Source organism: Vigna umbellata, chromosome 1, assembly GCF_029865625.1.
Source record: "Vigna umbellata cultivar VRB3 chromosome 1, Vumbellata_1.0, whole genome shotgun sequence".
In the NCBI taxonomy this organism is placed as follows: domain Eukaryota; kingdom Viridiplantae; phylum Streptophyta; class Magnoliopsida; order Fabales; family Fabaceae; genus Vigna; species Vigna umbellata.
Genome location: NC_142165.1, coordinates 99,876,635 through 99,947,263, shown reverse-complemented (window position 1 = coordinate 99,947,263; position 70,629 = coordinate 99,876,635). Strand labels below are relative to the sequence as shown.

Genomic DNA, 70,629 nt, shown 5'->3' with positions numbered 1-70,629 from the left:
AACCCATTAAAATAAAGAACACCAGAGATTGATGACTGTGGTTGCACATATAACTATTAGACAACTGTATTATATTTTCTTTATTTTTTAAATTTACTTGTATGTACACATTATTATTCCTAATGACCAAAAACCAATAGAAAGGAATAAGACAAAGCATAAAGATTGTGTGATTAACTGTCATGATACCTAAGTGTTACAAAGACACTGCATATCATCTCCAAATATTTCAATAAATGGTTAATTCGTTGAAATATCAATGTTTGAGAAGTATTTACTATAAAGATATAATAATAATAATTTACTTTTAATAAAAAGTATTAAAACATTAATTTTGTTGGTGTTGTTTAAATTTTTCATCTTCCACTTAAATTTTCAAGAAAGTCTTTTTATATTTATTAAAAAGGATTTTTTATATAAATTTCGAAACTAATATAAATATAGGGATTTTTTATGCTAATTTTATAATTGGTATTGAAAATAATTGGTATAGAAAGTTAAGTTTTTATAAAAAGTCAAGAAACTTAATATAGAAAGTCCACTTAGAAAAAAGAAATTTTATAATAAAAATACTTTTAATACCAATTAAAGTCACAACCGATATAAAAAATAATATGTTTTATATTAATTAAGTTTGCAATTAGTATAGAAAGTGACACTTTTTATACTCGTCAATGGTTAAGTCTTCAATAATTATAAAAAGTATCACTTTTTATGTCCAGTGTGATCTTAACTAATATAAAAAGTATTTTTTTATGACAAATTTGATTATGATTCTTATCACATACAAAATTTACATATAATTATTTTTAACAGTCATGTTTTTATTCAATCTGATGTTTACATTAAATACAATCCAATGCTGGTATGAAATATAATACAATCTTAACTAAATCACTATATACATATAAGATTCACATGAAAAATCATCAAATACCTAACATCATCTCATAACACTCAAAAGAAACGACTTCCTTGCTCACGAACTTTCTTTAAAATTCATTGCTCCATTAGAGACATGTCTACGTAATGAATAATTTGAGTCAATAATCTTTTAGTGATAAATACTTAAGATTGTTGGAAATTACAATATGTGAGTTATAAATTATACATATTACCATATCTCATGAGTCAACAATGCTTGCGAATATGATTCTATGTGTGTCTCAGAGTATAATATTCACACTCATAGCTTTTTGTTTTACATGAATACTACAAGTTAAATTCATATAATATCATAAATTTGATAATTATATTTCAATAATTTGAACTACAACTTCTTTTCACAAGCGATTTGTTATTCCTACAAATTTGAATGAGTCACAATCGCTTTATAAAAGTTAATGTACATTAAAATAGTGCCTAGTATTGAACTTAGTAAAATTAAATTATATAACACAAACACAAGAGACCTCTAAAAATTACTAGCAACCGTAAACCCTACAGATTCAAATAACATTAGATACAATTAAGTTTTACACAAATATAATTTAATTTATAAAAGACATGCTTATTGTTAAAAATAAGGTGTTATGTACATCTTTTTTCCCCTTATCAAATGTACTTCTGCACCTGATCTTCTTTATTCCTAACATCTTAAATGACAATTGGTTCAATAAATCCATATATGTGGTTATTCTTTCTCTCAATGTATCTATAATGTAAATACCTGACAGCAAAAGTTGTATTGATATACATAACATATCGGTATTTGAGAGAACTTAAAAAACATCTCTTTCACATGTAAAAAAAGGGATGTTGGAGGTCCTATTTGTGACTATGAGAGACATTTCTAATTTTATAGGTTGGAAGGTGATAATCACTACCATTGCATCAAGTCATTTTAGAGTTGTCTTGTGGTGGCGATTCATTCACATATTCATTTTCTTGTACTCTAATTTGCTATATATACATATTTAAAGAATTAAATAACATTCAATATAAAAAGACTGCATAATCAAAACAAAGGAAAACAATTACCTTTTTTCCAATTGTTTTTGCTAATCTAATTGACTAAGGAATAAAATGTTTAGAAATCTCTACGGTCTCAACTTCTTGAATGGACACATGAATTTGAATAGTAGCATCTTAATTGTTTATAACCATCACCTTCGTTGTATATTTCATAATGGTTTCATGATATATATTAACCCGAATGTATACATTTCACATATTTTACATAAGGTAACTAAATAATATTTGTAAAATAAATCACACTATCCATTTGCAATGTAAATTATAATTTCGAATTTTGATGTTGTGATATAAAATAGTTAACCTTTATTAATTTATTTTCTCTCAAAAAAGATGATTAATAATGACTCCATTTAACCCATATACTCGATCATGACATTCCTACTTTTCATGGCTAAAGCTATGTTTGAAAGCTTATTGAAGTAAGACAAATTTTTTACCCTCCAATCAACAAGACAAAGCGAAGGGCAGATCCATGTAATGTAATCATCACTGCATTGCTAAGATAATATGAACTTTAAAGTTTAGTTTGAGTTATGCAGGGCGAAACAAAATAAAAAATATTAACTAATGATAAGTACTCATGTTTTCTAATTTTCATCCTAATCTTAACTAATAGCACAAATACTAATTTGCTTAAACGTCGAATAAATCCTTTTTAAATAATTTTCCGATTTAGAAAGTGTAACATCCCAAAATACAGTAATAACCATAATTTAGAATTAATTACAATTAACAGTTAATCCATGCAGTCTTACACTAAAAAATTTTAAACTTCCAAAACCGAACGTGAATAAGTACAGAGATAAATACCATACAGTAGTATTTCAACGTTTAAAGACGAACGGTTTTACACACATTAACCGAACGTCCAAAAAGCTAAACAGAAATACTAAAGGCTACAACTTAAGGAGCGCTCTAGGGCTCGACTTTAACCTCTACTTCGACCAGATTGGCGTCCTCCAAATTTTCTTCTTCCAGAGTTTCTTCAAGCAACGCCTCTCCGTCTGCTCACATCCACACGGATGATCATTGCATGGACAAGACGGACGTACATAAACAGTAGACAACACAAGGAAACGCAAGGGTAAGCTTAGGTGATTTAATTCATACAGCCAACATACAGTTTAACATATGCAAATCAACATACAAGACACACAACAATATATATCAGCATAAAATTAATCATCCAAACTCTTACAAGATCGACCGTCCGGACTGTATGAATCCATGTATCTACAGGCGTTCGTGCACTCGGGTGATGTGATAACTGGAAACACTCAACAGCTGCCACCCGAGGTTAGCCCTATCAGTCCAAAGTACTCATTAGGACTAGGACCTCCTGCCATTCCCACACATGACCTACTCCCCTCTACATGAGGACGAGCACTCACGGAATATCAGGATGAACAGCCATCAGCAGCTTTACCATGGTCATACTACACCACTTCCCACATTCAAATCATAGAGACGTTCCTCCTTGGAACGCTCGTTCAAAATCCATCATCATAAAATTTCTCCAAACATGGTTCACACTTCAGAATTTTACACTTTAATTTCATTTTCATCTTTAGTTTTAAGGGGGTAAAATAACGAACGTTCAATCCTCTGAAGAACGAGGACGAACGCTAAAGACTGGATTTACGACAACTCGTTCCAAGATTTGAAGAAATCGACACTAGGTATTTAACGAACGTTGTGGCTATTCAATCAGTTGAGGGGAACGGACTCTACAGTTATGAAATCAATATTCATAAAAAAAAAACTAAGTATACAGGCTCTAGGCTGAATCCAAATGTATAAGAATACAAAAGACAAGTATTTAACTTTACTGAGAATAATCATTCAAAAGAAATCGACTGCCAGTGAATGACCGAACGTCAACTAATAATTTGGACGAACGCTATTTACGTCCGTGCAGGAATCAAGGATAAGGACGAGCGTTCAGTATAAAACCGAATACTACTTAGGACGAACGCTAGGTAGATGACCGAGCACTAATTTGAGCGAACGCTCGGTATAAGACCGATAGCTCATTTGGACGAACGCTTAGTATAAGACTAAGTGCTACCTATAATGAACGCTGGATATAAAACCGAGCGTTACTATTATAACTTCAATTAATTACGATTGTTGGGTACCACTAGGCTGTGCCGAACGCTCAAACCTAGCCTTTCACAAGAGGACGCTCGTTCTCAAGCAGAGTTCCTTCCAAATGAAAGAATTCCACATTCTAAGTTATTTTCAGGGAAACCGAACGGTATAAGACCGTTCAATGACGAGCGTGCATTATCAAGATAAGAAATATCATATTTTCCAGATTTTTCATCTACATTAACTCCACATTTTTCATATGATTCATATCTTATAATTTTATCTCCATCATAAATCACATACTTTATAGAATTCATATTATCATCTCATACTCTACATAACTTATCCATTTTTCCAATTCATACATTTCATCATCAACATACAGTTCAAACAATATCACCCATATTCAATCAAAAACAGTGTTCGTTCATGCATCATTACAAAACATATTACTCATATATCCAGTTCACATCATCACATCATGCTTTCACTTTACATACAAGTATCAATTAAATTACTAAGCTTCCCTTACCTGGATTCGTGAACGAACGTCCTAACGTGAAAATTCTGGATTCGCCCAACTACCACTTCTATCCTCAAATCACTCAACTCTTGCGAACTAAAACCATTTACAGAACCAAAGTTTGATTCAGACAAGAAGAATGCAAGTAACCATGTTTGGTTTTGCATGAAACCTAATAATGGACAACTAAGGGACGAACTTACCAGATTCAAAACTTGAACTTGTTTGGTTTGATGGAAAGCTTAGGACGTCTGGATCTCTTCTACGGTCTCTGAATTTTGATCGGAGAAGAAGAAAGTGAGTTATGGTAGAGAGAAGATGGAGGTTATAGAGAGAAGGTAGAGAATTTGGAAATCAAGAGTTTGGGGAAGAAGACGAAGCATGCAGAAGAGTGGGAAGAGTGTTTTTCAGAAAATTAATTTCTCTCCCCACGTAAGACGAACGTCCATTCACCTGCTGCCACTTGGATTCCACCAACGTTTTCGAATGTTCCAAAGTGACACTTGGCAGTTGCATGCAGAGTGAGTGTGAGTGCGTTTTAATGACACTGCACGTGTGGCGTGGTTGCATTAAATAGTGGTCAGAATGTGAGGGTTTGGAGTGCGTTTCTTAATAAAAATCTGAACAGGGTTTTTAGGCATTAAAGACCTGATTTGACAGGTGGAATTTGGTTAAATTTTCGAGACCTTACCGAAAGTAGACAGGATTTGATAACTAAATAATCTTTACACAAAATAATAACTCAAGACAGAAAATTTAACCCGGCTTTGAAAATTAAGATGGATGATGATCAGAAGCAAACTAGAGGACAGAAAATGATTAAATGAAAAAAAGAAAATGAGAGACACTTAAATGGTAGATGTAGAGTAAATATCTTGTAATTTGCTTCAACATAAAAGAAAGAGAAAAAGGTGTTTCAAAAGTTTTATGAGAGATGGACATAAAGTATTGGATTTGAACTGTCAGAAGAAAAAACAATGGAAACATTTTTTAATATATATTTAAGAAATATTTAATTTGAACAACATATTGAATTAAAATTATTCATTGAGTATTCATAAGATGGTTGAGTATTTTAAAAAATAATATATAAATTTCAACGTTCACGAAATGAAATAAACTAATCCAATTTTTTAGTTTTAGAATTTGAATCAACTCAGAATAAATACATACATTTTTAAAATATTAAATAATATATTAACATTTTCATACTATATACTCGTACAAATATGATAAAAATAATCGTGTAAAAATATATAAATAGAATGCAAAAACAGTGTCACGGTTAGATTAATCCGAAAATTGAAGTTACCAAAAACATGACACTTCCAATATTCAGCTGCATCTTCCATCAAACGCCAAATCTGTTCCACTTTTACTATTTTGTTTTATTAGAAAATGTTACGGTATATAATATTAGATGTAGTGTATATAAAAATATTACTTTAATATAAGTTTTGCCTATTTCGATTTCTTTAATTTGAAACAATCTACACAAAAAGTAAGTAAAAGAATATTTTTATATAGACTAAAATCTTATTTTGATTCTTTAATTTTATAAAAATCATTAAAATCTTTAATCTTTTATAAAAAAAATTAAAGAATCAAAATAAGATTTTAATCTTTTATATATTATTTATTTAGTGAAGTGAATATCTGCATTGAGTAGGAAAACCACGTAGAGTTTGAAAGCCACCGGTTATTCATAACTTTTTTTTAAATCACAAATCAAATGGAGAAAACAGTATCAGAACAGATTAAATTAAGTGTTCTATTACATCTCGAACACAGCTGTTAGCCATAATTGGCTTGTAGAAAATAATTAGGGCAAGATTAGGTCTCTTAATAATCTTTAACAGTTATAATAAACCAGGTAAAAAGATTTAGTTCTAAGTACCATAAGAGAACTTAAAAATATTCTATTTAATTAGATATTGCACAAACATGTAAAAGATATATTAATAATATAAATATATTGATGTATATGCAATAATAAAATGATAGCAATTGCTGTTAATTCAAAAAGATTAAAAATTACAGACATTGTACATAACAATTTCATATTTAATATATAATATTTCATTTTAAGTGTAAAATTATTAAATAAAATATTACAAAAATATAACTAATAAAAAAATTTAGAGATTTTTTAAGAAAACTTAATTATATCTATGTTTTACCTTCACTTCGTATTGGATTAATCCGAAGAATATCTCTCTAAACTCAGACCATTTAAGATAATCATTATAAAAGAAAAAACAAATTTACACAAACAGGCAAAGATAAAAGGATAACCTATTGTCAAAAGAATAAAACATGGAATTCACAAACTATCATTATTATATTTCACTTTCAAACTTAAACACAACACCTAAACATATTATAACTAGACTCAAACATCCGTATACATATATGTTATTATCAAGCTATGACGAGTTGTGCAATTGTAGTGGAACAGTTAACCCACGCCAAGCTACACACAAGATTAATCCGGTAAACAACGTCTTAGGCCAAGGTAAAGTCCCTAGACTAAGACCTCCTACTACTCTCATTATATGTCTCACCCCTTCCTACTTGAGAACATATGACCATTAAAGTGTCAAGATAATTTCAAAGATTGAGCTCTCACAATCACATTCATTAGTGATCCATATTCATTCATCAAACATAATTCTTACTAAAATAATTATCTTAAATGATAACATATTTAATCAAACATCATTCTCATATAACAAACATATTTTCAAACTTCTTAACACAATTTAAAACAAATATTAGCTTTACTTACCTTACAGAATACTAAACTGCTCTAACAATTCTTACCTACTCTTACGAACCACAAAAATATGATCAGAGTATACCGTTAGAATCATTGATCATCAAAAAATCTTATAGAAGACTCAAACTTCACAAGCAAAACAAAAAGAACTAGCATGAAAGGAAAACAAAACTAATCAAAGAAAGGAGTAGAAAATCAACTTACTCTATCTGAGAAACTAATAAGTTAGACTTGAAAATTTCTCTGCAATGATCACTCGAATAGTTCCCAATCTTCAAACATATGAACAAGAGATGAGAACTCTTAGAGAGAAGTCAGATAACTCTAAAAAAATAATTTTAAAAAAATTATGTGTTTTAAAATAATAAAACTCATTACTCATAAAATTATTTATATTAAAATCTTTTAATATTAAAATAATCAAGTCTCGTTATTTTAAAATTATTATGACTTATAAATTACCATTTTTATATCTTTACAGCATATATCTTTCTTATATTTAAATGATTAAATATCAGAATAAAATATTTTACTTCCTTTACTTTGCACATAATTATATAAGTATTAAACTCAACATAAATTATTATTCCGCATAATTTTCTTTTTTAAGATATTTTGTAAATTAGTTGAAACTAAAAGATTAGTCAAAACTTATAAGACTAGTTAGTGATTAAAAGTTTTCAACTTATACCTAAAATTTGTATAAAGTTGGAGAACAAAAAAGTGAGAAACGATGTGTTCAAATTCCTATATATATTAACATCTGAAAGTTAAAAAATATATTTGGTGGATTTAAGAGAGAGGTCATGGGTTGAACATATATAAGTAAAATATCGTGATAAATGTAAAGATATAAAATTTAGTAATCCGTAAACGTCTAATTAAAGTTATTATATTAAATAATTAAAATTATTTTTTCTTAATATCATAAATAATATATGACAATGAAAATTTATTTTATTTTTAATATTTTGAATATGTTCTATTTTGGATTATAGAGTGTGTCTTAGCTTGTTCTTATTATAAGTACTAAAGCTGTGTAAAGGGGAAGCTGCAATTAATGGATGAATTAGTTGAAACAGAGAAAGCGGAAACAAACTTGTAATAGAAGACATCCAATTTTGTGTTATTACAATTTCAAGTTTTTCAGTGATTAGTATATCCCTTTGCATGGAATGAAGTAAAGTGAAATAATATTACCTCATTTTTGTTTTCAGAAGTTAAGAATGACGCAAGAGCTAAAAGTGGGATAAATTAAAATAGTATTTTTTTAGAAGAATTTGTGTCTGAATAACTATTAAGGTGTAGAATATATTTCTACTTTATCACGAATATAACTTAAATAAATAAATAAATTACCATTTTTGTGTTATATCTAATAGCTAAATCTCTTATGTTTTTCTTTATCATAAATTTCATTGCATGATATGTCCTTTTATCTTAGTCATGCAATCAAATTATTTGTATTTTATTCACGTTAGACTACCTAAATAATAACAAATTAAGGGTATATAAAGACAATTGCACAAATTTACACTTTTATTTATTTATTTAGATGTGTTTTTTTCTTTTTTATCTAAACATACATACAACTTGGCTTTGAAATGTAAAGAGTCAAAGATTTGTTATAGTATATCTTATAGTATATCTCATTGCAATGTGTAACTCGTGTTCTATTTGTTTATATGAGATCTTGATTTTTGTTAATATAAAAACCATCTGTGTTTTGTATAAGTAAAATAAAAAATATATAGACATCATCTGTACTTATAAACTTCAAATTTACATATCATTTTATGCTAAATTCATTAAACTTTTATATTTTATTTGTTATATTCCAATTTGTATCACCTGTTATAATTTTCAATCTGTGAATCTTATACCATCTCTCTCATGACTATATTAAAAAAAATTATTATTATCCTCACTGTTCTTGTTTCCCTTAGTTATTAACAATGCTTTTTTACCTTAATTCTGTTTTACTTTAACTTTACATGTTTATAAAACTAAATATAATATCATATCATCCCTGAAATTTGCTCATCATCTAAATTAAAGTTAAATATGTTGGTTTAAAAAAATAAAATATTTATACAACGAAGTCCTTTATCTAATTACTAATTTAGAAAATAGTTCATACATAATTTAACTTTAAGTCATAACAAATATTAATAAAATATTAGTTATATATACATATATACCCATTAATATATCTTAATAAAATGAATTTGCAAAGTTAAAATATTATCCAGATATTTATTATTACATATGTAGAATCATTGCATTTGTGAGAAAGTAAAGTGACAATGAAGTTAAAACACATTTTATTCTCAGCAGTGAAACCCAAAACAAGACTATAATATCCCGATCAAATTGTTTTGATTTATTTTTATCCAATTATGCATAACTCAGATTAATTAAAAAAAATGCGAGATTTGGAAAAGCAACACATTTTTTTAGTTCCACATACCGAAACCCCGAAGTAATACCACCAAATCAAATGTATTGCATTATTCATTTTGCAATTTCTTAGGGCAGCTTAGTTGCAATTTAGAACATGATGCTAAGACAGGCTCTTCGATTTAAAATTCATTCCAATTTCTCACTATTATTTACCATATTAACACTTATGTTAAATGTCTACAATGACTTCTATTTTAACATATATTACTTGTAATAACACATATTATGTCTTCGAATTATTGTAGGACATCGAACAAATAAAATAAATGTTACAAACAATAGTATAGTTAAACCGAATGAAATAATATAAAAGAGATAACAGTGAATAATAAATGAGTTAACTAACCTTGTTTAGGAGAAGCAATAAGAAAAGGTAATAGATGTTTGAAAAAATGAGCTCCAGACAGTGTTGATGATTTGAGTAAACTAACTTTTGAGCCAATAAAATAAAAACTGGAATCATGGACACAAAATAAAACATTTTGCATAGATAAAAGAAGAGAGAAATCGAAACATAGAAAAGTGAAAGTTCCAAGAGGCAGTAGTAGTGAGCCCAATTATAGGGTCCCTACGTCCCTACGCAAATACGTAGGACAGCAAATGCATAGGCCCACACACATCAACGTAAGATATTATGTACAAATTATTTTAAGAGTCTTCGAGTAGAAGAGATGTTTTGCATTCAATAATTCCCATGTGGGAAGTTGGCATAATACAAGCTGGAGCTTGCATTCTTGCATTCAGGCTATACAAAAATAATAATAATCATAATAATAATAATAATGGTTTCGTGTTCACAAGGAAAAAGAAAATTGCATCTTTAATTCAACCAAGAGAAAAAGAATAATAATATACATATATAACTATTTTTAACAAGCAATTAAATATTGAAGACAGCCTAGCAGTAGCGCATTAAGAGATGAAATGAAATATGGAGCAGAAAGAGAGAGAAGAGCAGTAGCTAATTACAATGAGAATCAGATTTACTACTGCTTTTCCCCTTACCCACCAGAGTAACACAGATTAGAAGGTATCTATATATATATATGAAGACATGTAGATCGGACAGTCTGATGCAAAACTCTCCAGGTAACCATAGCAGGGAGACTGATGCAACTCCGAACGTTAACCATTTCAAAATCTTAGGTGCTTTCTGCTGGAACCTCGTTCATGAAACCAAAGTTGTTCACAGGTTTGGGCCTCCACTCAGTCCTACCCCTCACAATCTCAGCACCATTTTCAAGTCGAAGCAGGTGTTTGCACTCAACATGTCCGCTGTCAGCCAGATTGCCAATGTTGGCACCAGATACAGCGGTCAGGGAATCCAGCACACTGTCCCTACCACACTCCCTTCTGTACTCTAAAGTCATCGAAGAAAGCTCATGACTCTCCAAGATTGGCTGTGGAGCACTCTGCAAGAATCAAATGTCCTTTCTTTGGTCAAGAGGCAAAACAAAAAATAAATTTAACTTATCAGGCTATATCTCCAAGAATAAATCAACCAGCAATAACTAATAACAGGAGAATATAAGTCCTTTACATAAATATCACCCCTATTGCCCAATTATATCACATTATTTTCAAGCCGCCACCACACTTTGCTCCTCCGTGGCCCACAAATTAATATCGTATCAATAATTTCCATGAACCAGGAAAGTACCCATAATCTGATACCAAATTCCCTCCCAAACACACTCACTTCACAAACAATCAATTGATTGGATAGACTAGAGTAGGGTTCACCCACAGGGCAACTGGGTGTCTGACTATCGTAACCTGCAATTGGCCTGATTCTGATCAGATGACAATTTTTATTAATAATTCTACCCTGAATTTCGCATGGTCTTTCCAAGCTTGAGCTACAATAGAATGTTCCCAACGAAGAATTGAAGAGACAAAACAGGAAACAAGAATTGAAGTTTTTTAGAATGCAAGTGTAAAAAACTACCTCCAGAATCCAGCCAATATACTTCACATTGTTGACATGCTGGTTGACATCAAGGTCACTCCATCTAGGCTGAATACGTTTTGTCAATTGATTAGAAAAGAACATATGAAATAATTAGAGAAAATAGCTAATGACAGCGATCACAAATAAACTAGTTGACATACACTTAAACCAGTACGAATATAATCTGCTGTGTTGTCATCAAGTTTAGTCAGTTTTCTGCTATCCTCTTCCAGAATTGGATCAGAATCCACAAAGTAAGATCCTATCTCCTCTCTGACTTCTTCTGGAATTTTAGACAGCCTTCTCGTCAGCTTATTCATCATGACCCAAACGCTGTAGACCACCAAAACCGTAACAAACTGTTCAGAAAATATATGATGCTAACTACAAACTCTAGGGGATGAATGCGTACACATGATACTTAATAATAAACTAAGATAAAAAGTTATGTTTGTTCAATTAGAGGTTTTCACCTGCAAAATACACTCATCGATTACCTGAAATTTCAGCTGTGACAAATTTGACTTAATCAGGAAAAAAAAAAAGAAAAAAAGAGAAGATTGGTTTTCCATAACTTTTGTAAGGAGTTTGAAAGATCCAAAATTGTGCCAATCACCAGTCATGCACATTCAGATACACATCTTTAAATTAGCTGGAAGCAGAAGGAAGGGGAAAATGATTTCTACCTGGAGGCTCTAGTCAGGATTTCACCAGTTTTGCAGTCACGTAAAACCCAATCACGACGCATCCCATTCTTCCCAGACCCAGAAACCCACGTGTCTACTTGAACGATGTCACCCCTGAAGCAAATTTTGACACCCAACTTCAGATGATTAGATTGAGAACAACCATAATAATACTCACTAATAGCTTATTTAACTGCAACCCAGCCGCCAAGAAGCCAAAATAACTGCGTACTTTATACATCTAGCTCTCAAAAATAAATCAACAACAATATACCACATAAGGCTTCCCACAGTACATTTGGTATAAAAGCTCGTGTTTAAATACCATGACTGTATTTATAGTGATAATTTCTTATAAAGATTAACTAAAAGAGACACAAATAGCTTTAGCATGGATACATTCAAAATCGCATATGTGAATCTGGGTGACATACCAGGTAGGATAGCGATCAACCACAACCTGCATACGAGTGACTACCCATATCAAGTTCTTTTTGCACATTTCTGGAGTAGAACCAAATCCATCACCAAGAAGGCCAGCACTCTTAACATGATTCAGTGCAGTTTCCTGTTAAACAACTAGTTGAGATAATTCTAGAATGAAAAATATTTAAAAGAAAAATGATATTATCTACATTTGAGTTTCAATTATGCACAGTGAATAAATATACAACCCTATCTTAATTATAACATATTCATATCTGAAGATTAAAAGAAATAATTGGTATGTGAGCGACCTTACCTGCAAATGGTTCATTACTGTTTCTATAGATGCTGTTCGATCAGCACCAATCTCATATGATCTGATAGAAAAGTTTTCACGGAAGACAAGACCATCCTGAACAATTCTTCCTATCCCAAAGGGATCAATAAGCATGTCAGGTCGCCTTGGTTTCCAATCAAGCATCATCCACTGCTTTTCAGCTGCTAAGAAAATTGTCGTGATGGCAGCAAGAAGCATGCTCCAATCAGGTAACTGATTGATAAAAGTCCTAGGGGGAGGTGAAGGTAAATCATCCTCAAGCTTCAAGCTTTCTACAGATGTAGCAACTGTGCTTCCATTAATTTTCGAAGGGGCTTGTGCCTTTGCCTTCAAGCCACCAGAAGTCACAAGTTTGGACTTTAGTCCTCCAAGGTTGGCTTGCCCACCAACAAGCTTGTTGCCTGCTCCGCCAGAGTCCGGGGAGGGAGAAGGAACAGGAAAAATTGATGAAGTAGCTGCAGTTGCCACCATAATGAATTTCTACTGCTGCATGCAAAAGTTTAATAAAGTTAGAAAGAAAAAGCAAAACATGTATATATATTCTCTTCCATCTCCTCCCACCGAATGGGGATGACAGATAAACAAGCAAAGAGGCAAACAATATGAATGATATGATATAAAATAACGGAGTATCAACGACAGACATATGGAAGAGGCTAACCACTTCAATAAATTTCAGTATCTCGAAATATTAGTCTGGTTTGACTGAAAAAAAATACCCGAGTTCACCCAAAAATTACAGTTCAACCCATACAACAAATAATAACAGCATTTATATGACAAAAGGAGGCGAGTGGTAACAAACAATTTTGGCAAAAGCAAACTTGTTTCTAAAATTATTTATTAAAAAAAATAGCAACTCCAAACAGCAGCTCCAATTTCAGAACAGATCTATAGAATTCTCTTTTTCATGCCTCAACCCTTTATATTTATCTCATTTGAAATTGAACCAGCAACTCCAGCCAGTCGCGAGTCTCAATTTGCAAAGTGACCAAACGAAAGAGAAAATAATCCATTTACTAAAAATTGAATCAAGCTTTTATCAGAAAGAATCAAAGCACATAAAGGATTATAACCTACTGAAAAAAGTAATCGAAAGCACTTGCATAAGTGATCGTTAAAAATATAACTACAATGTTCACAGTTCTATTTCAACTAAAATAACACGCGTATTTTAGCACGTGAGAGATTCCAGAAGCGAAATAAGTCAATGAACCAAAGAATAACGAACAAGAACAAATTCGTCGGATAAACCGGTGCAGATCTGACTCGGAATCGTCAAAACACCGCTAACCCAAAAATGCAGAAACGATGCGGAGGCTGAAACCGCTTCCAAAATTAAAACAAAAATGGCAAAGTGCAAAAAATAAAGCGGAAAGCAGACACCAATGCAATCCAGTCCAGTGGCTGGAAATTGAGAACAAGAAATAGTACGCACGAAGCTCGCATTACTTTTTTGAAAAGACGAGTAATGATAAAGTTAAAGGAAAAAACCGAGAACCTTGTGTTGAGAGTGTAGAAACGTAGAAAAGGCGGGATTTTGTGTATTATCTGGCGGTTGGATCTCCGAAGGTTGAGAAGAATGAAAACGATAAGATGGATTGAGTGGGGCGTGGAGGTGCAGTTCGTGGACACGTAGATCAGAGAGAAAGAAGATTGAAATAGCAGATTTGCGCGTCCGCGAGTGAAGCAGAGGAAAGAAAAGAAGAGAGAGAGAGAGAGAGAGAAAGAGAGAGAGAAGGCTTCAAGAAAGAAGAAGAAGAAGGAAGAATAGAAGAGAAGAAGGGCTATTGCGTAATTTGGCGTTTTCCCTAATTTGAAAAAGAAAAGAATTGGAGAAAAGAGAGAATAGTGTGTTGTTGTGTGCTGGAGAGAGAAGATAAGAGATTGTCATTGTAGCCTCTTCATTTTATACTCTCCAGCTGGCCCTCCTTCTTCCTTTCACCATGTCTCTTTTCGATTTTACCATTCTACCCCTCCTTCTACATGTCCCATTCTTCAAGGATTTTATTCATTTAATTAAACTTTCATTTCAAATGCTAAACTAAACTACAATTTATCATTTTCGAATACACTATCCCGTTTCTTCTATAATGATTCAACTACATTCTCCATAATAAATATATAAATTATAACATTGAAATATTTTCACGTTGATCATAATTATGTACTTAAATTTGTAATATGTCTCTAACGTATTTTGGACGGAAAGTTTAACCTAAATAGTGAAAGTGTGTATATAGGTTGCTAAATAGAGAGGAGAAAGATGAAAATAATAAAATAAGAAAAAAAGAATATAGTTTAAAGAAAACATTGTTGCAAGAAGAAAACAAGGAAAGTGGAAGAGGTTACAAAATCGAAACTTTCTTTGATTTGTTTTAGTTTGTCTAAGCTTCACATGACATCACAATCAATGGCTGGACCGGTTCGTTGAACGGTATTTCCCAGGCCATTCTACGATCTATCGTTTTCTTCTTTTATTTTCTTCATTATCATATAATTATATAATTAATTACTCAGCTTAATTAACTCGGTTCTTTTTTAAGTTCTTGCTAACTAAGATACTCGTTAACTATTTAAAAAATACTGAACTAATAAACATTGTAGAATTTCTGTTCATTATTGTTTTTTTCACTTGACATTCTCTGTTGAAATCAAAATTTATCAACTAGTTATCCCACTAAATTATGCGTTTATGTTTTTCGTTGTTCGTTTTATTACTTTAATGGATTTTATTGTGTTAATTGGTTATGATTTATTAAACCTGATTCTGTTGTATATTCTGAGAAGGAGAATATCCCAAACCCTTTAACCATTGTGTTAAAAACATTTACTAACGTTTCTCTAATGTTTAGTATTAATGTTAACAAAATAATTGTTTACTTTTAAGTCCGTTTTTTAATAATAGTTTTCACCATGCCTATACCCTTTCCAATTATTCTACATCTTCGTATTCGTTATTTTTAGTGTAAAAATATTAATCTACTATGAATAATAAAATAATTGTTTTTTATTTTATTTATATGAATGTATGAGATACTTTTAATGTTTGTGTTTGTATATAGAAATTTGGGAAGAGAAACAAAAGTGGATTAGTAGGACTGCTCTCTCATTTTATATGAAGAGATTTGTGGAAGATTAATATATTTTTACTTAAATATTTAGCTTTTGTTTTCTGCTGTTTCACAGCATTTCCGAACCAAATAATTTATGGTTTTTGCTTGAGAGGAATAGCTTGACTTTTGCTTACATAAATATTTAATATTTATACCAAAGAAATTGCACTTTTTATCTATTACAATGATTAATTAATTTTTTAACATTAATATTTAAAAAAAATTAACTAATCTAAAAATAATTTTCTATTACTTCTAACACTAAAAATAATTTTATAATATTTCTTTTTTATTTATTACTTTGTTTATCTAGCGCACCAGTTAAATTATTTACAATTTTTTTAAAATCTTATTCTAAATCTATTCACTTTTTCTTTAAAGTATTTTGAAAAAAAAAAACACAAATTTCACTTTTAAATCTATTTAAATTCATCCACTCATTCATTCTTAAATTCATCGTCTTAAATAAAACTACATCCTTAATTTTGTTAATTATCACTACTGAAAGATTATCACTACTGAAAGAGATTATTGAACTATTTTCTTCTTGTTTAATTACTTTGTCTCTTATCACTCATCATATTATTTCCTTTCACATTAAATTATTGAAACTTTTATCATAATTTAGAGTACAATAGTTTATAAAATAAAATAAAATAACTAAGAATATGTCCTAAAAATTTGAGTACATAATAAACTTTAAGAACATGTATTAAAAATTAAACAAATATGTATATGCTTCCTGGTTTTTAATGAATGAACTTCTTTAAAATTTATATATACTTGTACGATAAGTAATAAAGAAGTTTTAAATATGATAATTGCATAATCTATTGAATATAAATTATGGGAATACTTAAAATTTTCTAAAGCTGTTGTGACTTTCAAATATGCTATTATAAAATAAAATAAATATTTATGTATTTATTATTGCTAAGGACAAGCCTTTAAACACAGACAATTAAAAAAAAATGTAAACTTTTTTTATTTTATTGAATCTTTAGTTTTGATTTAACCTTTAAATTTAGAGGTTGATTTACTTATAAGTGGAAATATGATTAGATTTAGTAATTACTATTTTAAATTAATATTTTGTTTATTTAGCTGATAAATGTATATCTGTTTTGATTGGTGCAAATCCATATTGAAATTGTGGGTATACGAACACATGAAATAGATATTGCATTAAGAAATCCAACATATTACTGTCAAAATCAACGATGTACTGATACACTCACAGATATGTAGAAAAAGGAATATAAGATGAGTTTCAAGTACAATATATGATGTGTCATTTTGAATTTATTTTTGAAATATACCATAGTAAATATAATTCTAATCAATGTAGTATATTTTGTAGAAGCAAAATTCAAACATATAATAATTATATCTAACACATGTTTTTATTCATAAATATTCAAAATGTATAACATAATTATATATTAATTTAAATTCATAATATAATTCATGATGAAAAAGATGTAAAAACTAAGTTCATTATCAAGAATGATATGAATTATAAAATTAAGTGAGTATATAATTTTTTAAAAAAATAGAAAATTTTATTTACAATTTTTGTTATTTCTTTGAATAGAAACGAAGAAAAAAGAAAACTCTTAATAAAATACTTAATATTACTTATTTTTTAAATAGATCATAATTCATTCTATAATTATTTTCAATGACAATGTTTTAATAATTATTCTCGTCACATTATAATATTATTTTAATTTATCTATATATTAAATATTTTAACAATTATGTTTTTAAGTTATAAACTTAATTTTAATATATTATTTTATATTTTTAAAATAAATCAAGTCATAACACATTTAAATAATATATATGGAAAAAAATAATATTATTTTCTATATTTCTAAAACTTAAAAATGAATCATTATAAAAGATATATTTTAATATATACAAGTGAATTATATATATTATGAATGTATATTTGAATATTTCAGTACAATGATCCGCACTAGCTAGCTGTACTTGTTTTTCTTTTATGAATTTTAACACACTAAAATGAAGAAAAGTGGTTGAATTACATTCTACGTATCTGTTTGAGGGTGAAGCACAAAATATAAATGATGATCTGAGATAAATGTTTGTAAAAGAAAAATAAAAAATAAAATATTTTGATGGAAGTATAATTTAGAATTGAATTTGAAAGGTGTGGGTTGGTAAACGATAAAACAACGTGTGTATGTGTGAGATGGTGCAGTGTTTGACCTTTTAGGGTGTCTAGAATGAACCACCGAAATCACAGGAGAATGAAGAAAATTGTTATAGCCTTCCCTACCTCTCTACTTATTAATTACGCTTCATCAACCTCACAAAACAGTTGGAAACTATTCACACCTATCTTTTAATTCTTTCATTTCCTCAAATAACAAAACCATCCTTTTCTATTATCTTATAAACTTCGTTTCTAGTAATAATAAAAATTATAAGTAAGATATCCATTCATTAGCCAAAAATAATAATTATCGTATTAATTAATTTTAATAATAATAATAATAATAATAATAATATATATACCTATATACGATGATGATTTTTTTATGTATATGATGTTTTTTTAATTTTTTTTAAGTAACCATTACTTTAAATTAAAATAATTGTATATCTATTTTTAATCATAATATGACCGTTATCTTTTAGACTTCAAATAATTATTTATAATTAAAAACTATTTAATAATGTAGAATTGTACAAATTATTTGTTTATATAATTATTTTTAATATAAATTATTTCATAATTTAATAAATTTTAACTAGAATAAAAAAATAGACCACATATATATAACCTATGTGTTCCATTGATAATAATAAAACAATACATAAAACAACTTTAATAATTGTTTTGACAATAAGGACCATATTAAAAATAAAATGATGATGATATCAACAATAGTGATTACAACACAATATACTCCTACTATGAATATGCCATGGTAAAAGTGATAAGAACAACAAGTTTAATTAGTTTAATTATAGTGATTAAGTATGATAATAATAATAATATATCATATTATTGTCAGATGATGATGGTATTATACTATTTAAAAAATAGTCATAAGATGAGGGACATTAATTAATTGGGGTACTAAAACCATTTTAATTCTACATTTATTTTTTCAACAAAAGAAATTATTTATGACATTGAGGGTATAAAGATTTATTTTGTAATATAACTTATGTGTTGCCTACTTGAATGATGTGGAAAATGAATTAGAAAACAAACTTATTAGAATGGTGAGATTATTTTTCAAAACTATAACCATATATCCATATATATTGAAAATGTATCCATTTATTTTTTTTAGCAACAAGTAAATATTTAATTACCAAACGTAATAAACAATCACAATTTCGACATATGTAAGGGTTCTAAAAGTCTTAATGTACTTATCAATAATTTTACTTGTTTTTAAAGATCACGTAAATTCAGTATTTTCACATTTAATTTTTAGAATATAACTTCAGTACTTAAATTTACGATTTACAAATAATCTTACTCAATATATTTGTCAAGACTCTCACATGGACAAATCAATTTCAACTAGAGAATTCCATCTTAGCTTAACAAAATCATTTATCACAAAAGGAAAATAACTTTTACATGAGTTCATCCATAAGTATCTAACTTAGGGTTTGCAATTCATCCACAATAAAAAAGAATTAGTTAACTTCTTTAACCCTTATTTGTATGTTCTTTAATGAATTAATGTAAGACCCATGAAAAATATTTATCTTAATAATAACAATTTTATTACTAGTAGTAATAAATTTCTTTGTGAATGAAAAATATAATTAATAAGTTTATGTAAAAATAAAATATGGAAAGCTAAATAAGAAATTTTGGTGATTTCAAGAACATGGGTTCAAACTCTTTTCTACCTTTTTGTTTAAAAAAAAATAGTGATAATGGATAAGCACTCCATGTTTGAAGTCATTATTGAGATATCAGATATGTGTGGTGATTAAAATATTAATATAATAAAATAATATTAAAAATTTGTTAAATAGTAAAATTTTTGGACTATAAATAGCCATGAGAGGGGAGGTTATTCTGCATAAAAAGAGGAAGAATCAAGTGAGAAATCTTGAAAAATAGAGCAGAAAGAGTTAGGAATAAATTTTTAGTTGCAAGAAGAGTAGAGGTTCTGGAGGGTTTTCGGGAAAACAAATTATGAGCAAGAGATTAAGTCTGGAATAGAGGTAGGGGAGCTAACCTTTCTAAGCTTTTATATTATAATTTAGTATTGTTTTATTACTATTCATGTCTTGAAATTTTGTGTGAATACTGTTAATGAAAAACATATGTGCTTGTTATATATCTATCTACATTGAATTTTTGTGTTAATATTATATGTTGTTGTTTTGAATCTGTAAATAAGAAATTTGTTAAAACTAGTTGAGAAACACTTTGGCTAAGGAAAAACTTAGTACTTAATTTGTCCATTGTGACACACCTCTCTTTCCTGGAAGTCTACTCGACAAGTTTTTAACTTAAATCTTATTGAACAAATTATGTACTGTTAAATTATTGTGCAATATATCTTGTTGGAATGTAAATTTCTGATGAATTCATGTTATTGTGGTGGATATAGAATTATGAATTTAAGCATGGTATGAGTTAATGAATATGAACATGACATAAGTCTCGTGGAGAGATTTTGTAATGATACGATATTAGTGTATATGTTGATGTTGAGGGTCCTGTTGTTGGAGGTTATCCTGATACTCTAATAATCATTCAGTCTCAAGTAGAGAAGGATGAATTATGTGGTGAGAGGGGCGCGAGGTCCTGGTCTATGTGCCGGTTTTGGACATAGTGTTGAGGACTAACCTTGTGGATGGTATTGAGTATTTTGGAAGTGTATTTGTAAGAAGAAGTAGAAGTCATCAGAGGTGCATAACCTCCCGTGACCGCTCATCAACGTATCATCCGAATGAGTGTCTATTGGGTATTGTGGGATGAGTGTCTATTGGGCATTGTGGAATGAGTGTCTATTGAGTATTGTGGATGAGTGTTTATGGGGTATTGTGGGATGAGTGTCTATTAGGAATTGTGGTATGATGGGATGAGTATCTATGGTGTGATTGTTGTATGATGGTATGAGGGTGTTTGACATAATTATTATATGATGTTTGTTGAGTGTATCAAAGTAATTATGATGTTTTATAAATGATTTGTTGCATGTTAGCTCACCCTACTTGTTTGTGTTTGTGTATGTGCGATGATCATATAATTCGTTATACGGGAGCAGATGAAGGAATGTCGTCTGATTCAGTGTGCCAACGAAGAAAGAGATAGAAGAATAAATTAGAAGAATTCGAGTTATATTTATGAGTTTGTAGTTGAAATCTGAGTTTAAAACATATATGGGATGTTACTTAAATGTAAATGTAATGCTACAATATATCAATTATGAATTATGAGACTATGGAACGTTACAATTAATAAGAAAAAACTTTAAAAAATCATGGAGATTTATAGTCATAAAGTTTAATTATTTTAGTAATTTTTCAAATTGTGGAATTAAAATCTAGATAAAAAATAATCATCCAACTAAAATATTTAGAGAAAAGTGAAACAAAACATGATATCTTTCCTCTTTTAAAACAAAATATCTACATATTTAGTTTTATTTTTAATACCTGCTACCATTTTTGTAGTCCTTATTTAATATTTTTAAAATGATAAACAATTGTATTTGTAATTAAATGAATTTATTAGTTTTATTTATATTGATTAATAATTAAAATTATCATTAGCATGTATATAAATATACTTTTCTTTCTCAAGACCGTTCTCCGCTTTGACTTGACTATAAAATATTACTTCTTATTTGTTTTTCTCAATAAGACAATATAATTTTCTTTTTTTATTTTTCAGAAATCTAAAACTAAATATTCTCAATAATTACTAGCTATCATTATTGTGAAAAAAATATAACAAGAAAGATAATCCATTAGTAGATTTTTTTTTAAAAAGGACTATATAATAAAAAAAAAATTGTTAGTCTAAATACTTTTTTCTAATAAAAGAGAGAGTTTTGGTGACATATACGACTGTTAAATATAAATTAATTAAAAGTATTTAGATGGTCTTATGACTATATAATTATCACCACCAGATAATTTTGCAAAGTATATAAATATATAATATACAAATTTTCAAATTCGACCACTTGCTTATAATTTGCAGTTTTAATATCAATACAATTTTTTCTTTTATAAATTTGAATAATTTTAATTGTATTTCTGGTAAAAAAAAATATTTATTGAATATTTATATTTTTTTAATATTTTTTAATTAAGTTGATAATTTTATAATCATCTTGTTTATATAAATTATAAAATGTACGGGTTTGTGGGATAATATAAAATGATACTATGATTTTAATTAATATTGTGATTAATATAAAATAAAACTTGTATTACTTAAAATTGTGTTGTATAACACATACTCTTATTAATAATCACGATAAATCATTATTAATCACTATACCTACTAACATAAAAGTTATTACGAAACATAACTTCATTATGTTTTCAAAAAAGTAATAAAAATTACTCATTGTTTTTTAATTAATATAATATATTTTTTACATTAACCTATAATCTCACATCTTTTAAATCATAAAAATAAATAAATGAAATAACAAATTAATATAACAATCATGACAAATTATTAAGAAAAAAAGTTAAACCGAAAAGACTTAATTAAAACATATACATATCTTATTTACTTGATAAAAAAATTAATAATTACTCAATTAGAAGTATATAAATTTACTAATAACTTAAATCTTAATTAAGTCTAAAGGATATTTTAACATTGAGCATTTATTTTGGGTTTGTCACAACCCATTAAAATTCCTCTAAACCCCTTCTTAGTGGATTACATGTGTCATCAGAAAGTGGAAACAGGTGACTGCAGGAGAGTGAACGTTCGTTTTTTGTGACGACAGTAGTTAATGTCAAATTTTCAAATGTTGTGCCACTTCTCTGCATGCTTACCTTCTTCTCCAAATCTCTGAAACCATTTTCTCCTCCTTCTCTCTAAAACCTCCATCTTCTCTCTAAGAAATTCTCATCCTTTCTTCCTCCGATTACCACTCAGGCACCGTTTGAACTCTCCCGGCGTCAAGGGCTTTCATTTAAACCGATCGAGTTGTGGTTCTAAGCAGGTGAGTTACTTTCTCCCTAGAACGTTCGTTCCCTTTCACATGCAAACTCAGATTTCTGGTTGCATGAATGTATTATCTCATTCTGATAGAAACTTTGGTATTGATTTTGGTTTAGTTTTAAATTGGTGAGCTCTAAGTGTATAAGACTGGTAGAGGTGAAACCGTATTCTGCCTCTGTGAGCGTTCGATCACTTTAATAGGTGAGGGAAGCTTATATAATTTGATTTTTATTCTCGTTTTTTAATGTTGGCATGCTTGTTTGATTTGTTGAATGAAATATGAAGTATGATTGTTACTATGTTCTGGCTGTATGAATGTATGAAGATAAATGTTGAGGAATGTATTAATAAGAGTACGAACTCCAAGTCTGTATTTCTATGTGAAAATTGATGTTCGTCATTGAAGGTCATTGATCATTCGGTTTTCATGTGAACTCGGTTGAAACGAGATTCTTTCATTTGGAGAGAATTCTAGTTGAGGACGAACGTCTTCATTTTGTAATATTTGTATATGAGCGTTCAACCAAGGATATTCGTTCCTTAGTATTTGGTTATAAACTTCAGTATATCTATATGTATTTGTATATTTCGTTCGTTCTTGAACACTAGTTAAATGATATCTTATATTTATCAAACCTTTATTCTATGAGTTAGTGGTGCTCGGTCTTACACCAAGCGCTCGTATTAAATAGTGTTCGGTCTTACACCAAGCGCTCGTATTAAATAGTGCTCGGTCTTACACCAAGCGCTCGCACTAAGTAAGTGCTCGGTCTTACACCAGGCGCTCGTTCTCATTTCCGTAATCTATCTTTATAATAAGAGCGTTCGTCCAAACTCAATAGTGTTCGCTCTCTAAAGTGCTCGTTCTTCGACTGACATTGGGTTTCTTGATGTTTAACTCATTAAGAAGCTAAGTATTTATTGGCGTTCGGTTTCTTCACATGATTTCGTCAAGTACTATTATTTGATGTCCTACCGTATCAGCTTCTATGGTGTTCGACCTAGAGTCTTAGTACTCGGCCTAGGATTATTGGCGTTCGGTCTCACTCTAAGTATTCGGTCTTGTCTATGTTGAATATTAATGTTCGATATTTGGTATCCTACAGGATCTTTATTCAAATTGGTTAAGCTGAGGTTTTCATAATGATAGATGATGGAAAATGATATGGATGAAATGACTTTGGTTATGAAAAAGTATTCCGGGGAGGAATATCTCATGAATGGATATTTAAATTGGTAAAGTATGAATGTGGATAAAGCTAAGTTGGCGGTTCATCTTGATATTTCGTGATTACTCGTTTCTCACCTAGAGAAGGGTAAGTCATGTGTGGGAATGACATGAGGTCCTAGTCCTTATGGTTAATTTGGACAGATAGGACTAACCTCGGGTGACAGCTGTTAAGGGTATCCCAGTTACTACATCACCCGGGTGCACGAACGTCGTAGCTACACAGAATTCATACAGTCCGAACAGTCAGAGTCTAGTATTAGGTTTTGCATGAAAGAATTAATGATTTATCTGGTTTAATTGATTGTGTGAAATATATGTTGATACATGAATTAAATTACATAAGCTTACCCTATTTTCCTGTCTTGTCCATTTTGTACATTCGGTAATTGTCATGTCGCAATGATCATCCGTGTGGATGTGAGCAGATGGAGAAGAACTGCTGGAAGAAGTGCTGGAAGAAGAAAGTTTGGTCGAGGTAGAAGTTAAAACCGAATTGTAGAACCGTTTGATCAGTAGTTAGTTTCTTTGTACGATGATCGTTCAATCATCTTTTACCTTCTTCTTTTGTATGACCGTTCGGTCTAGATTGCTTATTTGTACAATTTTAACTTTCTCGTTATTCTGTAAGGTCATTCAGCCATAAGCGTATGTTCTATCTTTTGTAAGACTGATCTGTAGTATTATTAACACGTGATTATTCTATTATATGGTTTTATACCATATTTTTGGAATGTTACAGGGTTGGCCTAAACCAGTAACGTTCTGTAGAGTATCTCAAAAAGTAAATTATTTTAATGCCTTATTTATTTATAAAAGCATTGTTAGAAAAATTGTTAAAATTCCTATTTTGAAAAATAAGATACATACAAACATATTTTAAGATATCAAATGAAACGTACATTGTTTGAATAATATAGTATTAATTGAGTACTGAGATAATAAAATCATCTTTACTTAAATAATACATTATTTAAGTTTTGAAACAATTAAAATTTCATCTGTACTTAAAGGAAATACAACTTAAATAATTGTAAGTATATTCATAATTATAAATATGATTTAACATTATTTTGTTATAGCGCCTTAGGTTGTTTTTAACAAAAATTTAATGGAACCGGATTCTTTTACTAAAGACTAACAAATGCATTTTTATTTGTAAAACGAAGATTGACCCATTTTCAATCCTTACAAGCACTGAGAATAGTAATAAACACTTTTTTTTTAATTTAATTTTTTGTGTGTGTTATAATACATCAAACATACTTTTTAATTTAACCTTCTTAATAAAATAATTCAAATTAATGGAAGAGATGTACAGTTTTGTTTTAATTAATTGGCCATACTTGCATGCGTGAGAGATTCCCAATTCCCAATTCCCACGACTCATGGTGAATTTGTTCTCTCTTTTTCTACTTTCTCTTCTACTGTGTTTTTCTCACAAAAAATGTTCAAACTGTTTTTTCGGCACCACTATGACACTAGTTTTCTTCATTAATTAGTGTTTATAGGTTGATAAAAGAAATATATTTAAATAAAGAAAAACTTCTAAAATAATATATATATTAAAACTATAGTTTTAAGAAGTTATAAAAAATGAAAACCTAATCAATTGTACTCATTAATAAAAAAAAATGGGAAAGAAAAATGAAAGAAAAGAGGAAGAGTTGGTAGAAAAGACAGATTCTTCGATATTTGTTGAACCAGACAATTAAAATTGAATTATATATTATAATATTAAATTAGTCCTTCTCTTAAAACCAATTGATATTAAATGAAGTTATTCAATTAAAATCTTGAAGTCCCACTTCGATATTTGAGACTTTCCAACAACCACCAAATTAATAAATGGTAACAGAAAAAAAAATCATAGTATTTACTTTTGCCTCATTAGATGAGATCGAACATTGAAGTTAACAACAAAATAGATTTTGTGAAGATAAGTCTGAGTAAAAAGGATGAATTATTGGTGTGATAGTGAGAGTGTGGAATGGTGGATATGATGTTACATCCATTGAGTCAATGTTGATGCAAGTCTTCCAATAGTAATAATGATGGTGATGAGTACAGTGAGTTAGTAAAGTTTCTACAGTTAACAAATTGGTACGTTGAGAGATAGATGTTTTAAAAACTTCTCTGACATAATTAAGGTATTTGGTAACTGATATATAAAAACAATATAAAATGAATGTAAAATGTAAAATGTTACATTATAAATGTAAAATGTTAATTTCTAAATTAATTGTTAAATAATTAATGTAAAAATCCGATTAAACATTGTAAAGCTGTGATACGCCACACGCACGTTGGTTATGTAAAACTTTAGTTCAAATGGAACATGGTATTTTGATATCGATGTAATTTAGTATCTACGACATTAATTAGGTTTTGAAAGAAAAACATATATGAGGCAACATTCCTGTTCAATATTTTTGTTGCCTACGTTTGTTGCCATCGGAGTGCAAATAGTTGAGAATCTAGGACTATAGATTGACATAGATATGGTTTTAACGTAAAAAATTTACCCAGTTTACTCACATATGACGGATACATGTCAAAATCATACACGTTTGCTTAAGAAAGAGATACAATTGACTCAATTGCCAACACCCTCTGTACACAAACAATTTTAACACCCCAACTATTATAGTCAAAGCGAAACCAAAACTAGAGAAATTGCTACATTGCAAAACCTTGTTTAATATATATATACTAAGTGTTACTTCCTAGATTAATCCAGAAAAAGAACCAAAACTTATAAACATGTCTCATAGTCTCACTCCAAAGTTAAACTTAAAATATAGTTATTGGAAAAATATTATGATTGATGGCATGATATTTACCTAATAACAAATCTGTTTAGTTTATAAATTAAATTTGGTAAGTGGTTGGAACCTAACACGCGATTTATAATGTTTTGTGTATAATACCAGCATTAATAAAAGTTTGAAAGGTTAGCTCAATTATTTTTAATTATCCCACTTATTACTTCAAAGTAATTTAATTTAGAATTGAGGTAACTGCTCACGTTTACAAATTGAAAAGAATCTAACTTAATGCTTATCTTATTTTACTTTTTTTTATTTCTATATTAAATACTCTTAATTTTTAAATAGTTTGTCTTACATTATTCTTATATTTTGTTTGTTCGATTTTTATGATCTTTTGTTCGTTTAAAATCTCTTAGATAATATATGTAAAAAGTACTCAAAGTTAGTAAATAATTGATCGAAAGGATATTATAACATATGCGTGTCAATAATTATATCTTATATTTTTATTTATATTTCGTGTTATAAGATTTTATATTTTATGGGTCTAATTACGGTTTAATTATATTTTAATCGACATTAATTGGTTGATTGTAATTATCATTGATTAAGTATTAATATGATATTTGTCTTGTAATCAATCTTGTTAATCAATCAAAACAGTTAATCTATTAATCGATCGAAGCGATTGATATATCAGTTGATCGATCAACCCACAAATCAACGACTCTTTAGTAAGTCGATGAGTAAATGTATTAGTTAATATCACTTATTAAAATAAAATACATAATAATACTGTTTTTTATATTCTAATATTATTGATTTTGGTAAAAACTAGCGGCTATAGATTTTATTTTATATTTAAAATTCAAAATTATAAAACGAAACGGATATAGTATATTTGTTTTTCCAGTGGATATTATATTTCCGTGCTGGGTAATCATTTGAATGGAGTGTGAAATGGATAACGTGGTGCGATTAACCTTACATAATTTTCCTTTGTATATAATATTTAGTTTGGGTTGCTTGGGTGGATATCTTACCCTAATTTGTACATCTAAATATTATTAGCTGTCACAGGCAGAGAATAAAATAGAATAAAAAGGGACATGATAAATGAATAATAAAGCAATATAAAGTTGTACATAACTTGACAAATAAACTTTTCTTCTCCATTACTAAACTAGACAAAACTTTGATGGTGCTGAGAGGCACGCACGTTGTACAAGCATAGCCCATGAATTTGTGGACAAAATTGAAGACAGCTCCACCATTAATGAAATACGGTTGAGAGAATGAGATAAATCATGGCCACGTAACAAAAGACAGACACTCATGTAAACTATCCTCAACTAAATGAAATTAAATTGCCTTTGATATTACCATGAAAATTGAGTCAAAAACATTATCCTTTTACTCAAAGACATTGATTTGTTTGTTTCTTATGGGGCTCCATAGAAGGTAGGTTAGTTTGTTGAACCGTATGTAGAGGAAATTATGGAGCCCTTTACGTAGATCACAATAGAGTATATGTTGAAAACTACATATTTTTCATTGAACCATATTCATTTGATTTGAGTTGACTTTTATGTGGGTATTCGTGAGGACCACCATGTTCATGCATGCATGGTAGTTTCATGGGATACTGTTCCAGAGTATGAATGAAATTTACGTACGCAACTATAAACCGATTAACCCCCAACTAACTGCTGCTCTAAATCAATTCTTCAGCATTCACCGTTTTTCTTTCTTTGATTTCGACCCTTTTTATACCTTTTTAATTATTATTTTTAATAAATATAAAAATTAATTGGATCTATATGTTCTGCTATCTGACTCTTTAGGAAAATCATAACATGTGTTATGAACACACAAGTTCAAAATTTTATTTTTTAGTACTTAAAAATACGCTTCTCATATGATTTTAATTGAAACGATTTTTTTTAATGGAAAAATATGTTTTAATTCTGTACAACATAATCGAGTTGTCATATTATTGTACGCATTTCATTTAAAAAAAAGTGGTCTCATTAATCTGTGAAAGTGATATAAGCCAGGGTTACAAGATGTTCACTTTTCTCTATTTTTTTTTTTTGTCGTTACCTGGCAATTCAGTCAAGACGTTTACGCATTTATACAGATGGCTATTCTTAAATGCACTTCTGAAGAAAATGTTTTCGTACTATTCTTTTTATATAAAATAATGTACTACTCAATAAAAGTTCAAACCTACAAATTTTTAACCATTTTTTTATTTGCACACATTGACTATGTTTTATTTTAGTTTGAAAATACTTTTAGAATAAATGTAGGACTGAATAACAACAGGCACCAAAAAGTATAATAACTTAAACAATATATACTATCATCTTATATCATCCAACCAACTATTAATTAAGAATGTAAAAGAATTTAAATTATTTACATGTTTAATTAGTATATTTTATCCACATAATGAGACAATCCATTAATTCAAAATATATATATTAAAAATATTTAATATCAATTATGCTATAATATATAAAAACATAATCTTCGCCTTCAACTCAAAATCTTAAAATTATTTTTACATAAGAAATTTCACAATTTAAGTTCATCTTAACTTTTTTTTTCTTTTCATTTTTCAATTGTTTTATTTAATTCAATTCACATTGATTGAATTTTTATTTTGATGTTTGATAAAATATTTCAATAACCACCAAATGAAGAATAAATAAATAAATATCAAATTATTGTCGATAATATTGTCCGTATTGTCCGGTGTGGCAAATTATTTTTGAATGATTGAGGTATAAGTGATGATTCTTGAAAGTAATTTATGAGTAATTTGTTTTAATATTTTTGGAATGAAAATATACATGTGATTGATTTGATATGCAATGGTTTGTTACTTCTTTTTAATTATTAACTAATCTTGTATACATAATAAAACTATTGATAATTGTGAAGGTTAAAATTACGAATTTTAACGGTTAAAAATTATTATAAATAAAATTTTTGACAATTAAGATAATCATCAAAATTATATATGTTAAAAACAGCTTGTAACAAAATAAATTTGTAGCACTTTCTCAGTCTAATAAAAACCTTACAAATGATGCTGGTTAAATTTCATTTCTCCTACTTTTATTCACACATTAATATTTTTAACACAAAAATCTCTTAGAGGTAAGGTGTTTTAAAAAAAAAATATTCACCTTTTATTTTCATTTGAAGATATTGCACAATTGCATATATAATATGATGTAATAAAATAATATCAAATTAGTTTCCTATGTCTAAAAATATCACAAAATACATATTAAATTAATGTATTTGATTAAGAAATATCACAAAATATAAGTTAAATTAGTCTAACTAAGTCTTAAACTATTTCTAAATATATGTTACATTCCATAAAAATTACCATTAAGTAAAAATTATCTTTGCGATGTTGATACTTTGTATTCACTTTCTTCCTCTTATGAAATTAAAATATATCAATGTTAACATAAATAAAAATATTACACAACACATTAAATTATACACATAAAAAATATAAAGTACTTATTAGTATTATCAAACATGACACCCAACTCAGAAAAAATATGTCCTTCCTTCGTTTGGATAACAATTTTTAATATTTTTATATTTTCTTCATTAACTTTCTCTTAAACTAATAACTTACTTATTTTTTTATAAGAAAAAAAAATCAACGATAAAGAATACCATAACTATACAGATAAAGAGAAAGAACACGTACAAAATGATTATAAACGTTTTGGGGAGGAATTTTTTGAAACTAAGGTGGAGAAAGTGATTAGACTAACAGCATATATGCTTAGTCAAATTAATGAAGTTAGGGATTCCATTATTGAATTAAGTTTAACACAATAACTCTTTAATTGCTGTATTTAATTCGCAGCTTTTGTGGTTACATTAATATCCCCACAAACCCTGCCTAGCTAGTAAGAAGGACCTCCACCTAAGTATCGGGACATTAAAGTTATTACATTAACGACATTCAAGCTTTTTGTTTTTTTTTTTTTAATAATTTGTGTGGCTTAAAACACTGATAGAATAGAATAAAATTTTGAAAACCATAGTGGAAATTAATTCATTATTTTTTATTATTTTTATATTTAATCAAGTTTTAAATGATCGATAAATTTAAGTATATTAAGTTAAATTTTTAATAATTTTTTGGGGTTTATTGAGTATTAAAAACTTTTCAGGTTTTTATATTTTAATTTTTCTGTTGATAGATTAAAACATTTTTTCTTGACATAAAATTATTTATTATTTACATATATTTTATCTTTCAATGAAAAGTAGCAAATAAAACAAATGTGCACTATTTCTACCTTATTTCTTTTCCTTTTCAACGGTAAAAATTTAATATCTTTATCTCGTCTGAAGAAAAGCATGATTCCTAATGCATTATGATTGAATCAACACAAACTTCATGATTGTAAACCTCCACTCATGTCAAGTATTTCATGTCACTCTATTATGAGTAGATAATAAAAAAATAGTTTTAATTATTATAATTTGACATATAAATTAATAAACATTTTAATTTATCCAATTAAAATATTAACTAGTTAATTAACTAATAATTTTAAAAATTCTTATATAATTAAATATATTTTTAAAGTATATATTAGAAATAAAATAACCCAAATACAAAATAAAAATAAAAAATAAATTAAGATTTTCAATCATCACATTTTTTTTATTGAGATAGCGGCTCACAGAAAAAAAAAAAGACCATTTTTGCAATTGTAATTTTTTCATGGTCCCTAATCATTGTAATGGTTGTAGATGCATTTGGAAGGGAACTATATTTTGTTTTTTCCTCTTCAACAAATTAGGTTGACTTGGTCAATCTACTAAACTTTCTCAATTATTTATTTTATGCAAAACCAACCTAAGTTTGTCCCATTTGGAAGCCTATGATCTAACCTTTGTTAACATTTCATGACTATAAATAAGTGCTTAGGATTGAAATTAGTTATTTTTTAAACTTTTAAACTAATTTAGTTTTTTACTTTTAAAATTGGGTAAATTTAATTTTTTTTAATCAATGTTAAGTTTATTTACTGTTTCAAATATGTTTCATGAAAATATTTGAATTTTTTATATTATTTAATGTATTCTTTTTTAATATTTACTGAAAAATATTGAGTTATTAAAGATATACTTTTGCTTTACTATTAATTAAAAAAATTGTTTATACAATTTAATATATTATCGTTTTAATATTAACGATGAAACATTGAATTATTTATCTTCATTGATGTATTTTTACTAAAAATGTTAACGAAAAACATGTTTAAAATATTAAATAATAAAATTTAATTAAAAAAGCTAAATCCACGCTATTCGAAAAATAAAAAATTTAATTAGTTTAAAATTTAAAAAAAAAATTAATTTTTACTTAAAGACCTATATAACCCAATATTCAAATTAAAAGTTGTATAATTATAATTAAATTACACAATTTTTATTGTGCGAAATAAAACAATTATTTTGCATATAAACTATAAATTAATTATTTAATATTTTTTTACTATTCAACTCATCAGGAGATAATGTTCATGAATATTTAAGGTTAAAAAGTGTAATTAGGAGAATGATGATGTTACGTACTATTTTCATTCAAACTTTTCAAAGTTAAAATAAATATGAATTTTCTCACAAAATAAATATTTTCTTCTCATCTCACAAGTAACCTTGAAATTTCATATTAAGTTGACAATTGAGTTATTTATTTATCTTAGCTTCTCATCTAATAGTAACTTTTTGGTTAATAAATTTTTTAATTCATAGTTACTTTTAATATTTAATTTAATATATTTTTTTTTTGAAGTATCTTTTATTAATATTAATATTATTTGTTATTATAAGTCGAATATATATATATATATATAATATGCTTGAAGGAAATTTATACTAATGGTTTATAGTTGTGATTTTTTTATGAATATCCAATTATATTTATATGAAACAATTGCATGATATGCAAATAGAAGAATAAATTAGTTATGAACATTAATTTAAAGTTTTTCTTTTTTGTGTATTAAGTTATTGAACTCATTTAATTGTTTTTCTAATACTTGTATACTTTATAAAATAGAATCAATTGACATGTGTTAAAAGTTTGTTAATGCTACCAGAAATATGAAGTTCTTAAAAGATATAAATTGTGTACAAGAAAGAATAATCAAACTAACAATATGTTTGAAAGTATGAGTAATTAAAAAAAATGTAAATATCATATTTTAAAATTATTTAAAGAACATAAATATTATTTGTCTTTCTTTGATATTGTGTAGGTTAGATGACAAAGTTAGTTGGAATTGCCACTTGGAAGTGTGAAATAGATAACTACTCTGAATTTGGCAGTTATCTTCAAACATTTCTATATTTCTTTACTCTGTTTTATATTTTTACATATTTTATTTAGCTAATAATAGATAAACACTCAATTTTTTTACTCTACATCTATTCAACATTAATAAAATAATATTTTTCAGCTAAAATATAATATAATTTAAGATAAATAAAGTAGAAAAATAAAACTATTAAATTATTATTTAGTTTTTGAAAGGTGTAGAAAGATTCAAAGATATATAATAAAATTTTCCTTTTATTTAGAAGTGTGAGAAGAGGTTGTAAATAGTGTTCGGTGTATAGATTTAGTTTAATTTTTAAATATTTAACTTTAAAGTTATATTAATATTTTTTATTAGTTAGTATTATTATTTAAAAACTATATAAATGAGAAGAAACATACCTCAATCCATCATAAATAATTGGAGGCTAAAATTTCACATTTCGCTTTAATAAGTTGTAACATAATTAATTAATTATATTCCAGAATATAATCAATTAAGCAGAATTTTAAAATTTTTATTTCCGTCGTGTTTTCTTGAAACAAATATGTGTGATCTCACTTACCTTTATACTTGCGTATAAGCAAAAATGATCTAATTTTATATTAATTAAATTTATTTATCGAAAATTACATTCTCTAAGTTATTCTATGTTATATCTATAGGAAACAGTGTTTAAATTTAACAATAAAAATGCTTCTAAATAATAAATTTGAGAAAATTATAATTCGCTTATATTTATATCTATTAAAATTACTGTTTTTTTCTTATATACATAATCCGTTTTAACTTCATCATATTATAACGGCCATGATTAAAATTAAAAAAAAAATGTACTCGTATTATTTCTTTAATCAACAAGAGAGATAAATTATATTAAAACAAATACAAAAGAGGCATGGTATTGCCTTGATGGGTTCCAGCACCAATTAGCTCATCTAAAATGAGATTTTAGAAAATAAATTGATTACCAAATTAATGACTGCGATTATGCGAATATGATTAATTTTAAAAATTGTTGAATATAACTTAATTTTATTTATAACTTTAAAGGTTAGTTGTATAAGTAATAGTTAATATTAATTACATCGTATCTTAACCTCGTATGCAAAGTCCCATTTTCAAATTGACTATAAAATAATCGAAGCAATTAAAGACATTCTATGAAGCAAGTAGATAATCATCTATCTCGTTTTCATACATTCAATAGAATTTATTATACTCTCATTTCTTTATTACATTCTAGTTTTTATTGTTCTGTATGCTCATTGATTCACCTTGCTAATTATGCATAAAAAAAAATTTAATGACATTTATAAACGAGTCTCTCATTGCTATTAAAGATTATATTAAAAAAAGAGAAAATGCATGTTTTCTCCAATGCTTTAATCATATTTCACCAGTCTTCTGATGTTTGTTTGCAAAGTTACGAGTAAAGAAACAAAATTTTAAAATAATATTATTTATGATTGTTAAATAGATGTATAAGAAAATAATAGTGTCAAGTTATCAATGGTAATGGTGGCAAGGGCAACTCCATCTCTTGCTGCTCATTCTGAGATTGAACTGAAATATTCTAAAAGACGGCGCTTTAATTTGAAACCCTATTATCGGATTTCATCATAATACCAACGGTTGATATTCCAGTCACGTAAGGGAATTGATATAATTAAGTTTAAATTTTATTTTTTCAAAATAATTTGAAATAAACTCAAAGAAAAATGTTTTATATTATTATTGCAATCGAAATCACGATGAACAACAAAAACATTTAGAAAAAAGATAAAGAAATTGCCACGATAAATTATTATTAAAAATTATGAAAAAAATCTTAAAAATTGAAATTAAATCTGGATCGGAAGATATTAACATCCTACCAGGTTGATCTTGAATGAGATGTATATTTGGATAATTTTTTTTAGAAGAATATTTAGAAAATAAAATCTTAAAAAATTAAAATTGCTTTATATACAAGTTAAAAAATAAAATATTTAAAAGATTTATGTAAGAGAATATCTACAAATTAGTTAATATATAAATTCGTTTTAATTTATGGAGAAATTTATTTCCTTTTTTCACATTTTTAATTCTAAATATCCCTATCAAGAGGTTTTCTATAAAATACTCCATATTGAAAGAGAACTTGTTATTAATCATTTTGAACTAGGTCCAAATTCTTGAAAGAAACGCTTAACTATTTAGGGATAAGCAAGTGAAGTGATTTCTGTTTGCAGCCTAACATGTTATGGAATCTAACTTAAATTTATTCAAGATTTCATCTAAAGTTAGAAAAATAAATAGACCACAACAAAATTTATTCATAAAAGAATATCGATTACTGTGCTTAAAGTATTAGAAATTGCGCCATAAAATATAAAGTGTTTAGTACAATAGTTAACATTAAAAAAAGAAAGAAAGAACCTTTATGTTTCTTTTGTTACTTCACTATTCTTTATTTTGTTCCCTCACACGACAGCAGATGTTGAAACATCTCCTTTTCTTCATTTAAAGTATTAGCCAAATACACCGATAACCGACTGATTTGCTGTCTTTTAAGAGATTCGGCCAACTTTATCATTTCATGTCTGATCCAATCACTCAGACAACGTTCCAGCTGCTTCCAACCAAGTTTTAAATGGGTACACAAAATACAGGTGCCTCTAAATTTATCAGTAAACATGGTCTTTCTGACTTGCCCAAATTCATAAGCCACACAAATATCACAATAAATCAATAATTAGCGCACATTATTAATCTACTTCAATATAAATTGAATTAATTAAAAAATCAATGATTCAAACCTTTGCTCTGGCATCTTCATCTTTACCAACTACAATAAAACTTTCACGAAATGCGCAAAATCACCTCACTGTTTTGCAGCAAAAGAGAAAATACAGAATCCAATTTACAAGGATAGAAGGGAGGGAAGGTGAAGAATCCCTCGAAACAAACGAATACTCTAGAGAAAATTGCACATGCTTCCTAGTTACTAACCCAGGAGCAAGTATATAACAAAACTGTACAGTGTACTATACAGGTGAGTTACAAGTATAGGCTTGGGTATATGCTCCGTCAAGTAAAAATGTCTTACTGTTCTACTATAGAAACTGATCCTGCTTTCCGTTGAAGTCAGCAGAGGATAACGGAGGAGTTCTGGAAGTAGTGGATTGTGGTGGCGCAGTAAGGGCATAGGTGAGTCTCGACGATGATGAATTTTCAATGAGACCAGCAATGCCGGCAGCTGCAGATTGAGCATTTGAAGGGAGGAATAGGTCATGCTTCTGGTCTTTGTAAGCACTCCAAACCTGGAAAGCAGGAGGGAAAATGATTGTAGAAGGTGAAAACTAATATGTGGATAGTAGCATACTTGAAACAGGGAGCACCAAAATGCAGAAACAATGTTTAGGCTGCCGAGAGGCAAAAGCCGAAGGCCAAAAGCTCAAACAACAATGTTATATTGCTACTAAAAAATGTGGAGACTTACATCAGAATTATTCAATAGTTCTCGCACTTTAGTGCAATGAGCCCCTTCGGTAGCAAAGGCATGCAAGACCTGATTAATGAGGTAAGTAACTCGTCAAAAACAATTGTTGAACCATCAATAGAATATTGGGAAAAGTTAATCAACACAATATTTTCTCTAGAAACAACCACAACTGCAAGTACTTTCTTTAATGTTTGCCAAATTGTGCAAAAAAACTAATGAAAAAGAAATAAAAATACCCACAGAAAGAAGTACAAAATATAGACTCGAGAAAATGCATCGATTATTAATCTAAAGTGCAGGATGTCAGATTTAAGAAACTAAATGGTGATCGTTGATCCTATAGAAACTATTATTACCAACAAAATGTGAACTGGTTAAAAACCACTAAAACACCAAGTGTGGTTTTACATGGTATTAGAGATATAAATGTAAACATTCAGTTATTCATTTCGATGATAGCTAGTTATCCGTTTTCCTACTATGATTAGTTAGTTATTCAACTGTTGTAACCTCTCCTGGAGCCTATATATGATCAGTTTGTATCTTCTTTCTCATTCAGCGCAATAATAATCCATTCTCTTTCTGTTGATCTTTTCTCTGTTTTTTCTCATACCTAAAACTCTGATTGGTATCGTGAGCTAGACATTGTTCTGCAATGGCCACAATTCAGACTCCCTACCTTCCGCTTCCCAATATTTCTCAATTCTATAGCTGAAAAACTTGATGATTCCAATAATCTTCAGTGGAAACAAGTTGACCCTGTAATAAAGTCAGGTAGACTTCACCGACTTGTTGTAAATCCAGTGATTTTCAGATGATGACCATGCTTTTGGAAAAATAAACCCAGCCTAGGAAGAATGGAAAGTGCAAGATCAAACCTTGCTTACTTGGCTTCAGTGAACGCTTACAAAGTCGATCTTGTCTCGTGTTCTTGGATCTATCCACTTGTATCAGGTGTGGGAAGAAATTCAGGACCACTTCACACAAAACCGAGTTAGGATTAACCTTATTGCATCATGCCTCTATTCCTCTACAATTTTGGGACTTTGCCTTTAATACTGCTGTCTACTTAATCAATAGATTTCCCACAGCTTCATTGCAATTCAATGTCCCTTACACTGTCTTGTATAAATAGTCACCTGACTACAATATTTTAAAGGCATTTGATTGTGCTTGCTTTCCCTTTTTAGACTAATAACAGTCGCAAATTAGATTTCCGATCACAATAAAGTGTTTTCTTGGACTATTCTACCTCTCAACAAGGCTATTTCTATTTGTCAAAATTCGGTCACATTTACACCTGAAAAGATGTTCTCTTTAAGGAGATCAGGTTTCCTTATTCTGGTATTCTTCCTGAATCCATTGCTCCTGTTACCTCCAGTTCTCAGAATATCAATCTTACTCCTAATCTCTCCCCCTCCAACTGAACCATTATTCATTCCACTAATACAGAAAGTATGTCTCCCACTCAGTCCTCAACTGCCTCTGACCCTACAACTCTACCTACTGAGTCAGAATCTGAGTCTCTACCCAGGCCTCCAAATACTCACTCTATGCAAACACGATCTAAATTTGGTCTTCATAATCCTATAATTCATCCGTCATCGTGTTTGTCTCATACTGAACCTTTTAGTGTTAAACAGGTTATGGATAGTCAGCTATAAAACAGGAATATTATGATGTTTTAATAAAAACAGTTGGGATCTGGTTTCTTTACCCCCAGATATAAAAGCAGTGGCTATAAATGGATTTTTTAGGTAATAGAAAATGCTGATCGAACTGTTAATAAATATAAAGCCAGATTAGTTGTCAAGGGATTCAATCAAGTCATGGGTTTGATTTTCATGAATCTTATTCTCCTGTTATCAAACATATTTACTCTCAATTATTCTTATTGTTACTTTAACGAGAACGGGATTTGTTTCATTTAGATATTAATAACGCCTTTCTCAAGGACACTCTTGAAGAAACAGTGTATATGATCCAACTTCATGGATTTGAGGCCTCGGACAAATCTCTGGCCTGCAGACAAAATAAAGCATTTATGGCCTAAAACAAACACCTAAACAGTGGTTTGACAAATTCACAACTCTTTTACAGCTTGGTTTCTGTTCAGCAAATGTCATCCTTCACTATTTACCTATCAGCATGACTCTCATATTGTTCACCTATTGGTATATGTTGATGATATCATTCTCACTGGCACCTCTGTATCTCTTATTCAGCAGCTCACTAGAAATTGCACTCTAGTTTTTCTCTCAAGCAGCTGGATAATCTTAGCTACTTTCTACGTATTGAAATCAACTATCTTTCTAACAAGCCTATTGTGATAACTCAAAGTAAATATATTAGAGACCCTTTGCAAAACAAAAATGACCGAAGCTCAACCTATATAATCTCCTATGGACTCATCCTGAAAACTATCTAAAACAGGCTCAGATTTATTTTTTTATCCTACTCTGTACAGATTAGTAGTTGGAACTTTGCAATATGCTACTCTTACAAGACATGATATCAGTTATGTTACAATTCATCTCAAATCCTTTGGACAGCTGTTAAAAGAATCCTAAGACACCTTAAAGGCACTCTTTCTCATGGTCTTCAAGCACAGCCTTGTGTGATGGTTACTGGGCATCTGACATTGATGATAGAAAGCCTACTTCTGGATCTGCAATATTTTTGGGACCTAATCTCGCTTCTGGGTGGTCACATACGCAGTGTGCCATTGCTCGATTGAGCACCAAAGTTGAATATCACAGCTTAGCTCAATCTTTAGAAGAAATTATTTGGATTCAAGCTCTCCGGAAAGAATTATATATTTCTTTCTACAATTTTGTAATGCTCCGTGACAATAAAAGTGTAGTTGCGATAGTACAAAACCCTGTTTTTGACTCTAGAGCAAAGCACATTTTTATGTTCATGGTCAAGTGTTATCCAAACAACTTGAAGTTTATTATATTTCTAACTTGGATCAGTTGGTGGATATTCTTACCAAGCCTCTTTCTTCTAACCGTCTTGAATTTCCTAGGAGAAAACTCAATGTGCAGGATTTTTCCCAAAAAAAATCCTTCCCCTTGAGTTTGACGGGACTATTGACATACAAATGTAAACATTCAGATATTCAACTGGATGTTAGTTAGTAATCTGTTTTTCTGCCATTATTAGTTTGTTACTGTTGTAACCTCTGTTGAGCCTATCTATGCTCAAGCTTGCATCTTCTTTCTCATTCAGTGCAATAATAATCCATTCTCTTCCTATAATATTTTCTCTGTTTTCCCTCATACCTAAAACTCTGATACTGGGAAGTAGACTGGAGCATACAGGAAGACATTTTTTCATAAAGAAAGTACTTGTAAAGAAAGAAAAATGCGAAAGAAAGCCTCAAAGGAAAGAGCAAGAATAAAATTGACTCAGATTCCAACCTCAATTGCAAGCACTCTGCCAATAGATGCTTCAGATTCATTCCACTTCATCTGAGAACAAAAGCCATTCCTTCCACCAGCCCTCCAATCAAGAAGACCAAGAAGAACTTCAACAAGACCAACTCTGCATTGTTTGCAAAATTTATTTTAGCATTGAGTTTGTGAATCCACTCCATAAACATATAAGCTAGTCTTGAAGCATGCAGTTGTTTCAAAACAAACTATTGTAGCCATTCATGCTTTCCTAATATGTAGTAGGAAAATTCATTTTTTCTACATTTCCTCAGTTACAGACCATCCAAACTTCCTTCAACAGTCTCATTACATGGAAAATTGTAAAAATTCAAAATCAGACAGACAGATTAGGCGTAGTGAGATACAGCAGCAAAACACAAATTTCAAGGCCATAAGAAAGGTTAACTTCAAAATAAGACTGAATGATGATGACAGAAGTGCATTGCACAATTCTTTCATTTCTGTTTCTCTCTTCTTTCCTTTTATCCTCTTTCTTCTGTTTTCTTCTTTCTTCCCCTCTTTATTTCTCTTACCCTTCTAAATTATATCATATTTCCACTAAGTGAGAGAGAGCACTCATGGATGCAAGGGTAATTGAATAAAATGCATTTATGTTCCTATAGAAACGGTGTCATACCACAGGTTTATAAATTCAAATATTCAAGATCGATGTTATAAAATAGAGAAAATACATGGTATACAAATGCGGTGGTTAAAATGAAAAAAATAAAAAGATATTGAGTTATTTGTGGGAAAGTACCAATCAATGTCCAAAGGCAAGTTGAACATATCAGTATACATATTCTATGGCAGTAAATGTTGAGCTTTAAAGGAATAACAAGAGAAAAAGGTGAGAAAAAATGAATATTAAAATTAATGTGTATCAACACAAGGAAGAAAACGATACAAATTATTTTACACAAAGTGACGGTTGTACAAACAACAACTGAAGAAAAGACAGAAAATGCAAAAAGATGGTTGAGACATTGATAGGAACTTCGGTTGTATTACCCAGTGCCCAAGTCCCACCTTGAGTAGTATGGACTGCTAGGTGGAGTATTTAAGTGTTTGGCCTTTCCCCCCTTAATAGCTTACTTGTTGAGGGTACTTCCGTAAGTGTTTGGGTACTTTTCAAATCAGTACCAGAGCTGGTTGTAGATGTATTGAAAAAGGCTACCTAAACTTTGGCTGGCGGCGCTATGATAGGAATTCTGGAATTAGAGTGTCATAGTCCCACAAACTATGTGGTGCTCGAGGAAGTATTAAGCGTTTGGTTCTCTCCACTTAATAGCTAGCTAACTTTTGAAGGTGGGTTCCCCAAGTGCTTGGGTACTTACTTATCACACATACAAAAACCTTTAGCATTACAATTAATGAAACAAGATTACTTGGTGTTAGAGATCTCACATCAACTATAAATATGTCCAAATTATAATATACAAGCACGGTGCAAATCTCACCTATCAAACTGGTTTTTTGTGAGTCTTAAAATTCACTTTCTAAGATGGTATCAAAACTTGTCCTTACAAGGTTTGTTAGGTCTATCGTGTCACTTGCTATCAGACCAGTTAATTTTAAAATCCACTCTTTAAGACACGGTTCTTGCAAAAAAGAAGAGGGAGACCAAGTAAGAATTTGTGATGAATATATCTAACTAATTTGTCATTAACCTAGGGAGATTGCAAGATTCATGTAGCCAACCTCACTGGTGAGATTATTTGCAATTATATTTCGGTAAAATTAAGGGGTTTACTAACTTTTAATTTAATTCAATTTTCAAACTTGTCATCACGCATCACTACCACAACTGAACTTCAATTCTACCAGAAACAAGAGGAAGTCAAAGGACATAACCCATATTTTTATAAAAGGAAAGAACATGGCCCTATAATCGAAATTGATGTGATGAGTTTTCTCTTTCACTAGCATCTTGTTGAAGTTGTCTCCAACTAATGCAATGCTCTATCATGAATTCGGATCTCCATGTCATAAAATATTGAATCAGTTAAAAGTAAATTAATTTTCAATTATACAAGGTACTCACTTAAGGCCTTGTGCAACAAGAGCATCCCTGGCTCGGTTACCAGCAACCACAACACGTTTTAGAGTCTCAAGAGCTAAAATACTTCCACCTTGCCATCCAATAGCTTTCATTAGCAGTGGAACAACCTGGAAGAAGAAATTTAAATTATTTATTTGTTTGGTCAAAGACATTTATAAAGTAGGGACAGCGCAAAATATATTTATAAATATAGGAAACACCAGCAATAAAAGCATTCCATCATTATCAAAAAGAAACTAGAACCCTCTTTAAAGCATGAGACTGACTAATTATGTAAACTTTACAAATACTTTTTTCCACACTCACAAGCTGTCATTTAATATCAACTTCAGTTGATTGGTATGTCCTCCCACAGCCAATATTTAACCCATACTCCCAACAGAAACGTTATCTAAACCATAAACCCCACCCTAGGAAACAAAATAAAAATAAAAAAGAACAGTTGTCATCAAAACCTAATTTTCTCCAAAATAGCATGATTTTCCCCACAGTTACAAGACTTCATTCGCCATTTCCCCACAGTTACAAGTCTATTAGAAGCTAATAAACTGTTGAAAAAGGTCAATAGTTGCTTCTTTGGTGAACCAGGATAACAATTCACACACTAAATGGAATTTGAAGATGGGCTTTTGAGATACAGGTATTACAGAGGGATGATCCTTGAGATGAATAAAGGAAATTCCATGGCAGACAAGAAAATGTCTTGGTAATCACATTATCTTCAGCAGAACATTGCATACGAAAGCATAAAAAAATGTAAAATTGTATATTAACATATTCATATAGAACTTGTTTTGTCAGATACCTGAGGTGTTCCAACACTTGTTGCAGCCATGGCTTCAGCACATGTGGTACTAGCTGCAAGTTGATGCAATACACGCAAACAACTAAGGCGCACACGTTCTTGAGGTGTTTGTGTGTTCTCTGCTGAGTCAATATCCGGGTCAAATGTTTGTTCTGCATGTCTCCCACTGTTTACCTCACCAGATGACATTGTTTCTCTCCTTCCCTCAAATGCAACAGCAGCAACTAATTTTGGTACATATCCAAGATACCCAACATGATCTGCTAGAGCAGGGTGCACACGTAATAAAGAAACTAGGGCGGCAGACAGGAGCAAAGGAAGCTCTGGATCAACAACCTGTGCTTCATAATGTGTGGCAGCAATGGATGACAAATACTGATCTAGTAGACCTTCCAAAAACCTTTTGGGGTTTCTAAGAGGGAATTTGGGATCTTTCAAAAACAGCCGAACATAGATGCCACCAACCTGCATCCACACAATTTTAGTTCATTTAAGAGAATATAAATTATTCATCATACCATGTCATAAGAAGGACAAATTTAAATATCACATATTATGCAATACCTGTGGCTCATCTCTCATTTCCTGCTGTCCAGATGCCTGCTCAGGTACATCCCAATCAACAACACGCCCTTTCATCTGCTCACGGTATAGCTCTGATGACATAGTGGAAATTTGTGCAGATAAGGAAGCTGCCATTGCTGGCGTCCATACAAGTTCTGGTGTCTCCGTAGTCTGCTCAAGGGCAACTACAACGGCTTCACCAGGTCCATCCTTAATTACTGATACAAGACCATCAGGGAGAAACCTTGCAAGTGTTATAGCAACTCTTGGTCCATGCATTGGTTGGCCAACAAGCTTTCCCAACAAGGAAGCTGCCATAGCTCTTTGCTGGAGTGGAATTTCTTCTGCATGGAATTGTGAATATTGTCAACACAATTCAGCAAACAAAATCTAGAGGCGAGAACACAAAAAGACCAAGTAAGGTGTAATGTCTCCTACCCTTCAAAGGCAAAAGCAATTCAAGAATGTAGACAACACCACCATGCTTGGCAGCAGCCCAGGCGAGTTCAGGTGTGCTTGCCAATGCATAGAGAACATGGAGGGACCCTTCCCGACAACTTGGGGCTGAGTGAAGCATTTGTAACAAAAGCAGAAGACTAGACCCATCCGCAACCATGGCTTGCAAACAAGGAGCATGTGCAGTTAAGAGTGACAACACTGCTAGGCAAAGTCGAGGGATATTATAGACTGATGCTTCAGGCACAGAAAAGCATTCAAAAAGTGGTAGTAACTTGTCTTTGTTAGAAAATATGGATGCCAAATTGGGATTATTAGTCAGAAGGTTCTGCAGATAATAAACAAAAATAGTCAGATATGCCAAATAAAAAGCATTTCACTAAAAAATAAAGCAGTAAGGAATTAACCTGAAGGGAGGTAAATGCAGAATGCAGATTTTTAATCAGCTCAAGCTCTTCCTTTCCCACAGATTGTTCTTCAGACATTGTGCCAGAATTATCTAGAACATGCTGCTCATTAACAGATTCATCAACAGCCTCACTCGTATCCTCAGAAGACTTGGAGGTATCTTCAACATTATGATTGGCATCTTGAACATTGTCATTGGCTTCTTCAACCTTATTATTGGCAACTTCACATTGATTGTGCACAAGATAAGATATATAATCGATCAGAGCAAGGCAAAAAGTATCTGGTTCACTAATTTCAAAGTCCGGCTGATCATTGTAGACTCTCAAGTAAACATTTCCAATGAATAATTCTTTGGACAGCGCTATATAGACAAAATTGTGTGAATCCTTAATATCATATGAGCCATCAGGACCTTGAGCTAAACGTTGCTGATCCACAAATTTCAGCAACTCTGCTCGCGTTGAAGAGTTCCAGATAATCTGCAGAGAATCCAAAGATAGTATCACCAAGCAAGTACAATCAAGAGACAGCTTAATTTCATTTTCATAAATTTAAACCAACAAAATGGACAATAATTTGTGACAAATTCATGGATTATCTCACTGAACATCAGCAAGATAAAAAATGAGTTGAAGGCTCTAAAGATTTGCTGAATCAGTTTTAGTACAAAACTTTATTTATAATGTCCAGGGCTTTGCCAGAAGGCCCGTGTCCTTTTCCCTGTGCCATAGATATTTTCAGCAATTGCTTTCTTTCCAAAAAAAAAAATCTCTCATTTAATCTGAAGATCTTTGTACAAAAATGTCTAGGTTGCATGTGGTGGTAGCACCTGTGGTCGATCACAGCAGCTATGATTGCTGAACCAGAAACTTGTGTTGGGTTGCAGCTAGTAGTTTAGGATTTTTTACTTTTGGGTTGAATTGTATGATCCAACCCTTTGAAAAAGAACTATTGGGCTTGGATTGGGTCAGTACCCATAACAGTTTTCGAAGGGAACTAGGGATGCATGGAACTCAGGTTGGGTTGAGCTGACCCACGACTGTATATTCTTCCACAGGTTGAACCTGCTGTGTGATTTCCACGACATCATTCATGATGCATTGCCACAAAAAATCCAATTCACCACAGCATGGCTGCGGTGGCCAGTAACAAATTTGCCACCACTTTCTGCAATTGTGCCTTCATGGCCTTCTTGAATAACACTCAATAATAATCTTTTGAAATTTAGAAAATTAATACAGACCTAGCCACTAGTCCTAGTAATGACTCCATATATAACTTCTTCTCAAACAGATTAGTCACTCAGACTACGTTCCAATAATCTGTGCAATGGAATCAGACATTAATTGAGACCTTTACAGTGCAAACCAAGAAATCAAGTCCCATCATGAAAAAATTTCTTCCTTGCACAATTAAGGATGATAAGAAAAAAAATACCTCTGGTGATTCCAGGTTTGCATTTAATTTGGACAGTAAATCTTTGGGCATTTGATCTTTTAACATGCTAGAGAGCTTGGGAGTTAGCAAAACTCTAAGGGCATCAGCCGCTGCCTGATTATAAGGTGTTGCACTCTCATCACTACACAGACCACTGAGTCTTGACAAGGCCAGAGATGCTCTAATGGCATGCATGTTTTTGGCAATTTGAACACTAGCACCAACACCGTGTGATTCTGTTGCATCAGAGTCTTCTGCAGTTGAGTCATACTGAAGCAGCAGTGGCAAAAGGTACCTATCATTGACCGTATTAAACAGATGAGTCCAAAACATATTTTCAAGTATAAATAAGTAGGATTAAATTATATTTTTTTTCAGTGCCATAAATAATTATTGTAGATATATAAAATTTGAGCTCATTAGCAAACAAACTGATAGATATATTGCGTTTTATGTTAATTAGCAAACAAACTTTTATGTCACGCCTCATTTGCTGATGCAAGTTTCATGCATTCAGGAGAAAAGTGCTGCTCCCATGCCTTATCTGCTAAACCTGTTATTGGCAACAATTCTGAGTAAGACCAATAACTATGGTTTGGCTAATCACTTAGAGGGAGTATTCCTCTTAATCCTTACTTTCTTTCCCTTGTCAGTAGTTCCCACCTCATTTGCTTAGTGCAGCATCAAAGTTCAATCTTATTTGTTCTATTACACGGGACAACATGAAATATAAGGTTTAGGTGGTGTCTATAGAGATGTCAGAGTTAAAAAATAAGAAAATCTGAGAAACAAACGGGCTACAGTTTGAGAAAATTAAGAAATAACTAGTTTCCATAAGGATCTATAAACTGAGAAACTAGTAAGAAAATTACTGTTTGAGAAATTTCAGAGAGCCAGAGTTGGAAAGCACGTACAACAGCCAACACATGAAACAAACACTACTTAAATATGCACGTATTGAAGCTACTTATCCTATTACTCTCTAGACTCATCTTCCTCGAAAATTGAAATTGATATAAAATAATATACTTAATAAAACAATAATTGAAGAGGCATACCATAAGACACCAGCCTTCAATAAAGCATCTTGCAATTCAGAGGAAATTGAAACATTGGCAATAGTCTGTATGGCAGCATCAACTGCAGCAGGTACAAGTTCAAATTCAGTGCAGTGCACAATGTCCTCAACTAATCCAGAATATTCAAGTATCTCAGCTCTGGCAGCCTCAAATTGACTAAGAACTGAAAATGTTCGCATGATGTTTGTAACAATGATTGCAGATGGTTCGTTTCCAGGAGTAGTTGGCTGAACAACACCCATGCAACGGGAAAGAAGAGTTGCAAGAAGATGTACCCCTCCATCTCTTACCAGCTCTTCACCATTCAGTTTAGAAGATGCACATCTAACCATATGAAAATTCAACGAAAGAGCAAAGGTTACCAGAGTTTGTTTAGATCTAATAGCATTATGGTTCTTACAAAGTGGTATAGGCCTAACTCAACCCCCACTTCGTAAGAATGATGAACCCTAAGAAAAAAGAACATGGAACTCTTACGTCAGCCAGACCAGCTCTGATGCAGCCACAAGGAGAGGTGCCCTATCTGAAGAAAGAAAATTGTTATCATCCTTGTCCACAGTAACAGCACTCAGCAACATGGGATAGCCAGCATATTTGAATGGCTCCAAAACGTCTCCATGTCTTCTGTATAAAATACATTGCCCCTTCAACAAAAGTAGCAATCTCCAGGGCTGCGGACCTTGCAACCCTTGCATGGTAGCCTATGTTAACAAAATGTATAAGTTAACAAATTATAGAAGGCATAAATATAGACCAATTCATTGTGTAATGGAGGGTATTATCATGCCCCAAGAAATCAGACTGAAAATGAATGAGCATTATGAATTTGATGGACCATTATTCTGCTGTATTTACAGTAACCTTGAATGAGTGCATTTTGTAGTAGTGGCTCATTAAAACATTAAAATATATAAGCTAAATAAATATGCACAAGTACATTTTTTCCCCATCAGGATTTTAAGTCAATAACATATACCCAAGATAAATCACAATTGCATTGCCACCTCTAGATAAAAGGCAATGTACAGATTTCATACTTTATTGAACAAGATACTTGATTTCAAAATTTATAGCTTAAGACAGCACAGGTGTCCATAATGTGTATGCTGAGATACTTACAGAAATATGAAAACCTTTACATAGAAAACTAGAAAGAACCATGCTGCTTTAATGACACTAGTTGAAACAAGATTCCAAAGAAGCCTGACTATGGCATGGAAACATGTAACTACCTGGAGACGTTCATAGGCCTTCTGTATGGCAAGAAACTTGTCCCTCCCTTCTGGATTTTTGTCAGGATGATACTTCATAGCAAGTTTCCGATATTGTCGCTTTAATTTTTCTTCATCAATGTTCTCAATCTGCTGGGATAAGCTAGATGCTTCATCTGCAATATCCAAAGAATTTCTTTTATTTACATCGTCACTAGATATATCCTCAAAGGATATTTCAAGGATCTTGCAAGCTTCTTCTTCAGATAGATCCATAGGCTTTCTAGTCAACTCTTCACGCCACATTACAAGTAATGATTGAAGAAACTCTACATGTTCAACAATTGGCCAATTCGGAAAACGAATGTCATCGCATAGATTCCTGAGGTAATAACGGTGACACCACATTTCATCTCTCAGCTCTGGGTATGTCACTGGAGGCATGGGGGCATAGTCATACAAAACATGGCAATGCTGTGACAATTTCTGCGGAAAATCGCCTAGATGCTGCAAAACCTGATGAAGAGCAAAGGAGAATCAAATCAATCACACTATGGAAATAAACCAAGTGAATATACTCTTGTAAATTTTAAGGAAAAATAAAATCACCAAAGTGGCTACTACAAAGTTTAGATTACCTGACGAATTAGATTTTCTGCCCTCATTTTGTGGGTCCATATTATCTCTGGGGTGTCAGAATCTGAAACCATTGCAGCAGCAAATGCTGCTGGACCACTACGCTCCAGTACATACAACAAAGATTCAGGGAGAAGCCCACCAAGAACACTACGTTTTGCCAAAGGCAATGAACTTGAAACTGCAGCCTCTTCCCCACCATGAAATGCTTGATGAACATGGGTGACAGAAAATAGTTGCCCAATTGAAAGTAGATTAGAACCAGGATATGCCAGTGCAAAGTAAAATGCACCAGTGCTGTACAGACGGATCATAGCTTTGGGATTCCGGGTAACAATGGCCTTAAGTAATGCAGCAGCTGCCTCAACAATACTTGGTTCCCCAGAAAGAATGGCCTATACCCACCAACCCCCCACCCCACCAAATGAAATGACACAAATGAAATCATAATAGTATAATACTTGAATTTATTTAGAAGTGGGAAGTGTAGAAAAACAAGGGAAGAAAAAGACAGGCTAGCTTAGCCCCAGCATGCTGAAAATGAGCAGGGTCAAGTCACTAATTGAAAATGGGCTGGATACCCTGAACTGCCCTGCCTAGGTACCGCCAAAACAAGGGAAAAACTAAAGAAAGACAAAAATAATAACTTTTAATTATTTATTTTATAAAATTAATTTAAATAAACTAATTTAGTTAAAATATGCAAGATATATTTATAATTTAGTTTAAATAGCTTGAATATTAATTTTTAGCAATAGAAAATTAAATTTATAAAATAAAAAAACAATAATAAAAAATGTATATTTTTATATAAAAAATTAATGAAATACACGGTAAGAACTTTCAACTTGAATTTTGATATAATTTCTATTTGTTTAGAAAAAAGTTGACAAGCTAAGCAGTTATCATATCACCTACATATCAAACTACTTGAATTAAAAATGATAAATGTAAGACTTAAGACAATCAAATCTGCCAAAATTTTGAAAAGGAAATACTACTTAGGATCTGTTTGAACTTTTAGAAGAAAAATTTATCGGAGAAGGGTGAAATTCACTTCTCCACAAATTAAATTTAGATTATACATAAGTTAATTTGTAGAAGCTCCCTAATATAGTTTCTCTAAATTAATTTTAATTGGTGGAGAAAGCAATTTCACTTTTTTATTCATATTTTTCTCTCCTAAAATATTTCTGGAGAAGTTCGACCAAACAGACCCTTTAATATGAGGCACGTCCCAACAAATATCAATATTTTCCAACATCGCTGGTTAACAAAGGTACAGTTCCTGAAATTACCTGTGCAATATGTGGAAGGCAGCGCGGACTTGACAAGATTCGTTTTACTCTGGGAGTTGGAGTAACAATCTCTCCAGCATCATCTAAATCTGAATGTGCAGACACCATGCTATGCAATATACACAAAGCTGTCTCCCCAACCTGAACATAATATTCATATTCTATTCATTAGAAGGATACAAGCAAAATAAAATTAAGGATGTCAAAAACTGTTTTTGATAAGACAACTAATTAACCATTTAGATAACTATCTTCTTTGACCCTAGGTTGATTTCCAAATGAGTCTAAGCTTACATTTATTAACAATTCAACATAACAGAACCTTAAAATTAGTGGCCAATCTCAATAGTTCCCCAAAAAATTTAAGCAATTCAAATAAAACAAATAAGCACATGTCTACACTAAAAAAATAAGGCTGAGAAAAAAATTAGAGACCACTCGGCAAAAAAAATGGGAAGAAAAAAAATCTACCTACAGAAAACATTACAACAGCTATTATTACTGATATTATCTTCCAGCTTAGACTAGATTCTACCTGAGGCGGGGTAAGGACAGGAACTCTAAGTGCAAGTGCCCAACGAAGTTCACGGATATCACGCAGCTTCTTCCAATCTAGCATCCCAGAAGCCCAAAACCTTGTCGTCCAATCAATAGCCTTCTTGGACCACAACCTTCTAATAGCATCCTTTTCCATAGGTCCAACTTGAGCACCATCTTTGTCAATATACATCCATTCCTTAAGGGGTTCCATAAAAGCACTAGCAGCAATTAAATTTGATTGCAAGGGAATAGATGTCCTCTCTGAAGTTTCATGGACCACAGTGAGCAGATCAACAGCTAATACGCAGCCTCCAACTAGGACACAAGCCTCTACATTTGATAAAACCTTCACCAATGCCTGAAATTCAATAAATCATAGTTAATTTAAATTTTCAATCCATATTAATTGAGAAACTGCAATATACGCAAGTGTCTTTAAAACATAATTCCATTTAGAATGATCATTAGGCTAATGGCCACTGCTCCTGTTACAAATTGCAACTAGCACAATGAAGATCAAAATTCAAAATTTATTTTCCTTTAGATCAACTACTTGCCAAAATTTTGGTACTCTTGAAGCAAAAATATTAGGATGAACATCAATGCAACTATGACACAATAGAAAAGCAAATTAACCCTTCCTCCCACTCACAGAGAAGACAGCTAGGAAAAAGTAATTTAAATTTACAAACCTTCAGAAGTAAAAGAAGTCGGTGCCTCAAAGCTCTGTCATTTGTCCTGTCCAATAGAACAGTAATGTGAGCTGTGCCTTCAAAAGGGCCTATGGTCGTGTAATGCTGCTCATATACAATTGTCATCGCCCTTGCACAAAGCTCTCTCACTGATGATCCACCACCTCCACCAAAACCATCTAATCTACCCATGTCACACCAATCATCAGATGCACCTAATTCATCAGGGACAGCTCCATCTACAGTAAGTCCGGTGTCTGCATCACACAAGAAACGATGGTAAAGTGCCCTGAAGAAAGCAACAGGATCACGCAATGGGAAGTCTTGTGCCCTGCCAGCACTGCCACTCTCAAGCAGTAATCGCAGATAATATTGACCCACACAAACTTCTTTTGACAAGCTAGGGTAACGAACAGAAAATTCAGGATAGTTCCAAGATATTTGTGGCACACTCTCAACACCCGATACCATTTCCAAGGCAGTGCCCCCCGGAACAATATCTTCAGTACGCTCTTTCTCAACATCTAGTTTATGAACTTCAGCTTTCAGAGATTCTCTCAACTCTTGCCTGGTTCGCTCATTCCAAATCAAGTCTGCACGATTGTGATCAAGATCAAAAGCTCTCCAAAATTCAGGCCAATTACATAGAAGCCGACCAGATCCTACAGGGGTGTTCTCTACAACAACTTGAGCAGGAGCAGGAATGCCTTCATTCTGCAAACCAACCGAATTGTTGTCAGGATCAACTGAATTTTGAAATTCAGATTCAGGTGCCGCATTTGAGCTTGCTGACACCGCATTAGCCGAAGCCATAAAAGTTGAATGACCATTTTGCACATCTACTGTAGAAGATCCATTGTTCAAATGTTCACTGGTGTGTACTACTGAAGATTGAATATTTGAAGTATTTCCAGAACTAGGGTCCATACCAGTTTTATGAAAGTTGTCTAAGCCTCTGACAACAGTACCCACTGTTTGCCTAGCTGAATCAGAAACATCAAAGTTATTAGCTGAAGGGAAAGGTTGTTCTTGAGAAATAAGTCCTCTCCCGATGCGACCTTTCCTGTGCTGAAGTAAACGTCTTTTTCTTTTCCCAATTGATGACTCTTCTTGATTCGTTCCTTCAGCTAGAGCTTCATCAGCACGTGTGTGCAAGTAAGCAACAAGACCAGGAGGCAGAATTCGGGACAATAGCTCCAAAGCTGGTTGATAGGAATCTGCCCAAAGGGCAACAAGCTGTCGACTAACTTCACGCCGCTCGCCAGTTGGATAGAAAAATGCATGCAGTAAATGCCTCAACAAAGCACCATCTCGCAGAGAAGCATCTCGCATGGACTCTGCAGCTATGGCATCTTCTTCTGCAATTGATCGCATTATCATTGCTACTGTTTCTCTAACACTTTCAGCAGGGTGACCAAACAGTGCAAACAATCGACGTTTCAACCCTGCAACTTGGCGTAACAATTCAACAAAAACATTATACTGGGTGGTCTCACCATGTGGATCACAAATCATAGCCTCAAGCACTTCAACAACAGTCATTGACAGTAAAGGTGATACTGATGTTGGCTTTAATCTGTTCACAAGAATGATGATATAATTCTGATTAGCAAACAAAACTGACTTTGTATGCATAATTGTGGCATGCCACTCCCCTTTAGAATCTGTTACATTTGCATCACCAGGCCCACCACCAATGAGTACAGCTACAAGCCCTGCAGCCTCAGAAGCAACACCTTCTGAACCATTTCTGAGTAAACCCATTACCCTTCCAACCGCTGCCGGAAAAGACATCACATGTGATGCTGCACTTCTTGAGGCAAGTAGTCTACGTAAACATCCAATAAAACCCATCACAGTTGCTGCAGCTTTTGGTGAAGGGGGAGGCAACGGAGGAGATTCTGGAGGAAGATTTGGGGCAGCAGGAAGCATAGTGATCAAGGCCATCAAAGTAACCTCTGGTACTTCAATGTTTGGAGGTACACCACTATATGGTATAGTGGCATTGAACTCCCTTATTCTACGCCATAGTTTAGCCCTAGATCCAGGAATAGATCCACCTTCAGCAACAGCATCTTTGGCTGCAGCTGCTAAATGCTTCAAATGCATTGATGCACTTTCTGCATCAGTAACAGGCTTTTGTTGACCATATAGCAAAAAAACTCTCCCGCAAGGAGGATCAATCCGATGACCAGGCATTGTCAGTCTTGGCAATACAGGTATGGCACATTGACCCTGTAAATAAATATCAGGTGAAATCAAACATGCACTAGGACACTCCATTTCACAACATTTCATTTTTATAATAAGATTAACTCAATCAAGAACCGGTCAACATTGATATTATGATATATAACACAAGTATTATAGGTCATCAATCATCATATATCAAACATGCAATTATATAACAATTGCCAACCCAGATGAAATACATCTACCTACTTCAGTTTGCAAAGCATCACGAAATGCTGCAAGTAAGCTATCACGAGACGTGCTTGCATAAACCTACAATTCACAAAATATGCATGAGAAAAATAATAGCATAATAAATCACAAATTAGAATAGCACAACAAAAGCTTACATGGATGGGGCATCCATCACTAAATTCAATTGCAAACATCTGTGGCTCTTCAGCAAACCGAACAAGAGCACTTACTGAAGATAATGGACGAACAGTAACAGCCTGCACACATCTAGTAAAAATTCTCAACATTTGACATAACCCAACACAGAACTATAGATAAAGGGACAGATACACGTTATATTGAAGATGCATGCATCATTCAAGCTTAATATTTCCTTTTTAATGTCTGTTTTACCTCCAACAGTGATGCTATAGATAAAGGGACAAATACACATTATATTGAAGATGCATGCATCATTCAAGCTTAATATTTCCTTTTTAATGTCTGTTTTAACTCCAACAGTGATGCTACTTGCTTGTTTGTTGTTGCTGTAACAAGTTGAGAATGCATTTACTAAAGCTTTCTCTTTGTACAATAGGTTTTTCTAACTAAAACGAATGTTTCAAACACACACACAACACTACTGGATAACTTTCCAGAAAAAATAAATAAATTCAAACACTTTTCTCCGAATAAAATAGTTATAGTATAAAAGCACTTTATTTCAAAGTTTATCCAAATGTAACCTGCATACGTAGGTTTATAGAAAACAGAAGACATAAACTCAGCAAAACCTTCCACTGTAACCATGTCATCCAAGATTTGTTTGAAACAATATCTCAAGAAACAATCGTTTATCAATGCCTAATGTCATGTGCAAGAAATTCAATAAGCATGAGTCAATGCCTGTAACATAATAATGGATATGCATCTACAAATGCTACATCCTATTCAAAAGTTGACTTATTACGTCACTTACTTCATAATTCTCAGGGCGCCTTTCAACAAGTGAAACCTTTGTAAGAATGAGCTGACGAGATACAGAATCACCATGATCACCTAGTCCTCCTTTAGGGCCAACTCCTAAGCTCAACCCCGGAACATTTAGAGTTCCATGGGCAGCAGAACGCAACCTTGTTACAGACCAACCCCCCAATGGGGTATCTTCTGCTCCAACTGCCTCCTTTTCTGCATTACATTTATTTGTTCAAGATTAATAAAGAAATTCACAGCAGATAAACAACAAACTTGAAAGTGAAAGTAACATATACAAGGTTGTGACCAGTTACCCCTTTGTTTTATATATTCAGAAATAGAGAGACTTTGAGAACTCTCCACAGACAAGGACACCCCAACTGTGGATTTGGCAGCTTTTGTCTGAAATAAAATTTATGCACTGTTATTACAGTTGATATTAAAACAGGAAGTACAATAATCCTTTGTTATCCAGAAAGCTTAACCAAAGCAATTTTACAAATGCTGCTTTAATTAAGTTCCACAAGGCACGCTAATTTAGAGTACCAAAAGCAAGCAGAATAAATACTTAAGCTTAGACAAAGCCAACCATACCAGATTTGAAATAATTGCTGATGTTGTGCATCCAGAAGCAGCTTGAAAAGCTTTAGACTTTCTTCCATATAAGGGGCAAAGAACAAATCCGCTACCATGATCAATGTTTTTCTTCCCAAAAGAACAAGAGAGAAGAATAATTGCAGGGGAATCCATGTCTCTAAAATCCAAGCACCAGCGAAGATCACCCGAATTTGTATCAATAAGCTCAACACCGACATAGGTTACTTTCAATTTCTGTGAAAGCCGCCAGTCATACAAGATAATTAGTTTAGCTACTCACCTCCCTCTATTTTTGTGTAAGTTAATCACACAATAAGGCAACTGTTTTATTACACAAAGATTTAAATAATAATAATAATAATAGTAATAATAATCTACACCATATAAAATATATTAAGGTAGTGTTTCAATTAAGGATTTCATTGTTATGATGGATTTGGCATTCATGGAAATTTAATTGCAAATCCTATTGCGCAAAATTAAATAATTAATTATACTATTTTTTTTTCATATGTAACAAATAACTACAAAATCAAAAATCTTGGCATTTGAGTTTAAGGTCTAGTTGGACCCCAGGAAACCAACTTATGAAGTGCCCAAGCTTTATAAGCACTACTTTGACATCTCTAATTGAGATAGGATCTCAATTGCCCAAGAGCCGCATCATGGTGACAGCACTCTACAGCACTTACCTTGGCTTTTCTGGTTAGCCCTCTGTAGGTAGCACCGTTCATCCTTGGGGTGATCACAATTAATGTGACTTTTAAACTAAATATTAAGTACTTGATATTATAATTTCAACATAATATATGACAATCAAAATGCAGTTTAAGAAGGGAAAAAGTGGAAATGTTGATAAGTTTTACAATTAACACAACAGTTGTAAACCTGTATTTTATATTGCTATTGGATAGGGAAAGAAGGTGTGGGAGAGAAAGAAAGAGAGGTGCAAAATAGAAAGAGAGACAGCTTTACGGGTAAGAATCTGAGGTAAAACCATAGAAGAGAAAAAGAAATTTCTTAAATCCTGTTGTTGTTGGTATTATTTGAAATCCCATCGTTTATTTCACTTGAAAAAAATCCCTTATATATAACTATCAACATTCAAAAATTTGTGGGTTTTGATATCCAATAAAGACATTTTTTAGGTGTTAAACAATTTACTTGATCCCTATAGTTGTCGTCACTCTAAAGTTTGAGTCCCTGTGCAAGAAAACTACAAGTTTTAATCTCTTCAATGGTTTTGTGTGGTGGTTTATCACTGCGAGATAGTTCTTTAGTGGATTTAGATCACCAGGAAGTTTTCTCTGATGCAAGCAATAAGGACCAAACCTCAACTTTTATGTACATGCAGGGACTAAAACTTACAATTTTCTTGTACATGGATTAAAACTTAAAAGTGGGGCTATTACAAGGACCAAATAATAGTTTAACCTTTTTTATGGGGATCCATCTCTTCTAAAGCGAGGCAAAATAAGGAATCTCAAACGTCCGTGAAATATCAATCATCTATAACTATATTACATACACGTACATAAAAAATCGTAAATGTATACGAATACATTACTATATCCTTCCACGCTTTCAGAAGAGTCAAATACATTTTTATGAGTGGTATTTTAAAATCAATTATAAGTTAAATCCTTCTTCCAAAACTCCCTATCGAAACAAACTTCATACTCGTATTTTTTCCTGATCAGAATGAGACAAAAGAAAGACACAAATGCGCATACTCGCAATCCATCACACACAACAAATTACGAACAACACACAACAACTAAAAAAAAGTACCACACACACTTAGCCATCGCAATGCAAGCATGAATCCCACAATCAAAATGCATGCATGTTCACTCCGCCGTCTTTAATTACATGTCAGATGAAGTTCACAGAAAAGCAATCATCAAAAACATAAAATCAATCACACTAAAAAACCAATGGTGGAGCGGCCTGACTTACCAAAGGAACCCACTGAGACGCACGTCGCCTAAGATGAAGCACTGGGAACTCAGCCACTGGCGCCAACCGATTCCAGCGTATCCGATGCAACTCCGTCAAAATACTCGCCCTGTACCGCGACGAGAACTTCATGGATTTGAATTTTCCGCGTCCATCGGTCCTCACGCTAAGGTTGAACTCATTCGAATTCTCGTCGCGGCCAATAACAGGCGTGGCGCCCTCGAAATCCGTCGCTACATCGTAGGAGTTGGTAACAGAAAGCGTGGAAGGATCAAGAGTTAGAACAGAAACGCTAGAAATGCAAAGTATCCGCTTGTAGCGGCCGCGCCAAGAGTGCTTGACAACCATGTAGCGCGCCAAGTACTCAGGTTCTTCGAGCGGCGGAGGAGCGGAACTAACAGCGGCTGCGGCGGCTGCGGCGTTTTCCATGACTGGCGGCGGACGGAGCTGGACAGGGCGATTGAGATCGGATGCGTAACGGCTCACAGATTCGACCTGGGGAAGATGAGCAAGGGTGTGGACACGCGGCGCATTGTGGAAGCGGAGGAAGAACCAGAGTCCCTGCTGCGACGATGAAGGTGCCGCCGCCGCCGCCGGGCTTCCGAGAGGCCGAGAGTGATTCGCCCCCAGCTCTGAGACTTAAGAGAGGTGTTGATTACATTCAATTTTGGTTCGATCGAATGGAACCCTAACTACGGCGATTTATTCATCCAATGTGATACTTTGATTGCAGTTTCGATGAAGAAGGGAAGGGTTAGGTATGCGGAAATCAGAAACTGGAAAATGGAATCGTAGCAACGCAAGAGATCGATGAAGAGTGGCAGAAATGACGAGAGAAAAGAGGGTAGGAAGAAGTGGGAAGAAGAATAGGCCAGGACACAACGCACCGTCTTACACTGATCAAGATGACGTGTCCATTTCTTACTCGCGATCATTCCTCCACCTCCTTCTAATTTATTAATACACTCAATAATAATTAAAATCCTTTTGCTTTTGTAAGTAACTAATAAATACAATTAATGTGCATGACAATCTTTTTCTCTTAATTTCCCCCCTCCATCACAACAAAATCTAATTTTGTACCAGATCCATTCAATATATTAATTTTAAAATATTTGAATGCGAAATTTCTGATCATGTTTCACAATTATGGAAAATCATCTTTGAGTTTACGAATAAATATTAAACTGTGATATTTTAAAAAATGAGTTTTTGTTTTCTTTTAGTAACTCTTCTTCAATTTTGATATCAAGGAAGGTAAAAATGTTTAACAATAAATGCATCCTCGTTTTAAAATTGTCAAAATTATCTTTAATTTTAATTCCTAAACTGTGTGAAATTTTGGAACATAACACGACAAGTTTACTTAATAAAAAATCAAGGGACATATTATACTAATATTTTGATACTAAGTCCTTTAAAATAACATCTTTACAATTAATTATTACATACAAGGTATTTTCCAATTTTTCCAATTTTTCTTAAAAATATTCTATATGAAAAACTATTATTGCTGTAATGAATGTGAATATGTCTTACACATGTATAAATATAACAAGTTCCAAAATACATAAACATGAACTACAGTTATTGAAAAATAAAAACACAAAACTTCAGAAAAGTTCAATGAATCCTCTCTATTACATGTCCCAGAGAAACAAAGTCGTCTTCTACTTTCTCACACTAAGTTCAATAAACATATAAGAACGAATAACAAGAAAAAAATACTAAAGGTTTAACCCAAGAAATACAATCTTAAAATATTATATATATATATATATATATATATATATATATATATATATATATATATATATATTGTAATGTATGTATATAACTTACATATTTCAAATGACATTTAAATTCAAGATTCATTTGATTAAAAAATAATTCGCATATACAAAATTATATTAATCCAGAATTATATAACCTTTTTTTCATATTGTTATTTTTTGTTATATAAAAGTTAACTTACACAATCAAAGTAGTGTACTAAGATTCGAGAAACAGTTTATTAATATTCTAAATTAATTTCTATATACATGCTAACAAACACTGATTATTTTAGAAGTAATAATTTTTTATTTAATGTATTAAATGGGTATAAAAATACTTGACTGATTTGTTTGTTAAATCAAAGAAATCGTCTTTTCATATTACTTCTTCAAATAAAAATGAGAAATATAATTTTAAAATCTATTACCCTTACTAGTGATTATATTTAATTCAGTGTATATTTAAAATCAACCTTACTTTTAGATTTATTTCATAATATAATGTTATTTTCAACGTCTTCCATTAAATTAACTTATGAGCACAATTCACTTAATAAATATTATAATATTAAACAACAAAGTATAACAATAAAATAAAAACCAAACATAATTTAAATAAAACATAAACAATTTAAGCATAAAATTAACATAAATTAGATCTGAAGAAGAGATAACACATATATGACATGCCAGTAAATGGCAATTTAAACACAACAAAATATCAATTAAGACACGGTAGCAATATAGATAGAAAGATATAAAAAAGAAGATGAAAACAAAAAACAAAATAGTAATAAATAATTTTCAGTATAAAAATTATAAATAAATAAATAAATTAGTGTCGTCAAAATGGATTGAAACCCATGAGCCAACCCGGCTCACCGGGTTTGAGTCGGGTTGGGTTGAAAAAAATGCAAAAATTTTGATGTCAGTCAATTTTGACCCGGTTCACTAAGAACTCGGCTCACACGGATAGAACCCGTGGTGGGTCGGGTTGGCTCACCAACCCACCTATTTTTTTTAATTAAATTAATTATTCAAATCCTATTTTTTTTATTGAAATCAAATTAATTAAATTAATTATTCAAAACGCACAACCTTTACTTAGCAATAGAGTCTTTCGAAAAGTTCTCCTCTTCGAATTAGCAAAATTTTATGCTTGATAGCTTAGAATATATATAACAATATATTTCTTTTGTTTTATTTTCTTTTATATTAATTGGTCTAATTACTAGTGTTTCAATTTAATCGATCAAAGTAACATATAAGAATCTCATAAAAGAAGAAGGTGAAAAAAAAGTTAGTTAAGTGAGTCAATGAGCTAACACATTTGACCCACCAACCGTGATGGGTCGGATTCAAAATTTTTTTGGCTCAAAATTTTTTTGGCTCGTTAATAAATGAGTTGGATTGGATTGACTCACTAAATGACCAATCCGTGTCGGATCGGACTGGATTACTCGTTTTGACAACTCTAAAATAAAAAGAAATAATCGCAGCGTGCATATTTGGGAATAAGGGTAAAATATATTGATGCTAAACTAGTAGAATGTGTAATATAATAATATTTAGAGAAAAAGAAAGATAAAGGGAGAGAAAAGATTCAAAAAAGGAAGAAAAGTCTGTAATAACATAATTAGTGAAAAGTAGTACTTGCAAAAAGGAAAAAGAAAAAGTTATTAATTTCCTTCATAAAATACATTAAAAAATAAATTATGAACTTTTGATTGATAACTTTCGTCTGAGCAAGTCTGTTGACCATACAATATTTATTTTATTTGTATAATTATTATATGGTAACAAATTAAAAAATGTTTTATTCATATATTGAGTAGTTTTAAATCAAAATAAATTTCATATATCCGGATCCAGATAAAATAGTCAAAACATAAGATCGGAGATGATTTTATTATAAATAAATATAACTATGGAAATCGAAGTCCCTAATATTCATAGTTTTCAGAATAAAACATAAATAAATTAAACTTCACTAGCATTTAAATATAAAGGTGTTGGATCAAAAGATGATGCGAGAACAAGTGGAACCGTTGAAATTGAAAAGAAAATAAGCAGCATTGGAAAGTGACTCCGAAACTACCCATTCTTGCCAACTCCACTCGATGTCAAAGCTTGACTTGACTGAGTTCCAAGAATGTCTGAACACCTTCTGATCTCAAATTTTAACAAATATTTGATCATTCGGTTGACCTCCCACCAACTTAGTATTGGAATGATCATTTTAACCCATACCACTCATCGGAGGGGATGAAATCTTAAGCCAACAAAGATTATAGATAAAACAATAAGACCAAGGAAGATCAAAAATAAACTGATAAAATACTTCTGCTGCCCACCAAAGATAAAATTAGACAAAACTTACTCAAAGTCAAATTAACTAAAGCCGCTCCAATGTTTATTTTGCATTTGCAAATGAACAAAGAGCATATGCTCATATCTATGATATAGAAAGATAGCAAAATGGAAAGGACCAAAGGAAAATTAAACACCAAAAGAGAAGATACAATAACTTTGACCATCTGTTTACCGCACTGGCTGCTGATTGTAGTGAGCTTTCTCTTTTTTCTTGGCTGCAGCCAGCTTTGCACTCCTTGCAGCAGCCTCATTGGCTGCAGCACGTGCGGCAGCATCCATCTCCTTGCTTGATTTCTTCTTCTTCATTGAAGCAACTTTCTTAAGCCTCTCTTTAACATCAATTGCAGAATTATCCTCAGTCTTCTCTGTTTCAGCAGTTTCAGAAGTAGTATTTCCAGCCTCCACACCATCAGGCTGCTCTTGTGTTTCTTTCTGCTCCTTCGAAGATTTGTCCTTCTTCTTTTTCTTTTTAGCATTTTTACTTTCCCCAGTAGCATTCTCCTTCTTTTCCAGAGAACCATTGATATCCTCTTCTTTCTTCTCAGCACCTAAATTTTTTGAAGGCCAGAAAAAATTCCAAATATGGAGGATTAAGTTAACTACATAGTTTCAGTTGAGATAACTAATATATTTAAGAATATTTCACTTTCTATACGTGAATACAATTAAAAACGCATTAATTTTACCTTGGGAATCATCCTGGCTAGAGGGTTCCTTTGAAGAGTATCCTAGCTCAGCCAAAACAGCTTCAAGTTCTTCAAGCCCCTTTTTCTTCAATTCCTTCTTTGAAAGTTGCCTTTCAGCTTCCTTTGTAACCACTGGAGGTTCAGCAGGCTTCTGAGGAACAGATTCGACTTCTTCTGGCACATCTAAGTCATTTTCATGTTCCTCCTCAGCATCATCATCAGCATCATCGAGACCTTCTGACTCACTCTCACTTTCCTGATTTCAAGTATTCAACAAGTATACCAGTTAATGGATACGTAACCAACGAAACAATCAGGAGAGATAGTACACGTACATGTTAATTGAGAGAATTAACATGTTAGACAATTTTATTTAGTTCCTTATTTCCAGACATAGCCAATGAATGATTACTTGTTAAGACAGCAAAACAATTTGAAGCAACAACCTTGCCTAAGGTCCAAAGCTCGACCACTGTTGGCATAAAATGTTCATCTTTATACGTTGTCCCTCTTTTTTGCAGTAGCTTAGTTCATCATTAGACATTTACATTATTTAAATATTGTTTCCTTCTGAAAAAGAAAAATACGAGAAGAATGTTCCTACAGTTTTGGGGATGATTATTTAATACTAATATCACGATCCTAATATTTTTTAGGCAGAAAAAAAAACATCAAAAAGTACAAAAAACTTTGTTGCTGTAACAGTGTAATATCTTTATTGATCTGCTGATTTAGTTATAGTTGTGCAACAGTTCTTAATACTTTTCCATGTATCTGATCTTGTGTTTAGCTGCTGTACATATGATTTATGCAACACAAGATCACACCCATAGGATAAAGTGGTTCCTTATACTTCCTCGTGTGTCTGTTCTTGCTTTAAGCTACCGTATATATGATTTGTGATAACAACTTCATATTTAGCATTTTGTATACGTGCAATTAACAGCTTAGTCTTTGCTAATCTGATTTAATGATGCAGTGGTTCTACATACTTCCCATGTGTCTGATTTTGTGCTTAATTGCTCTATATATGATTTATGTTAATGGTTTCAGGATGTGGAGTCTTGTTTACTTCCAAGATTAGGTCTTTAATTGCAAGTAAACAAGATCAAATCCTGAAACCATTAACATATATCATATAAACCACAGTTAAACACAACCATAGAAAATGGGGAAGTATATAGAACCAGTGCACTGATAAATGAAATCAGCAAAGACATAGACTAAACTGTTAATTGCAAGTAAACAAAACCCCAATCATGAAGTTGTTAAAACAAATCGTATAGAGCAGCTAAAAAAAGATCATACACGTGGGCAATTAGAAAGAACTGCAGTGCCATTATAATCAAATCAGCAACTTGGCAAAGGCTAGGCCGTCAATTGAAGGTAAACAAAATGTCAAATCATGAAATTGTTAACATAAATCGCAAAGAAGACTATCCAAATATTATGACTAAGCCAGACAACTAAAACAAGAATCGGCAAACCAAATTATGAAATTATCTACAGAACTCAATAAATATAAGACAACTTGGTAATAATTGATAATGACTATCGAGAAGCTAGACAACTGGAATAAGATTTGGATAATCATCATAAACATAAACAATACAAATAGAACAGTAAACAATTTGAAAACTACGCAGCTTTCCAGCAATTCAGTCAACAGTCAACAACTTCCATGAAAAGCTTTCTCCCCCAATATAAAAAGCCACCCAATACCAAAAACCCTATGTAATCCAAGTCCAAATAAAAATAACAGAGAAATACAAAGACCCTGATGAAACACCTTGCCCTCCCCTTTGCCACAATCATGGTTAAAAAAATATTTCAACTCAGATTAATCTTTATATCAATGTGTGTATAAGCATAACTCAACTATCTATATCTAAATAGCTCTATTTATATAGATAGATAGGTAAACACAAATTTTGGTGTAGCAGTTGTCCAAGCAACTCAACCAATACAGGTAAAACACAAACAATCCGTGCCATGAACTAAAGGATTCACAAAGCATGGAGCTATTGGGATATATATAACTTAAAATCCATTAAAAAATAATCATCAACATTATTTTAAAAAATGCATAACTAATTGCAATCAATCTACAAGTAGTCCTTGCAACTAAACCAATCCACAACCAGGTTAAAGACAAACAACATCAATCCAAACAAAAACATTCGGAGTTACTAAGATTATACACTGAAATGATTGACAAACAATAAAAAACATAAATTATAAAAAATAATTTAAACGATAAGGGAAGAGCAGGGCAGGAATTAAAACCTCAGCAACTGCGTCGTTTTGAGCTACCGTCTCGGAAGCAGGCGGAGCGGCCCAACCGGATTCAGGAGGAGCGGTGGTAGCGTAATAGTCGTCATCATCCTCGTCGTCGACATCGGCCCAGGATTTAGAAGTAAGCGGCGCGGGAGCCCAGAAAACATCCTTCTTCTGAGGGTCCTCGACCTTGGACGGGCCCTGCTCCTTGTCGGGCTTCTTCTTCTTTTTCTTCAAGCTGCCTAGCGCCGCGAAGACGTTGGTGCTGTTTATGACAGGCGCATCATCTCTCTTGCTTCCTCCACCTGCCATTCCCAATCCAAGACACAATAAATGTCGGAGCAAGATCGGAAACAGAAAAATGAAGAGCCGAAAATTCTAGGGTTTTGCGGCGGTGTGATCTGAGATTAATGAAAAGAAAACGGAGGGTTTTGGAGTGGGGAAGAAAGAGGATAACGCAGAAGGTGAAACAGTGAGTTGAGGAGGTGGGAGGCGGGGATCAACAACAAACTAGATGATGATGATTTATCTAGGACTGGGACTGTTTACATAGGATTACCATTACCACTTTCATGCATACATCCACATACATATCTTTGGGATTTTATAGCCCTGATTCTATGTGCGTGTTTTTTCGGGTGCGGTAGGGTCCGTGTGGATGTGGTACACTGCTTCTAATGGTCACACGTGTTGTCAACCTTTGACAATGAATCATCGCATGATCAACACACGTTTCCTAAATATCTTTTCTGATAAATTTAAAATCTTTTTAAAATAAAGTATTATGAATATCTGATTTTTTATAATAAAAAACATATAAAAGTAGTTTTTATGTCAAACTATTCAAAAAAATTTCTTTTATTTTCTAATTTGTTAAATTGAAAACTTGTCTCAAGGGTTTGTTTTTAGAAATTTTAGGGAAACCTGGTTTAACAGATAAGAAGTTGTTGGACTCTGAACTTAGATAATATTATTGAATTAATATTTTATTTTCTTATTTCTTTGAATCATATATATGATCATCATATGTCTACTGTTTCTTTTCAGTGCCATCAATTACAGGGTATTAAATTTTGTGAGTGTATTCACAAAATATAAATAATAAGATAAAAAATCACCAATGACAGTGATAAAGGTTGAACAAAAGCAAGTAATAATATTTGTAATTTGATTAGTTAATAGATATCAGCTATTTATTTTTGTATTTATCTTATGTTTAAATATTTTGATTATACTACATCAATATCTGTATTGAAGTTCAATTTTTCGATTACATTTTTAAAATTATTTCATGCATTGCATCAATATTTAAATTTAAATTGGATTTAGAAAATACAGATTAAAATTATTTATTTTTGTAGATAGAGGATAAAAAGTAGTTAAAAATATAAAATATACAAATGTAAAAAAAAAAGTTCATGAACTAATTATTTCCATAAAATTTAAAACATATGGTAAACGATAAATTAATAAAAAATAATAACAGTTTATGATTCTAAATTTTGATTCTCAATTACATTAAGACACGTAAAAGACATATAATGTGTCTAATTAATGGTTTTAATTTTTCTGTTTATGGCTTGGAGGAGGTGGTGCCAAATTTATCTCAAGGTTACTAGTTTGGATTTAAACGTCAAATAATTTTGGTTTTATGATATTAGTTAACCAATATAATTAAGAATAAGACTTATTATTATTATTATAGTGGTTAGTAAATAAATTGAGTTAAATATGTTTTTAGTCCCTAAACTATTGGCCATTTCTGGTTTTCGTCCCTCTTCCAAAGTAAGGTACACTTTAGTCCTCATACTTTTCGAAACTTTGGTTTTAGTCCTCCAAAACTAACACCGTGAAAAATATGTTGACATGGCTAACGGTAGACTGACACAGTTCTTTTTTTTTTTTTCTGAGTTTATCAGCTTTTCTTCCTTTCTCTCTCCCTCGTCTCTTTCTTCAATTTCAAAACACAAAACAATAAAATCTTCCGGTCTAGCTTTTCTCTCGCATCTTCCATCACCGGTCACCTTCCATGAACCACTTTAATGCCACTTTAATGCCATCTTTAGTTGAAGATTTAGATGGCCACAAATCTAGTTCAATTACTCGTACACCTTGTTTACTGTACACATCAGGAAATCTTGCAGATCTAGTTCTAGAGCTAGAAGACAGATAAAATAGCTAAATTTTCCCTCTGTTACTTATATGCTAATAAATAATAGTTCCTAGCTAATGAAACATGTACTTTCGACAAACATTGAATTGTAAGAACGTGAAAAGGATATAACACGGGATGCTTCATTTCACAAAAAAGGGCATTACTTCAAGAATTAAAGCTTGGTATAGTTAGTCATAAAATTCTCTAGTTTATAAGCCAGTAAACAGATAGAAAGAGTCAGAGGAGGTAAAACATGATGGTAAACAATAAAATAGGAAAAAGGTTGCTTTAATAAGAAAATCAATTGGAGAAACTGTTATAGAGTCAATTTTGAAATGAGGATGAGATATAACTATCACTAACTAGTTAGTTATCCAAGAAAATTGAAAATTTATCGGTTATACTAACACAGAAGACACGAGTGGAAATCTTAGTCATGCCACCAGCTTATATATTCTCCAATCTTTCCTTACAAAAGTAACTAAAATGGTGAATTCTTGGAAGTTTAATTAGATTCCTTCAAAGTTCTTTCTTATCAACAGAGAATGCATGTTTTCTTTTACAATTATTGGAGCCATTATGCTATATGACGAAGTGAAAAGGCAGCAGCGCGCCATGAGCACGTTAGGAGGAAAGTGTAGGAATAAGAGAGATGAAAACAGGAAAAATCAAATAAGAAAACTTTTGTCTTTGATGTGTGTATGTTTCGTGTCATTTACAAAGCATAGTTGAATATATTTTTAGGTTTCAAACAAAAAGGAAAAAACATGTCGGACTGGAATACAATTCTGCTAGCTCTGATTTCAATACATCAGGAAATCTTGCAGATCTAGTTCTAGAGCTAGAACTACAACTCCGTGCTACTAAAAAACTCTCAACTATTTTATCCAAATCCTCTTCGCCGCTGATATTATCTCCCTGATGCTCCACAATGAACCGAAGAAGCTGATCCGATCTGCCTTGCAGCGAATCCCCCCAAACCACATAAAATGTGATTTTCCCACAAACTATGAAATGCTTCAACGTCACAGTAAGAAACTTACTTTTGAGGCAACAAAAGAACTCAGAAGTGTCAAAATGAATTTTAACTTGTTGGCGACCGACAATATTCATGAACTGCATTTCTTTTCAGGTGTCTATATACATTTCACGGATTGCAGAGACATTTTCGTCTGGACCTATCCATTCACCCGCAAATGAGCAAATGAATGATTGAATTTGAATCATAGTTAGTCACTATTATTTAAGTAAACGTCGACGAAAAGAATCACTCCGCTTCAAAGGCAGCAATTTCATATCTGACTTCTTCTAGGTGTTCATTGATGGTCATCACAACATCCTGAACACCTCTAATTGCTTCATTTAGAGCATTGTCATACTCAGCATCTGCTTCTGCTGCTTCAGTTCCAGAAGCTTCAGTAATCTCCTGAACATGAACACACTCATGCTCCATTGGTTTTGTAAATTTGCAATTCTCATGGCTCACCAAACGTTCAGATGGGCGACCTGCTTTCTTTAACTTCCGAATGGTGACAGTCTGTGTAAAGAGTAAAGTCATTTGTCCCCAAATTCATTTATATCAAATTTGCAGGCTATTGGAGTTTTCTGCTAATCAAAACTCCATCGTTAAGTTTTCTCTCCAGGCTCATAAGCTTAGAGAATAAACATGAGTTTTCGATTTCCTTCTCCTTCTGACGATAGGTGTGGGTTCTTCTCTCGGGGCTGGCGTTCGTGGTTTTGATGATGATGGTTGTCTGATCGGTGATGGGAGATGCGAGAGAAAAGCTTGACCGGAAGATTTTATTGTTTTGTGTTTTGAAATTGAAGGAAGAGACGAGGGAGAGAGAAAGGAAGAAAAGCTGATAAACTCTGAAAAAAAAAAAAAGAACTGTGTCAGTCTACCGTTAGCCACGTCAGCATATTTTTCACGGTGTTAGTTTTGGAGGACTAAAACCAAAGTTTCGAAAAGTATGAGGACTAAAGTGTACCTTACTTTGGAAGAGGGACGGAAACCAGAAATGGCCAATAGTTTAGGGACTAAAAACATATTTAACCCTAAATTGAATTAGGAGTAGAAAAAATAAAATAAAATTTTATGACATTATTATTATTATTATTATTATTATTATTATTATTATTATTATTATTATTGATCGTATAATATTTTCTTAAAGCTGTTTAAAATATACATTAAAAATAGAAAATAAGTTAAAATAAAATTGATAAATTTATAAGAAATTTTAGAGAGATATTTAAGACCGTTCTATCTTTTAGTTATTTACAAAAATAACTAAAAATACATTATAAAATAAAAATATTTATATTATATGACAATGACAAATAAATTTATCTTAAAATGTTATCATTTACATATTTGATGAATATTAATATTTTTTTATTTATTTCAAAGGTACTTTTTGCTGCAGAAATATATTTATAATTTTGGTATAAATAGTAGCAAATTAAATATATAATAAATGGGATAAAATGAGTTGGGTATAGTAAACTAAGATACACTACCCGTTATCAATTTATTAAAATGAAGTAATATTTTTAATCATTTTTTTCATATGTAATAGTCAAAATACAATAATTTTATCTATGGCATTTATATAATATATAATATTTGAATATATTTAATTAATATTTTTTTAAAAATATTTCCCTCAATAATCCCAAAAAGGTATTTAATGTTATTAAACTCATCAGCAAAACTCCTTTAACGTCTAGTTAAAGTCAGCATCCAATACCTGAAGTTTGGATATCTCTGGAATTTAAATTTTAAATTGGCATCGAGGCTTGAATAACATCTAAGATAAATCTGCTTTTGCAATTAATTTTACAATCCCTTTTATAAGCCAACTGCTCAAACTCAGTTGTTAATTTTCATTTACTCAAATTCAAGAATACAGACAATATAGAAAATCAGAAAATAAATCACAAAATCACGTAATTTAGCCTAAAACACAATTTCACCCAATTAATAAAAAAATTCACATTAATTATAAGTATAAAGCTTATCAATCAGTACAAAAGCAATAAATAACATTATTTTCTCTTATTTTTGTTAAACAACCTCTAATATCATAATTGATCTTTAAAACTCTATTTTTCATTGTATGATTTAAGAAGAGACAAATAAAACTTCGATTATAAATCTAAACACATCACAATGATTATAGAGTAAGGTAGATTTACTTTAATTATATTTGAGTGACATGCATTCTATTATAATCTAAATGTATTGGAAAAAGCTAAACAATCTAGAAAAAAAAAAGAAAAAAAATGAAATTATTTTGATGGAGTGAATATGTAGAGTTATTTACTAAAAACACTTTGGTCTTTATCTTAAAAAATATGAAGATTGAGATGGAAAATGTAA

At 31.4% G+C, this 70,629-nt stretch overlaps 3 protein-coding genes across 4 annotated transcripts; all 3 read right to left on the bottom strand.

Moving 5' to 3' along the window:
* Nucleotides 1–10,579: 10,579 nt before the first annotated feature.
* On the bottom strand, nucleotides 10,580–15,117 carry FATB (fatty acyl-ACP thioesterases B). The gene is made up of 7 exons (XM_047309717.2): nucleotides 14,735–15,117; nucleotides 13,213–13,719; nucleotides 12,905–13,038; nucleotides 12,471–12,584; nucleotides 11,946–12,117; nucleotides 11,782–11,850; nucleotides 10,580–11,245 (listed from the first exon to the last, which is right to left on the bottom strand). Exons 2-7 carry the CDS (start codon nucleotides 13,702–13,704, stop codon nucleotides 10,976–10,978), a joined length of 1,251 nt encoding a protein of 416 aa, XP_047165673.1. The 5' UTR covers nucleotides 13,705–13,719; nucleotides 14,735–15,117; the 3' UTR covers nucleotides 10,580–10,975.
* Nucleotides 15,118–36,685: 21,568 nt separating this feature from the next.
* GRV2 (DNAJ heat shock N-terminal domain-containing protein) lies at nucleotides 36,686–58,863 on the bottom strand. 2 transcript variants are annotated; one of them, XM_047309724.2, is made up of 22 exons: nucleotides 57,982–58,863; nucleotides 56,020–56,256; nucleotides 55,740–55,827; nucleotides 55,430–55,638; nucleotides 54,627–54,728; nucleotides 54,487–54,549; nucleotides 52,045–54,279; nucleotides 51,348–51,710; nucleotides 50,813–50,953; nucleotides 49,517–49,909; nucleotides 48,900–49,394; nucleotides 48,145–48,368; nucleotides 47,647–47,991; nucleotides 46,589–46,883; nucleotides 45,148–45,630; nucleotides 44,723–45,068; nucleotides 44,285–44,628; nucleotides 43,721–44,185; nucleotides 42,898–43,022; nucleotides 40,839–40,962; nucleotides 37,414–37,482; nucleotides 36,686–37,234 (listed from the first exon to the last, which is right to left on the bottom strand). In XM_047309724.2, exons 1-22 carry the CDS (start codon nucleotides 58,408–58,410, stop codon nucleotides 37,028–37,030), a joined length of 7,782 nt encoding a protein of 2,593 aa, XP_047165680.1. In that variant the 5' UTR covers nucleotides 58,411–58,863; the 3' UTR covers nucleotides 36,686–37,027. The 2 variants fall into 2 exon arrangements, with proteins under 2 accessions (XP_047165680.1, XP_047165682.1); XM_047309726.2 differs by lacking the exons at nucleotides 55,740–55,827; nucleotides 56,020–56,256; nucleotides 57,982–58,863 and having other exon boundaries at nucleotides 54,627–54,738; nucleotides 55,430–55,634.
* Nucleotides 58,864–62,081: 3,218 nt separating this feature from the next.
* Nucleotides 62,082–65,678, bottom strand: LOC124834897 (uncharacterized). The gene is made up of 3 exons (XM_047309716.2): nucleotides 65,102–65,678; nucleotides 62,816–63,071; nucleotides 62,082–62,677 (listed from the first exon to the last, which is right to left on the bottom strand). Exons 1-3 carry the CDS (start codon nucleotides 65,402–65,404, stop codon nucleotides 62,298–62,300), a joined length of 939 nt encoding a protein of 312 aa, XP_047165672.2. The 5' UTR covers nucleotides 65,405–65,678; the 3' UTR covers nucleotides 62,082–62,297.
* Between the last annotated feature and the right edge of the window lie 4,951 nt (nucleotides 65,679–70,629).

Coding starts and splice junctions, on each gene's coding strand:
- FATB (XM_047309717.2), bottom strand. CDS start 13,704: ATGGTGGCAACTGCAGCTACTTCATCAATTTTTCCTGTTCCTTCTCCC. Junction 13,039..13,212: donor CAGTAATGAACCATTTGCAG/GTAAGGTCGCTC, acceptor GTTGTTTAACAG/GAAACTGCACTGAATCATGT. Junction 11,246..11,781: donor ATATTGGCTGGATTCTGGAG/GTAGTTTTTTAC, acceptor TGATTCTTGCAG/AGTGCTCCACAGCCAATCTT.
- GRV2 (XM_047309724.2), bottom strand. CDS start 58,410: ATGGAAAACGCCGCAGCCGCCGCAGCCGCTGTTAGTTCCGCTCCTCCG. Junction 44,186..44,284: donor AAATGAGAGATGAGCCACAG/GTATTGCATAAT, acceptor GTGTGGATGCAG/GTTGGTGGCATCTATGTTCG. Junction 37,483..40,838: donor GCAGAGTGCTTGCAATTGAG/GTTGGAATCTGA, acceptor CTCATTAATCAG/GTCTTGCATGCCTTTGCTAC.
- LOC124834897 (XM_047309716.2), bottom strand. CDS start 65,404: ATGGCAGGTGGAGGAAGCAAGAGAGATGATGCGCCTGTCATAAACAGC. Junction 63,072..65,101: donor AAAACGACGCAGTTGCTGAG/GTTTTAATTCCT, acceptor ACTTGAAATCAG/GAAAGTGAGAGTGAGTCAGA. Junction 62,678..62,815: donor TAGCCAGGATGATTCCCAAG/GTAAAATTAATG, acceptor CAAAAAATTTAG/GTGCTGAGAAGAAAGAAGAG.